The sequence below is a fragment of the Eschrichtius robustus genome, chromosome 20 (genome assembly GCF_028021215.1).
Source record: "Eschrichtius robustus isolate mEscRob2 chromosome 20, mEscRob2.pri, whole genome shotgun sequence".
In the NCBI taxonomy this organism is placed as follows: Eukaryota; Metazoa; Chordata; class Mammalia; order Artiodactyla; family Eschrichtiidae; genus Eschrichtius; species Eschrichtius robustus.
The window spans coordinates 40,977,902-41,049,990 of NC_090843.1; the positions used below are offsets into that span (position 1 = coordinate 40,977,902).

At 41.3% G+C, this 72,089-nt stretch overlaps 3 protein-coding genes and 2 pseudogenes across 3 annotated transcripts; all 5 read left to right on the forward strand.

Moving 5' to 3' along the window:
• The first annotated feature begins 4,249 nt into the window (after positions 1–4,249).
• LOC137754867 (olfactory receptor 4D1-like) lies at positions 4,250–5,185 on the forward strand. The gene has a single exon (XM_068530789.1). It carries the CDS (start codon positions 4,250–4,252, stop codon positions 5,183–5,185), a length of 936 nt encoding a protein of 311 aa, XP_068386890.1.
• Positions 5,186–22,741: 17,556 nt separating this feature from the next.
• LOC137754920 (olfactory receptor 4D2-like) lies at positions 22,742–23,677 on the forward strand. The gene has a single exon (XM_068530862.1). It carries the CDS (start codon positions 22,742–22,744, stop codon positions 23,675–23,677), a length of 936 nt encoding a protein of 311 aa, XP_068386963.1.
• A 12,442-nt stretch (positions 23,678–36,119) lies between these two features.
• On the forward strand, positions 36,120–37,055 carry LOC137754875 (olfactory receptor 4D1-like). Its single transcript, XM_068530805.1, has one exon. It carries the CDS (start codon positions 36,120–36,122, stop codon positions 37,053–37,055), a length of 936 nt encoding a protein of 311 aa, XP_068386906.1.
• Positions 37,056–39,076: 2,021 nt separating this feature from the next.
• Positions 39,077–49,261, forward strand: LOC137755562 (olfactory receptor 4D2-like; annotated as a pseudogene).
• A 7,217-nt stretch (positions 49,262–56,478) lies between these two features.
• Positions 56,479–72,089, forward strand: part of LOC137755563 (olfactory receptor 4D2-like) — an 18,579-nt pseudogene continuing 2,968 nt past the window's right edge.

A 72,089-nucleotide genomic window follows, 5' to 3' on the forward strand; every position in this document is an offset into this window, starting at 1 on the left:
AGTTGACTTACGTATAACGTTGCACAGGGTGCATCTCTGACTGATAAAAGCGTATAAAAGCGTGTACTTGTCAACATAATAGGGGTAAAGAAAAAAAGTAGATATAATCAAGCTATGCCGTTGGCATTTTAGGAATCAATGATCAGGTGGGAGAGTTGAAAATGAAGGGTTAGTTGTCAGGGGCTTTCTCAGATTGGCCAAACCATGCTATTGAAGCTGCTGTCTACCCAGTCTGACCTTGACACCATGTGGAGGAGCAAAGACACAAAGCCAGACTAAAGCATATTACCCTTTGTAGGGGTTGCTCTGACAATGCCCCAGGAAGTGCTGTTCCGCTCTTGCCTGTCTCAGGGCTTCCTGCCCTACTGTGCTAGGATAAACCCATTTTAACCCTATTTCATCACATTTCCCTCCAAAAGTCTTGTGGGGGTCTCAATGGCCCATGGGGATGCTTTTCCAGTGGTACTATTCTGAGAGTAGATGCAGCCTGAATAAACAATAAAGGGCATCTTCCCAGAACATCATTTTTACACAAATATTTGAGGATAAATGTGAGTTTTAGATGAGATAAACCTGGTAATATTTTGAGTACTGTAATATCTCACAAATAATTTTAGAGAGAATTGTTTTATACTTGTCTACAGAAGTTGATAGAAATCTTTTTACATATATTCTTTCAGTTCCCTTGTAAAAAGAACTTCAGTGCATTTGCTGCTGCCCTTCCCATATTTCAGGTGGGGATCTTTCTATGTTCTATTATCTTCGCAGGGTGGGGCCTCAGGGCAAAATTTCCTGAACAATTAGAGAAAACAATTCTGGAAAAGTGTAATCTGAGGGAATGGATTTTTTTTTTAACGGCTTTATTGGAGTATAATTGCTTTACAATGGTGTGTTAGTTTCTGCTTTATAACAAAGTGAATCAGCTATACATATACATATGTTCCTATATCTCTTTCCTCTTGCATCTCCCTCCCTCCCACCGTCCCTATCCCACCCCTCTAGGTGGTCACAAAGCACCGAGCTGATCTCCCTGTGCTATGCGGCTGCTTCCCACTAGCTATCATTTTACGTTTGGTAGTGTATATATGTCCATGCCACTCTCTCACTTTGTCACAGCTTACCCTTCCCCCTCCCCATATCCTCAAGTCCATTCTCTAGTAGGTCTGTGTCTTTACTCCTGTCTTGCCCCTAGGTTCTTCATGACCTTTTTTTTTTTCTTAGATTCCATATATATGTGTTAGCATACGGTATTTGTTTTTCTCTTTCTGACTTACTTCACTCTGTATGACAGACTCTAGCTCCATCCACCTCACTACAAATAACTCCATTTCGTTTCTTTTTATGGCTGAGTAATATTCCATTGTATATATGTGCCACATCTTCTTTATCCATTCATCTGTTGATGGACACTTAGGTTGCTTCCATGTCCCGGCTATTGTAAATAGAGATGCAATGAACATTTTGGTACATGACTCTTTTTGAATTATGGTTTTCTCAGGGTATATGCCCAGTAGTGGGATTGCTGGGTCATATGGTAGTTCTATTTTTAGTTTTTTAAGGAACCTCCATGCTGTTCTCCATAGTGGCTATATCAATTTACATTCCCACCAACAGTGCAAGAGGGTTCCCTTTTCTCCACACCCTCTCCAGCATTTATTGTTTCTAGATTTTTTGATGATGGCCATTCTGACCGGTGTGAGATGATATCTCATTGTAGTTTTGATTTGCATTTCTCTAATGATTAGTGATGTTGAGCATTCTTTCATGTGTTTGTTGGCAATCTGTATATCTTCTTTGGAGAAATGTCTATTTAGGTCTTCTGCCCATTTTTGGATTGGGTTGTTTGTTTTTTTGATATTGAGCTGCATGTGCTGCTTGTAAGTTTTGGAGATTAATCCTTTGTCAGTTACTTCATTTGCAAATATTTTCTCCCATTCTGAGGGTTGTCTTTTTTTCTTGTTTATGGTTTCCTTTGCTGTGCAAAAGCTTTTAAGTTTCATTAGGTCCCATTTGTTTATTTTTGTTTTTATTTCCATTTCTCTAGGAGGTGGGCCAAAAAGGATCTTGCTGTGATTTATGTCATAGAGTGTTCTGCCTATGTTTTCCTCTAACAGTTTGATAGTGTCTGGCCTTACATTTAGGTCTTTAATTCATTTTGAGTTTATTTTTGTGTATGGTGTTAGGGAGTGTTCTAATTTCATACTTTTACATGTACCTGTCCAGTTTTCCCAGCACCACTTATTGAAGAGGCTGTCTTTTCACCACTGTATATTCTTGTGAGGGAATGGATTTTAACACCAAAGAACTCAGTTTATGTTTCAAGTGGATGTCTTCTAGAACTTTCACTTACTGAACTAAAGAAACATGTTTCTTCCTTGTCATATATATTTTCGATATCAATAACCAAACTTTAATGAAATATCATTTATGCTTCACCAGCATTATTTCTAGGTCAATTCAGTGATGATTCAACAAAATGAACAGCTCATTTAAAAGGATGCATAGTATTACTATAGAGGAAATAAGTACGTAATATTGAAGAACATTCACTTTTTAATCACATGAATACAAACCTTACCATGTGTGAGTTTGGTAATGTCCACTATGTCCCTACTCCCTCTGATAGAAATCTCACAAATATAAAATGTGAAGAGTCCCTACTTCCCTGTCTCATTATAAAGACAAAATAAGATCACAACTGCAAAGCCCTTGACAAAATTGGGCATGTTATGAAAACTCAATAAATGGAAACTGTTAATTATTGTAGACTCTTCTATTTCTTCTATTGTTAGATTTTAGATTATTTCCTATTTCTTCTAGAAATAACAGTGAACTATACATCTATTTTCATAAGTGTTTGTTTACATTTTATAGTATATATACAGGCTCGAGTTCCTGAAGTCACAATACATATTTTTAAAACTCAGACATAAGTTAATAAGTTGCATTCTAGATAAATTATATTAATTTATACTTTTACCACCAGGGTGTGAGAAGGCCTATCTCAATAATCCTTTACAAGTGGATTTTTTTAAGCTGATTTGAATTTGAATTTAAATTTCTTTGATTACTAGAGAATATGCATTATTTATTTTTAATGTATCAGTCAATGATACTTCACCTTTTGTTTTTGTCCTTTGTCCTTTTGCTCGTAGAGTGTTATTTATAAATATATATTTTTAAATGTTCTTGACAACTGTGATTTCCAGTTTGTATTTATTAATCGAATATCATTTATTGGTTACGTGGAGGTTTTCTTGTCTTTTTGGATGTCTGAGGTCTTCTGTCAGCGTTCAATAGCTGTTCTGTGTGAATCGTTCCACCTGTAGATGTATTTTCAATGTTTTTGTGGGAGAAGGTGAACGCCACATCCTACTCCTCTGCCATCTTGATCCCCTTCCCTCCCCATTCTATATTTTCTTTAACACCTTGGTCTTACAAAGTTTTACAAGCCACAATACTTAAATTTTAAGCCTCCCAAAGATTGTCTAGAGATATGTGTTTAATAGAAAATTCACATAAGTTTTAAAATATAAAACATAAGAGTTCAAGGAGATTTTGCATTTGTCCTGGGCTGTTTTGAGTTACCCCTGCAGATGGCCCATGGCAACAAATGCCATTCAAGAAGTATTTATGTGGAAAGGTTTCAGAAGCTCTAATCATCCCAGCTTCACTACAGCCAAAATCATCTGCTTGTTTTTCTTCACATTTGCCTCTGAATTTGTACATGACAATTTCTTCTAATACACATCTCTCTTTATTCAGCAATGAACCATAGGCAGCCCCTCAAATGTTCACTGAAAAGAAGTCTCTATTTGTTTATCTAAAATCATTAATCTCTATATCCTCTCAAGATTGATGCACCTAGGTTGATGATGTTTGTGGTCATAGGTACTTGGTGACATGTGTATTCATCCATTGATTGGTTCGTCTATATCTGTAGAGCCTGTGGTTCACAGGCACAGCAAGTGTGAGTCAGACATGAAACCCATGGACAAGGACAGCATGGTACAAAGGGAAAAAGACCCATAAATGCCTGTAATACAATGTAGGGTGTGCTTAAGGAGATAAGTCTGTGAAAGCCTTGAAAATGTATGTATCTCCATGAAAGGCTCTTCTAAGCTCCATTTGGGAATGGTACTCAACAATGATTTTGATTAACTCAATCCTGACTCTCCAAGGAGAATGATTAAATTTTTATGGTTTTTGTTTTGCATAGTTTCTCTTCTAGGTATGTGGGGAAGATCCCATGGAACGAAAGAACATCACACAGGTGTCAGAGTTTGTCCTCTTGGGGTTCTCACAGACCAAGGAGTTCCAGAAATTCCTGTTTGTGGTATTCCTATTTGTCTATGTCACCACCATTGTGGGAACCCTCCTTATCACGGTCACAGTGACTTCTGACTCTCGGCCCCACACACCCATGTATTTTCTGCTCCAAAATCAGTCTGTCATAGACATCTGCTATTCTACAGTCACTTCCCCAGAGATGCTGGTGGACTTCTTACATGAAACCAAGATCATCTCTTACGAGGGCTGCATGGCCCAGATCTTCTTCTTCCACTTTCTGGGGGGTGGGACTGTCTTCTTCCTCGCAGTATTGGCCGATGACCGCTACATAGCCATCTCCCGGCCCCTCCATTATGTCATCATCATGAACACTCGAATGTGTGTGGGGCTGGTGGTGACTGCCTGGGTAGGGGGCTTTCTCCACTCCATAGTCCAGCTGGTTCTGATGCTCCCATTGCCTTTTTGTGGCCCCAACATCCTGGATAACTTCTACTGTGACATTCCACAAGTGCTAAGACTTGCCTGCACGGACACCTCCCTCCTGGAGTTCCTTATGATCTCCAACAGTGGGGTGCTGGTCCTCATCTGGTTCCTGCTCCTTCTGACCTCTTACACTGTCATCTTGGTGACGCTGAGGTCCCACTCAGGGCAGGCGAGGAGGAAGGCAGCTTCCACCTGCACCACCCACATCATCGTCGTGTCTATGGTCTTCATTCCCTGTATCTATATCTATGCCTGGCCCTTCTCCTCCTTCCCCATGTACAAGGCAGTGTCCGTCAGCTACACGGTCTTGACCCCCATGCTCAACCCCATCATCTACACCCTGAGGAACCAGGAGATGCAGGCGGCCATGAAGAGATTAGGCAAGCACCTAGTGATTTTCAGCAGGGGGTGAACTTAAAATAGGTTGACTTTAAATGACAAGTCTTCTCTCTGAACTTTTGTTTTCCCACATGAGACGTGGAGGAAAGCCTTTATGGGGTGTAGCCATTGAGATTAAACTAATATTTCTATGGACCTACTCCTGTGGCAGGTATTGTGTTAGGCACTTTTGCACTTTTATCTCATTCTCACAAAACTGACAGTGGATATGTTCTTATTAAACAGTTTTACAAATGAGAAAACTCAGAGAGAAGTGACCTGCTCAATGATGAACAGCAAGGAAGGGGCATAGCTTGGCCATGAGATTGTTCCTCTGACTCCAAGTTTCGAGGCAGGAGATATGGGTGGGATTTGAAACTCAGGGTCTCCCACAATCACAAGGGGAAACTTAGAGAGTTCCTCATCTATGGATGAATATCTGTGATGAATGCTCAACACTTTCATTTTTTTTTCTTGTAGCCTCCATTAGGACTTTATTAATAGATTTTGGCTTTACAATACTAGGTAAAGACCAAGGAGTTCCAGAAATTCCTGTTTGTGGTATTCCTACAGCCAAACATAATATACATTTCCATAAAATACTCAGTTAAAAAGACACAACTTCTTTATATAAAACCTGTTTAAGTGTTCCAACTTTAATAATCCTATTAACTCTTACATTTTAATGTTCTCTCAATTGAATTGCAGCCTAACACTTTCATCTCAACTCTGGAACAATCACATTCTTTTCTGCTCCCTGCCTCTCTGCCTCCTTCTTCACTGCGGTATTTGGGAAGTGTTCTCACTTTTAACATTTTTCTAAATATTTCCCATAAAAGTATTTTCCCTTTGGATTTATTCCTTTTCTACAAAAATTCCTTGGATAATCTGAAAAGTATTCTACTTTCCCAACCTAATCTTTACATCATTTGGATGATATGGCTGAGAAGAAGATGCTATAGTATGGTTGGGGAACCAATGTCAGAGGGCAGGGCCATGTCTATTAGTGGTCCAGATTTGAGGTGTGGGTTCAGTCCAAGGCTGTCACCTCATGGGTTTTTGCCTTTCTCTTTGACTTTCTGCCCTGGGATGAGGGCTCCTTGAGGGCAAGGGTGTGTTTTATTCATCTTTATATCCTCTCAGCACCTTGAACAGTATTTTATACAGAGAGGTATTTCTACTTTTTCTTGCACCCTATTCTTTCCCTGTCAAGTTCAGATCTACTTTTTATTTCTCTCTCTGTAACTTATATTTCTTTACTCCATCTCCTTTGAGGTATGCTTCCTTTGTAAAAGTCTTGGGCAATGTATAATGTTGGTCCAAAGTTAAGAAGATAATGCAGAAGCTTTTTTGTTCCTGCTTCCCTCCCAACAACCATCCCATCCAGGAAAGCCATCATGGCAGCTCTGATTTTATCCTTTCTCCACCTCTACCTCCCTGCCCCATTTCACACTTTCCTCCCCATTCACAGTGGGTCTTTGGAGATGAGGGGAGAGAAAGTGGATTTAGTGTCACGTTAGATCTGAGTGGTCTCTCAGAACAGTGTTTTCCCCTTTCACACTAGAGTCCTTTAAATATCTGACGAAAATTTTCTCATCCTCTAATTTGTCTCTTCTCCAGATGCAGCACCTGCATTCCTTCAATTGTTCCCACTGTGACAAGTTTCCTGATTCCACCGTCCTGGCCATCTCCTCTGTATTTACTGTCATATGACAACATCCCTCTTAAAATGTGATGCTCACGATATGACACACAGCTGCACAGGGGATGTGAGCTCTTTTGAAAACTGTGATGGTCCTCTTTGAAATATATATCCATAAAGATGCTTTTGGTTGCAAGTAGCAGCATAACCAAATCACAGTGGCTTAAAGAATGAGGAAATTACCTCACTTAAAAAGACTAGAGGATAAGCAATTCCAAAGTTGGTTAATTCAGCAGCTCCAACATTTTAAGGCTCTGGGTTGGCTGCTCTATAATTCCTTGTCTTTCCCCTCATGATGGCAATATGGCTGCCAACGCTCCAGTCATCATACCTTTATATCCAAATAATTCAGCAAGAAGGAAGAGGAGAGGTATTCATGTGCCTTTTTTTTTTAAACCTGGGGAGAAAATTTTCATAGAATCATTCCAGCAGAATTCTCCTATGACTCATTGGCCAGAAACTGGGTCATATATTCACCCCAGTCTACAAAGGGGAATGGAAAATGCATGCCTGGCTGTTTCAGCCAGGAAGAAGGGGGTTGGAAATGGCAATCAACAGTGTGTGCTACATAGGTATAAGCCCCTGGTAGCAGGATGGTAGAGACATGATTGACCTGAGTCAGAAATCTTGACAATGAGCAAAGTTTGTCATAGACAGGTACATAAAATCAAATGCCTAGAGAAGCTGACAGGTAACATGAATAACTTAGGTGGACCCAGTGAAGAATAAGGTGAACTAGAGAGTACATATCCAGGCCAGAGCGGAAACAGCACTCCACTGCTCTTCCCTAGCTCACGGGCTCTAGAGCGCTGACTCAGTAGTTGTTGTGGAGCACAGGCTCCAGACGCGCAGGCTCAGTAATTGTGGCTCACGGGCCCAGCTGCTCTGCGGCATGTGGGATCTTCCCAGACCAGGGCTCGAACTCGTGTCCCCTGCATTAGCAGGCAGATTCTCAACCACTGCGCCACCAGGGAATCCCTGTAAGGAATTCTTTATCGGATTGTGAGACTGGCTAGGTAAGTATGAAATCTGTAGGACAGGCCAACAGGAAGGGCAGGCTGGAACTCTTAGGCATGAAACTGCAGTCCAGAATTTTGCCTTCTTCAAGGAAACTTCAGTTCTGCTCTTAAGCCCTTTTAACTTATTGAGTAGGGGCACATTCAAATTAGCTAGGATAATCTCCTTTACTTAAGATTTTTACTTATAAAAAAATTAAAAATAGGGCTTCCCTGGTGGTACAGTGGTTGAGAATCCACCTGCCAATGCAGGGGACACATGTTCGATCCCTGGTCCGGGAAGATCCCACATGCCGTGGAGCACCTAAGCCCATGCGCCACAACTACTGAGTCAGCGCTCTAGAGCTCGTGAGCCACAACTACTGAGGCTGCATGCCACAACTACTGAAGCCCACGTGCCTAGAGCCCGTGCAACAAGACAAGCCACCGTGATGAGAAGCCCACACACCACAATGAAGAGTAGCCCCCCACCCACCGCAACTAGAGAAAACCCGCGCACAGCAATGAAGACCCAACACAGCCAAAAATAAATAAATAAAATAAATAAATTTTAAAAATAAATAAATAAAAAATAAAACTAACTGGTTATAGAATCAATTGCATCTACAAAATACCTTCTCAGCAACACCTAGATTAATGTTTGCATAACTGAGAACTGTAGACTAGTCAAGTTATCACATAAAACCGACCATCACAAGGGGAGAATTATTAATCATCAGTGATGCTGAGCTCCCTCAATGAGGATGTAAATGAAGTTCCTTTTATATGTATCCTGCATCCATTTAACAATTTGAAGTTAAGTCTGAAAAATATGTATTTTCTTAGATGTATGGTACATAGAGAAATCATTTTCTCAACTCAGTGTCCATGACTGGGTCTTTAGAATAATTCCTCCATTCTGGCCATTCTGGGCTTTCGAAATCATTATGTTGATTAGTGGATGCAGTGATCAAATGAGGTCTGGTGGACAGTTTACAGACTCAAATGTGCCCTGACAGGGGAATATATAAACTGGAACATATCAGGTTTCTTTTATTGAAAGGTAAATCAGAAACAAAATCACCCATATTATAGTCAGTGAGATGGACAAGTCCTGTCCCCTTACCCAGAATCAATCCAGGGTACTTTTTCAAGTGACTCAATTTTAAAGTATTCTAAAGCTCTCAATAAGTAGTTTTCCCCCCATAGCTAACATACTCAATAGTGAAAAGCTGAAAGCATTTCCTCTAAGATCAGGAACAAGACAAGGATATCCACACTCACCTCTTTCATTCAGCATAATTTTGCAAGTCCTAGCCACAGCAGTCAGACAAGAAAAAGAAATAAAAGGAATCCAAATTGGAAAGGAAGAAGTGAAAGTGTCACTCTTTGCAGATGACGTGATGCTGTACATAGAAAATCCTAAAGACACCACCAGAAAACTATCAGAGCTCATCGATGAATTTGGTAAAATTGCAGCATACAAAATTAATATACAGAACTCTCTTGCATTTCTTTAAACTAACAACAAACTATCAGAAAGAGAAATTAAGGAAACAATCCCATTTAACTGTCACATCAAAAGGAATAAAATACCTAGGAATAAACCTACCTAAGAAGGTAAAAACATGTACCTGGAAAACTGTAAGACACTGATGAAAGAAATTGAAGATGACAGAAACAGATGGAAAGATATTCCATGTTCTTAGACTGGAAGAATCAATATTGTTAAAATGACCATATTACCTAAGGCAATCTATAGACTCTGGCAATCCCTATCAAAATACCAATGGCATTTTTCACTGAACTAGAACAAATAATTTAAAAATTTGTATGGAAACACAAAAGACCCCAAATAGCCAAAACAATTTTGAGGAATAAGATTGGAACTGGAAGAATCATGCTCCCTGACTTCAGACTACACTATGAAGCTACAGTAATCAAAGCAGTATGGCACTGGCATGAAAACCGACACATAAATCGATGGAACAGGATAGAGAGCCCAGAAATAAACTCATGCACTTACGGGCAATTAACCTACAACAAAGGAGGCAAGAATATACAATGGAGAAAAGACAGTCTCTTCAATAAGTGGTGCTGGGAAAACTGGACAGATATATGAAATTAAAACATTCTCTAACACCACATTCAAAAGTAAACTCAAAATGGATTATAGACCTAAATGTACAACTAAATATTATAAAACTCCTAGAGGAAACATAGAACACTCTTTGACATAAATTGCCACAATATATATTTTTTTGGATCTGTTTCCTAAAGTAAAGGAAACAAAAGCAAAAATAAACAAATGGGCCCTAATTAAATTTAACAATTTTTGCATAGCAAAGGAAACCATCAACAAAATGAAGACAACCTAGTGAATGAGAGGAAATATTTGCAAATTATAGGACCAATAAGGGATTTATATCCAACATATATAAACAGTTCATACAACTGAACATCAAAAAAAAACAAAAAACCCAATTAAAAAAATGGGCAGAAGAATTGAATAGACATTTTTCCAGGAGAAACACAGATAGCCAACAGGCACATGAAAAGATGCTCTACACTGCTAATCATCAGGGAAATTCAAATGAAAACCACAATGAGATATCACCTCACACCTGTCAGAATGGCTATCATCAAAAAGAACACAAATAACAAATGTTGGCGAGGATGTGGAGAAAAGGGAACTTGTACACTGTTGGTGGGAATGTAGACTGGTGCAGCCACTGTGAAAAACAGTATAGAGGTTTCTGAAAAAATTAAAAATAGAACTACCATATGACCCAGCAATTCCACTTCTCAGTATATACCCCAAAAAACCAAAAATACTAATGTGAAAGATACATGCACCCCAATGTTCATAGCAGCATTGTGTACAATTGCAAAGATATGGAAACAACCAAAGTGTCCATCAACAGATGAATGGATAAAGAAGATGTGGGAGATATATATATATATATATATATATATATATATATATATATATATATATATATATACCAATGTATACATATATACAGTGGAATACTACTCAGCCATAAAGAAGAATGAAAATCTACCATTTGCAGCAACATGAATGGACTTGGAGAGCATCTTGCTAAATGAAATAACTGAGACAGAGAAAGACAAATATCATATGATATCACTTATATGTGGAATCTAAAAAATACAACAAACTTGTGAAAAAACAAAAAAAAAGCAGACTCACAGTTATAGAGTACAAACTAGCAGTTACCAATGGGAAGAGGCAAGGGAGAGGGGTAATATAAAGGTAGGGTATTTAAGAGGTACAAACTATTAGGTATAATAGTTATACCTAATATAAATATATATATTTTAGATATAAAATAAGCTACAATGGGGACAGAGTCAAGGTGGCAGAGTAGGAGTATGTGGAGTTTGTGTATCCTCACAAGTAGGGAACCTAACATATGCTGGTGGGGACCCTCAACACCAAGGGGACGGGAGGAACCCCTGAGCTACTGAGTAGGACATGGGGGGCGGGGAACAAGAGGGGAAGAGAAGTGAAGGCAAGATGGGACTGGTGCCCCTGAGGGGCAGCTGGGGGAGGGGAGGAGTTCCCACGTCTGGAGAGACCCACTCACCGTGAGGGGATCAATGGGGATGGGGAGAGACCCTTGGGAGTTTGGAAGATTGAAGGGGAATGCAGCTAGTGTTTTCCCTGCCCACTCAGGCCCTGGGGAGCCTGCTGGGGTTTTGGGTCTGGTCCTTCACCCTCTGAGGCCCCCTCCAGCCATGTGGGTCCTGGTGGTGTGGAAGAAAGGTGGGGAGGAAGAGTAGAGATGAATGCGGAGGGACCCCCAGGGATTGGAGGTTGGGGGTGGGGAAATGTGGCTACTGTTTTCCTCACCGACTCAGGCTCTGGTGAGCCTGCTGAGGTCCCGGGCCTGATCCTCCACATTCCTAGGCTGGAGGCACTCTGGGGCCCTCTCTGGCTGGCTAAGCCTAAGCCTCACTCCGTCAGCCCTTCAGGGCCTTTTCCAGCCCTATGGGTCCTGAGCCTAGACCCCATCACTGCCTAAACCATGCCCCTCCACAGCCAAGGCCTTTTTCTGGCTTTTTTTTTTTTTTTTTTTTTTTTGCTATTGTAGCTCTGTTTTACCTTCCAGTTGTTTCATTTATATTTTTATTTTTTCTAATATATTTGTTAGTTTTCTAATATTATTTTTTATTCTTTGTTATTGTCTGCTTTTTTTTTTTTTTTTTTGCCATGCCTTGTGGCTTGCAGGATCTTGGTTCACAAACAAGGGGTTGGGCCTGAGCTCCTGTGGTGGGAGCACCAAGTCCAAATCACTGGACTAACAGAGAGCCTCAGACCCCAGGGAATATTAATTGGAGTGAGGTCTCCCAGAGGCCCTCATCTTGGCACCAAGACCCGGCTCTACCCAATTGCCTGTAAACTCCAGTGCTGGAAGCCTCAGACCAAACAACCAGTAAGACAGGAACACAGTTCCACCCATCAAAAAAAATGAGATGACAAAAAATATGTTACAGACGAAGGAACAGGGTAAAAACCTACAAGACCAAATAAATGAAGATGAAATACCTACCTGAAAAATAATTCAGAGTAATGATAGTAAAGATGATTCAAAATCTCGGAACTAGAATAGAGGCACAGATTGAGAAAATACAAGAGATGTTAACAAAGATCTAGAAGAACTAAAGAACAAACAACAGAGATGAACAACACAATAACTAAAATGACAAATAAGCCAGAAGGAATCAATATCAGAATAACTGAGGCAGAAGAATGAATATGTGAGCTGGAAGATAGAAAGGTGGAAATAACTGCCAAGGAGCAGAATAAAAAAAAAAGAATGAAAAGAATTGAGGACAGTCTCAGGGACATCTGGGACAGCACTAAATGCAACAACATTAGAATTATAGGAAGAAGAAGAAGAGAAAAAGAAAGGGTCTGAGAAAATATTTGAAGAGATTATAGTTGAAAACTTCCCTAACATGGGAAAGGTAATAGCCACCCAAGTCCAGGAAGCGCAGAGTCCCATACAGGATAAACCCTAGGAGAAACACACCAAGACACATATTAATCAAACTAACAAAAATTAAATTCAAAGAAACCATATTAAAAGCAGCAAGGGAAAAGCAGCAAATAACATACAAAGGGATCTCCACAAGGTTATCAGCTGATTTATCAGTAGAAATTCTGCAGGCCAGAAGGGAGTGGCAGGATGTATTTAAAGTGATGAATGGCAAAAAACTTCAACCAAGATTACTCTACCCAGCAAGGATCTCATTCAGATTCAACAGAGAAATCAAAACCTTTACAGACAAGCAAAAGCTAAGAGAATTCAGCACCACCAAACCAGCTCTACAACAAATGCTAAAGGAACATCTCTAGGCAGGAAACACAAGGGAAGAAAAAGACCCACAAAAACAAACCCAGAGCAATTAAGAAAATGGTAATAGGAACATACATATCTGTAATTACCTTAAATGTAAATGGATTAAATGCTCCAACCAAAAGACACAGACTGGCTGAATGGATACAAAAACAAGACCTGTATATATGTTGTCTACAAGAGACCCACTTCAGACCTAGGGAAACATACAGACTGAAAGTGAGGGTATGGAAAAAGATATTCCATGCAAATGGAAATCAAAAGGAAGCTGGAGTAGCAATACTTATATCAGATAAGATAGACTTTAAAATAAAGACTGTTGGACTTCCCTGGTGGTGCAGAGGTTGAGAATCTGCCTGCCAATGCAGGAGACATGGGTTTGATCCCTGGTCTGGGAAGATCTAACATGCTGTGGAGCAACTAAGCCCGTGTGCCACAACTACTGAGCCTGTGCTGTAGAGCCCGTGAGCCACAACTACTGAGCCCATGTGCCATAACTACTGAAGCCCACACACCTAGAGCCCATGCTCCACAACAAGAGAAGCCACCACAATGAGAAGCCTGCACACTGCAACGAAGAGTAGCTCCCACTCACCACAACTAGAGAAAGATGGCGTGCAGCAACAAAGACCCAACACAGCCAAAAATAAATAAATAAATAAATAAATAAATAATAAATAAATAAGGCTGTTACAGAGATAAGGAAGGACACTACATAATGATCAAGGGATCCATCCAAGAAGAGATTGAACAATTGTAAATATTTATGCACCCAACACAGGAGAACCTCAATCAATAAGTCAAATGCTGACACCCATAAAAGGGGAAATTGACCATAACACAATAATAGTGGGGAACTTTAACTCCCCACTTACACCAATGAACAGATCATCCAGACAGAAATAAATAAGGAAACACAAGCTTTTTAATTAATTTATTTATTTTTGGCTACTTTGGGTCTTCGTTGCTGCACACGGGCTTTCTCTAGTTGCAGCGAGCGGGGGCTACTCTTTGTTGTGGTGTGTGGGCATCTCATTGCTGTGGCTTCTCTTGTTGCAGAGCATGGGCTCTAGGCCTGCAGGCTTCAGTAGTTGTGGCAAGTGGGCTCAGTGATTGTGGCTCACAGGCTTTAGAGCACAGGCTCATTAGCTGTGGCACATGGGTTTAGTTGCTCCGTAGCATGTGGGATAGGCCTGCAGGCTTCAGTAGTTGAGGCAAGTGGGCTCAGTGATTGTGGCTCACAGGCTTTAGAGCACAGGCTCATTAGCTGTGGCACATGGGTTTAGTTGCTCCGTAGCATGTGGGATCTTCCCAGACCAGGGCTCAAACCCATGTCCCCTGCATTGGCAGGTGGATGCTTAACCACTGCACCACCAGGGAAGTCCCAGGAAACACAAGTTTTACATGACACAATAGACCAGATGGATTTACTGGATACTTATAAGACATTTCACCTGAAAGCATGTGAATACACTTCCTTCTCAAGTGCACATGAAACATTCTCCAGGATAGATCACAACTTGGGTCACAAATCAACCCTCAGAAAATTTAAGAAAATTGAAATCATATCAAGCATCTTTTCTGACCACAATGCTATGAGATTAGAAATCAACTACAGGAAAAAAAACTGTAAAAACACAAACACGGGAGCCTAAACAGTGCACTGCTAAATAACCAGGCGATCACTGAAGATATCAGAGAGGAAATAAAAAAATACCTAGAAACAAATGACAACAAAAACACGACAACCCAAAACCTATGGGATGCAGCAAAATAAGTTCTAAAAGGGAAGTTCATAGCAATTCAATATCACCTCAAGAAACAAGAAAAATCTCAAATAAACAATCTAAACTTACACCTAAAGCAACCAGAGAAAGAAGAACAAAGAAAACCCAAAGTCAGTAGAAGGAAAGAAATCATAAAGGTCAGAGCAGAAATAAATGAAATAGAAACAAAGAAAACAATAGCAAAGATCAGTAAAACTAAAAGTTGGTTATTTGAGAAGATAAACACAATTGATAAACCTTTAGCCAGATTCCAGGAAAAGAAGGGAGAGAACTCAAATCAATAAAATTAGAAATGAAAAAGGAGAAATTACAATTGATGCTGCAGAAATATAAAGGATCATAAGAGACAACCAAAAGCAACTATATGCCAATAAAATGGACAACCTCAGAGAAATGGACAAATTCTTGGAAAGGTACAATTTTCCAAAACTGAACCAGGAAGAATTAGAAAATATAAACAGACCAATCACAAATAATGAAATTGAAACTGTAATTAAAAATCTTCCAACAAACAAGAGCCCAGGATCAGATGGCTTCACAGGTGAATTCTATCAAACATTTAGAGAAGAGCTAACAGCTATCCTTCTCAAACTCTTCCAAAAAATTGCAGAGGGAGGAACACTGCTAAATTTATTCTACAAGGCCACCATCACCCTGATACCAAAACCAGACAAAGATATCACACAAAAAAAGAAAATTACAGACCAATATCACTGATGAACATGGATGTAAAAATCCTCAACAAAATACTAGCAAACAGAATCCAACAACACATTAAAAGGATCATACACCATGATCAAGTGGGATTTATCCCAGGAATGCAAGGATTTTTCAACATATGCAAAACAATCAATGTGATACACCCTATTAACAAATTAAAGAATAAAAACCATATGATCATCTCAAAAGATGCAGAAAAAGCTTTTGACAAAAGTTAACACCCATTTGTGATAAAAGCTCTCCAGAAAATGGGCATAGAGGGAACCTACCTCAACATAATAAAGGCCATATACAACAAACCCACAGCAATGGTGAAATGGTGAAAAACTGAAAGCATTTCCTCTAATATCAGTAACAATACAGGGATGTCCACTCTCGCTACTCTCATTCAACATAGTTTTGGAAGTCCTAGCCACGTCTAAGATTTCTTTTCAGAGAAGAGAAAGAAATAAAAGGAATACAAATTGGAAAAGAAGAAGTAAAACTGTCACTGTTCACAGATGACATGATACTATACATACAAAATCCTAAAGACGCCACCAGAAAACTACTAGAGCTTATCAATGAATTTGGTAGTTTCAGGATACAAAATTAACGCACAGAAATCTCTTGCATTACTATACACTAACAACAAAGATTAGAAAGCAAAATTAAGGACACAATCCCATTTACCATTGCAACAAAAAGAATAAAATACCTAGGAATAAACCTACCTAAGGAGACAAAAGACCTGTATGCAGAAAACTATAAGACACTGATGAAAGAAATTAAAGATGATACAAATAGATGGAGAGATATACCATGTTCTTGGATTGGAAGAATCAATATTGTGAAAATGGTTATACTACCCAAAGCAACCTACAGATTCAATGCAATCCCTATCAAACTACCAATGGCATTTTTTACAGAACTAGAACAAAAAATCTTAAAATTTGTATGGAGACACAAAAGACCCCGAAAAGCCAAAGCAGTCTTGAGGGAAAAAAATGGAGCTGGAGGAATCAGACTCCCCAACTTCAAACTATACTACAATGCTACAGTAATCAAGACAGTATGGTACTGGCACAAAAACAGAAATATAGATCAATGGAACAGGATAGAAAGCCCAGAGATAAACCCACGCACCTATGGTCAACTAATCTATGACAAAGGAGGCAAAGATATACAATGGAGAAAAGACAGTCTCTTCAATAAGTGGTGCTGGGAAAGCTGGACAGCTACATGTAAAAGAATGAAATTAGAACACTCCCTAACACCATACACAAAAATAAACTCAAAATGGATTAGAGACCTAAATGTAAGACTGGACACAATAAAACTGTTAGAGGAAAACATAAGAAGAACACTCTTTGACATAAATCACAGCAAGATCTTCTTTGATCCACCTCCTAGAGTAATGGAAATAAAAACAAAAATAAACAAATGGGACCTAATGAAACTTAAAAGCTTTTGCACAGTAAAGGAAACTACAAACAAGAAGAAAAGACAACCCTAAGAATGGGAGAAAATATTTGCAAATGAATCAACGGACAAAGGGTTAATCTCCAAAATATATAAGCAGCTCAATATTAAAAAAACAAACATCCCAATCAAAAAATGGGCAGAAGACCTAAATAGACATTTCTCCAAAGAAGACATACAGATGGCCAAGAAGCACATGAAAAGCTGCTCAACATCACTAATTATTAGAGAAAGGCAAATCAAAACTACAATGAGGTATCACTTCACACCCATGAGGTTAGAATGGGCATCATCAGAAAATCTACAAACAACAAATGCTGGAGAGAGTGTGGAGAAAAGGGAACCCTCTTGCACTGTTGGTGGGAATGGAAATTGATACAGCCACTATGGAGAACAGTATGGAGGTTCCTTAAAAAACTAAAAATAGAATTAACATATGACCCAGCAATCCCACTACTGGGCATATACCCTGAGAAAATCATAATTCAAAAAGACACATGCACCCCAATGTTCATTGCAGCACTATTTACAATAGCCAGGTCATGGAAGCAACCTAAATGCCCATCGACAGACGAATGGATAAAGAAGATGTGGTACATATATACAATGGAATATTACTCAGCCATAAAAAGGAACGTAATTGGGTCATTTGTAGAGACGTGGATGGATCTAAAGACTGTCATACAGAGTGAAGTAAGTCAGAAAGAGAAAAACAAATATCGTATATTAACGCATATATGTGGAACCTAGAAAAATGGTACAGATGAACCAGTTTGCAGGGCAGAAATTGAGACACAGATGTAAAGAACAAATGTATGGACACCAAGGGGGGAAAGTATAACTAAATATAACGAAATACATTTATAAAAGAAAAATGGGCAGAAGACCTAAATAGACATCTCTCCATAGAAGACATACAGATGGCCAAGAGGCACATGAAAAGATGCTCAACATCACTAATTATTAGAGAAATGCAATTAAAAACTACTACAATGAGGTATCACCTCACACTGGTCAGAATGGCCGTCATTAAAAAATCTACAAACAATAAATGCTGGAGAGGGTGTGGAGAAAAGGGAACCCTCTTGCACTGTTGGTGGGAATGTGAATTGATATAGCCATGTGGAGAACAGTATTTTTAGTTTCTTAAACAACTAAAAATAGAACTACCATATGACCCAGCAATCCCACTACTGGATATATACCCTGAGAAAACCATAATTCAAAAGGACTGTACCCCAATGTCCATTGCAACACTGTTTACAATAGCCAGGACATGGAAACAACCTAAATGTCCAACGACAGAGGAATGGATAAAGAAGATGTGGTACATATATACAATGGAATATTACTCAGCCATAAAAAGAATGAAATTGGGTCATTTGCAGAGATGTGGATGGACTTCAAGTCTGTCATACAGAGTGAAGTAAGTCAGAAAGAGAAAAACAAATATCATATATTAATGCATACATGTGGAATCTAGAAAAATGGTACAGATGGACCTATTTCCAGGGCAGGAATAGAGTCACAGACGTAGAGAATGGACATGTGGACACAGTGGGGGAAGGGGAATGTGGGACAAATTGGGAGATTAGGATTGACATATATACACTACCATGTGTAAAATAGATAGCTAGTGAGAAACTGTTACAAAGCATAGGAAGCTCAGCTCGGGGCTCTGTGATGACCTAGATGGGTGGGATGAGGGATTGGGTGGGAGAGAGGTCCAAGAGGGAAGGGATATATGTATACATATAGCTGATTCATTTCATTGTACAGCAGAAACTAACATAACATTGTAAAGCAATTGTACTCCAATAAAAAAATGAAATAAAATAAACTACAAGGATATATTGTACAACACAGGGAATATAGCCAATATTTTATAATAACTATAAATGGAGTATAACCTTTAAAAATTGTCAGTCAGTATATTATACACCTGTAATTATATAATATAGTACAGCAACTATACGTCAATTTTTAAAAAATAACTTTAAAAAATCTATATCTCTTGTATGTGGAAGAGCTTCACATTATATTCTTATCTGCCACAGGCAGATACTTTATTTTGCCAAGTATAAACATTTGCAATGAAAGAATTCAGACCAATCTGGAAATCCTATGCAGATCAGAGAGCTCTGTGTAAGAAGTCAGACAGTTTTTACAGCACATCAAGGTTACAATGCCAATTAATTCCAGTTTTGAGCAATTCCTCATAATGGGATATATATGGGTTTCCTGTACCAATCCTTGTGTTAGAGGTGGTAAGAATTCACATGTAAAGAATGTTGACATTTTATAGATGATGTAGTAGACTTGGGACAGGTGGTTAATCAATATTGGGACTTTGGTTGGCAAAATAAAGGACACGGTTTACAGGGCAGTAAGTTTCCACTGTAGTCTACAAACATTTTCCCACCTATGAATTTCCCAAAGTGAAGATCAATTAGGCTTAAAAGTAGAAGAAAGGACAAAGAGAAGAAGGAGGAGGAGAAGAAGGAAAGAAATCAAACCAGTTATCTGGACGATTCCAGGAGAGAGAGAATAGTCCCTGTGCTGATGAGCAAGTCCGTGATGCTCAAAGTGTGGTACCCAGAACAGGGGCATCAGTATCATCTGAGAACTTGTTACAAATGCAAATGCTTGGCCTTACCATTGACCAACTGAATGAGAAAGGCTGGGGTTGGGGCACACTAATTTGTCTTTTAACAAGTTCTCCAGGTGATTGTCTCAAGGGTAAGAATCATTGGTCTAAGAAATGGGTTCTTCCAAAACTCCCAGAGAGTCTGTTTCTTTTGAAGAGACTCTTGTCCTATTAGATCTTGGCCTGAGAATTCTACATTCTACACATCTATGAAATTGTATTGTCCTTGGTCCTTTTGGTCCCCAAGGAATAACTCTTAATAATTATGTGTTTTTGAGACATTTTGAAACTTTTTAACAACTCCCATTGCTCCTTTGCCCCCAGTGGTAATCAACCCAGCCCTGCTTCCTGAGCTGAGTCCAGTAAGTTCTCCCCAGGGATATACCCTCTGCCCCAAGGGTCACACCCATTGTTGTATAGGTGATGTATGGGCAGTGGCTGGGAAGCTAAAGCTGCAGAAAAGGACTTCCAAGAAGATGGAAGACCTGAAGGCTCTCTCCCATTCTGGGCTGAAGAAAGGTGAGAGACCAGGGTTTCCTCACCTATAGATAGAGCAGCTGTAAGAAGCATCCAGAAACACTTGCTGGACGTGGAGAGAATAAACAAGTGACATAGGCTTGATAGTAGTAATTCTCACATGTGAGGAGAGCCTCAGAAAGTAATGCATGGAAAACGAAGTGTTGAAAACAGATTCCTCAAGTTGCATGTGCAAAACCAGGCTTTTTACAACCAAGTGAAAACTTGGCTCTGTGATTGAGAGGGAGGATGCTAAGGGTAAAGGATAAGGGAATACAACACAAAATTCTCCACATGGATCACATAATTACCTATTAATACATTATGTTTGCAAACACTTTTTGAGCAACTGCTAAATCAGACTTAATATAGGTGCTGGGGCTACTAAGTTGTTGAACTAAAAATCTAGTTAAAAGGGACAATAGAAAAAAATGATAAATACTATAACAGAGGTACTTATAAAACATTATTGGAACCCAGAGAAATAAGGGATTAATTCTGCATGGGAGAAATGGAGAAGGAGTCACAGAGAAGGTGGTATCTAAGGACTTCTAGGTTGAGAAGGTAGTAGAAGGTATTTCAGGAAACAGAATTCATTCCCAAAGCTACAGAAATAACCAAGCATATGGCATATGTGAGAGGCTATGAATTCCTTGAACAGCAATCAGTTCCTGGATAACAGGGATACTGATTAGAAAGGTAGATGGAGTCTACATTTTACAGTTTGGTATGACATACTGAGAGGGAGTTGCACGTATGTAAGTATGTATTTCAACCCTGAATTAATCTACAAAGCATGTTAGGCAGCTTCTAAGAGTTTGAGTTTTAAGCTGTGGGCCCTTGATAGTCATTAAAAGATTATAATGAGGGAGGAAGACGATCAGATATGAGTTTAGAAAGGTCTCTCTGTCAGTGGTATAGAAGATGGACTGGGGTGGAAACAGATGGAAGAAGAAGGATGCGATTAAAATAACCTCTGATGGACAATAGATTGCAGGAGGCAAGTGGGGGGGGGGAGTGAGGCAAGGAAGGGGGGTGTGGAAGCCACTTAACCCTCACCTGTCACCTCTGTCTCTCACCCTCCGTGTCCTTCTTCACCTTTGTTCCCATTCCCTTCCCCGCTCCTCCACCTCTCCATTCCCCTTCGTTCCTCTCCCTTTCTCTTAATCTGCCCTCTTTATTCCTTTGTCTATTTTATTTCTCTGATTTCAGCATCTTCCTTTCTCTTCTATCCTTGTATTCAGTAACATCTTCTAAAATTCTTGTTCCGTTCAGAAGAGCTATTCCAGTCCCCTTCATACAATAGCCATCACCCATTTCTTAATCTAGAGAATCTCTCTCCCCCTTCTTTTGTCTCAGCACTCACACCATATATCCCATTACCTCGTCCAGTAAGAGACCGCCTACATCAATGAGGGAGGCACTTCCTATAGCTGTTTACCCACCCAGCAGTCAACACCACATGTTTTTTTTTTTTTTTTTTTTTTTTTAAACATCTTTATTGAAGTATAATTGCCTTACAATGGTGTGTTAAATTCTGCTTTATAACAAAGTGAATCAGTTATACATATACAATATGTTCCCATTTCTCTTCCCTCTTGCATCTCCCTCCCTCCCACCCTCCCCATCCCACCCCTCTAGAACACCACATGTTTTTGAGTATTGACTGTCAGCAAAGATGAGCACTGCAGGGCAGAAATAAATTATAAGATACATATTTATACCTCCGGGAGCTTAGAGTTGAATTACGGAGGGAAAACCTAGAAATGTTAATGAACCATGAAAAGTTCATTAACATTATGATGTGTTCACTGTTGCATGAAAAATGATTGGTACAAAAAAGTATTAGAGACTGGAAAAGGGAGGGTATCTTTAGAGCAGGAGACTACACAGAGGAGAGTGATTACCATTTATTATTCCAGACACTGTTCTAGGAACCTTATGTGTTATTTAATTCCCTAGGCAATTTCTATAAAGGAAACATTCTTCTTAGAGATGTGGAAATTGAGACCCAGATTAAGTAACTTACTCAAGATCAAATTTCAAGGAAATAGAAACTCTGAAATTTGACTCTCTTTTGTTGGATTCTAAGTTGTCTCCCCATCACTATATTACACTGAATCATTGAAAGGCAGGCTGTATGTGTCTCTGGATGGCTTTAAGATATCGCTTGAACGTGTATTCCAGCACTGACTAGTGAAATCTCCAAAGACAAGGCCATTTAATCAGCACCTGGTGTTATGATTTTCACATGAGGATGTCCATCATCTGGACTTGGACAATTGCTTTGTGCCACTGAGCACTAGAAGGGCACATAGTAACTTCATGCATCTCTGTCTATGGTGTGTTTTCTTTAGGTGTATGGAGAAGACACCATGAAATCAGGGAACCTCACATGGGTATCAGAATATGTCTTCCTGGGGCTCTCACAGACTCAGGAGCTCCAGCTCTTCTTGTTTCTGATGTTCCTATTTGTCTATACCACCACTCTCATGGGAAACCTCCTCATCATGGTCACGGTGACCTCTGATTCCCGGCTCCAGACACCCATGTATTTTCTATTCCAAAACCTGGCTATCTTAGACCTCTGTTTCTCCTCAGTCACTGCCCCAAAGATGCTTGTGGACTTCCTCGCTGAGAAGAAGACCATTTCCTACCAGGGCTGCATGGCCCAGGTCTTCTTCTTCCACTTTCTGGGAGGTGCCATGGTCTTCTTCCTCTCAGTGACAGCCTATGACCACCTTGCTGCCATCTCCCGGCCCCTCCACTATGTCACCATCATGAACACTCAGCTCTGTGTGGGGCTGGTGGTGACAGCCTGGATGGTAGGTTTTGTTCATTCCATTTCCCAAGTGGCTCTGATGCTTCCGCTGCGTTTCTGTGGCCCCAACATCTTAGGTAACTTCTACTGTGATGTTCCACAAGTACTGAGACTTGCCTGCACAGACACTTCTGTCTTAGAGTTCCTCATGATCTGCAACAGTGGGATGCTCGACGTCATCTTATTCCTCCTCCTCCTGATCTCCTACTCAGTCTTCCTGGTGATGCTGAGGTCCCACTCAGGGAAGGTAAGGAGGAAGGCAGCTTCTACCTGCACCACCCACATCATCGCCTTGCCTATGGTCTTCATTCCAAGCATTTACCTTTATGCCTGGCCCTTCACCTCCTTCTCCATGGACAAGGCTGTGTCCATCAGCCACAGGATCATGACCCCCATGTTCAACACCATGATCTACACCCTGAGGAACCAGGAGATGCAGGCAGCAGTGAAGAGATTAGGGAGGCGCTGGGTGGTTTGTAAAAGGGAGTGACAATGGGTCACTTTTCTTTGGCTTCGTTTTCCATTTATAAGGTGGAGAGAGAGTATCTGCCCCCCTCATACCCGTGGATGTGTTGTGAGGGTCATTGTAGAAGTGAATGAGTTTGAAACTAAACAACTTACTCAGATTTTTAGAAAAAAGGAAAATATCCTTTTTTTGTGGTGGATGATTTGAACACTCCTAGGACAAGATGTGTTGTCATGGAAACATTCTGGAAAGCCATACCCTCCTTTCTGCCTTCTTGGTGGACAGTTTCCTCTTAAGATGTCAACATTTCCCCAGAAGAGTAGTTCTGTTTTCTGTATTTTGACCTATTTTCCCAGTACCCCATTTTGGTGTGAATCTGGATTGTTGGAAACTGCACAGAATTCAGAGTATTAATCCTTAAATTAGAGACCCTAACCCAACACTTACCAAACAGATGACCTTGAATGAGACACCTGGCCTCTCTTGAACTTGTAACTTCTTCCTCAACAAACTTGCTGAAATTAATATCTGACCCCAAGCCTCCCAGGTGTATTATAAAAGTCAAACCCCCAAAATTGTGAGAAAACATTGAGTGAACCATATAACTATATTTTATTTTATTTTCAAATTGGAAATTATCATGAATATTCAGATTTTTTTGCTGTACATTTTAATATAGTATAATAATTATTACAAGCAAAAGATTATGTGTAAAATGCATGTAAGTTATAAAACACTATATTGTATGAACACTCATGTACACACTACTCAGTTCAAGAACCATATGGCACCAACAGCTTATACCTGCCTGTAGGTACTCTCCATCACATCACTTCTCTCCAGATGAAACTATGTTCTTGAATTTTGTGTTTATCATTTCATTGCTTATAAAAATAATTTCATCACATTTTTACATAATCAGTGTATTGTTTTGTTTTGCTTTTTTTGAACTTTATAAACATATCAGACTGTACTTAATATTCTGGGGGTGTTTTTCACTCAACATTATGTTTCTAAACACCCGTATTGCTCTGTTTGACTGTGGTTCATTCATTTGCACTGCTATATTATATTCCATTGTGAGAATAAGTTATTGAGGTTGTTCCCAGTTTTTGCTCTAGCAAACAGTGCTCTTTTGGATATTTTCCTGCTTGTCTCCAGTTGTTATGCATGGGTCATTACCTTGAAGTGGAATTACTGAGTCATGAGATCTTCAAAGACTTACCTTTACAAAACAGTGCCAAATTGTTTTCCAAAGTTGTAACACATTACATGTTCCTCAGCAGCGTTGAAGTGTTCCTACTGATTCACATCCTCCTAACAGTTGATATTGTCAGACATCTTCATTTTTGCCGGTTTATGGGTAAAAAATATTTCACTGTAGTCAATTTGCATTCCTCTAACATTTCTTTCCATATTTTTTATTGCATTCAGGTTTCCCATGAATGCCTTTTGTTCACTTTTCTACTGACTTTTTCTAGTTAATGTAGGAGTTCTTACATAATTTGCTGATCTATTGTCAGCTATATTTATTACAATACCTTCTCCTAGTTTGTGGTTTGTCTTCTTTATTTTTGGTGTTAGTGTTCATGTAGTCAGGTATATCAATCTTTTATTTTGATATTAGCTCTTACTGAGATCTAATTTTTTAAAATTGCTTTTTATCCAGAGGACAAAAAGATATTCTGCTACATATAATAGTTCTTTTTTTAAATATAAAGTTTATTTATTTACTTATTTTTATTTGGGCTGCATTGGGTTTTCTTTGCTGTGTGTGGGCTTTCTCTGGTTGCAGCAAGCGGGGGCTACTCTTCGTTGCAGTTCACGGGCTTCTCAGTGCAGTGGCTTCTCTTATTGCAGAGCACGGGCTCTAGGTGCACGGGCTTCAGTAGTTGTGGCATGCGGGCTCTAGAGCACAGGCTCAGTAGTTGTGGTGCACGGGCTTAGTTGCTCCGCGGCACTTGGGATCTTCCTGGGCCAGGGCTCGAACCCATGTCCCCTGCATTGGCAGGCGGATTCCTAACCACTGCACCACCAGGGAAGCCCCATATAATAGTTCTTCTATTTTAACTTTTAAAAAAATTTAACTTTAAACACCTTTTTAACTTTTTGAAAAATCTCAAACTTGCACTAAAGTTGCAAGCATAGCATAAACGACTTTTTTTCCCCTGATGGTTTGAGGAAACTGGGTAAGTTGCCAACCTGATACCCACCTTAATATTTGTGTGTATTTTCTACAAAGACATTCCCTACAATACTGCCATACAGTCACTAAAGTTGATACACATCAATACATTGTTAGAATCAAATCTTTAGCCTCTACTCAAGTTTTGCCATATGTCCCAATAAAGTCTCATAGAAAGAGAATCTGCTTCAAAAACATGTGTTGCGGGACTTCCCTGGTGGTCCAGTGGTTAAGACTTCGCCTTCCAATGCAGGGGGTGCCAGTTCGATCCCTGGATGGGGAGCTAAGATCCCACATGCTTCGTGGCCGAAAAAAAAACCCAAACATAAAACAGAAGCAATATTGTAACAAATTCAATCATGATCCACATCAAAAAAATCTTAAACAAACAAACAAACAAAAAGACCATGTGTTGCATTTAGTCGTCATGTGTCTTTAGGCTCTTTTGATCTGGAAGAGTTGCTCCTTGATTTTGACTATCTTGGAACTTTAAAAAATTATCGGCCAATTATTTTGTAGAATGTCCTTCAGTTTGGATTTGTCAGATGTTTCATGATGATTAGACTCAGGTGATGCATCTTTGTCGGTTTGCCAGGAATATCGCAGAAGTCATGCAGTGTTCCTATTACAGCCTATGAGGGATGAGTGATTTTGCTTTGTCTCTTTACTAATGTCCCATCACTTTTTTGTTGTTGTTGTCCCATCACTTTGATTACCTGACTAAGAAGTGTTCATTAGGCTTCTCACCTAAGTTATTCATTTTCCCTTGGAAATTAGTAAATATTTTGTGGAAAGGTACTTTGAGACTATGTCAATATCTGGTTTCTTATCAAACTTCCAATTTATTTATTTATTATCTGTGTGAACTTGTATTTTCCTTTTTTTATTCATTAAGTTATAATCCATTATTATCATTACTTACTTTGATGCTCAATTTACCCCAGATTTGGCCAGTCAGTCTCTTCAGGCTGGCTTCTATGTTCTTTTTTTTTTTTTTTTAATATTTATTTATTTATTTGGCTGCATCATTGTGGCACGTGGGCTCTAGAGCGTGCAGGCTTAGCTGTGGCATGCATATGGGATCTTAGTTCCCCGACCAGGGATTGAACATGTGTCCCCTATGAAGGTGGATTCTTAACCACTGGACCACCAGGGAAGTCCCATATGTTCTTTCTATTCTTTGAGCACTTCCTTTCTTACTGGCCCAATGAAACACCCCATGCTTATCTTGTACTTTCTGTGCTCCAGCTCTGGAATCAACTATTTCAGTAAACAGTCCTGCTTGCTTCGAGTGGAGAATGGTATTTAGAAGGCAAATTTGGGTGCTGGGTGTGCTTATTGTTTCATATATATACATATATTTCTCCATTCCTAATCCAGCATCACAGAACTTAGAACTTATTCTGTTTTTCCCTTTCCACACTTATAACTATTTTCTCTGCTGAGGAACCTGGCTCTCATAATCCTTTATATAAATATATGAGATTCACTTCACATAAAATTAACTTTTTCAAGTGTACAATTTAGTGGCATTTAGTATTTTCACAGTGTTGTGCAGCCATCACCTCTATCTTGTTCCAAAACATTCCATCCCCCCGAAAGGATTTCCCATACCCACTAAGCAGTCATTCCCCATTCTCTCCCTTCTCCTTAGCTCCTGGAAACCACTAATCCACTTTATGGACTTACCTATTCTGGACATTTCATATAAGTAGAATGATAAAATATTTGTGTCTGGCTTCTTTCACTTAGCACAATGTTTAATAAGGTTAGTTTACACTGTAGTATGTATTAATACTTCATTCTTTTTTGGCCATGACGCACGGCTTGAGGGATCTTAGTTCCCCCATCAAGGACTGAATCTGCGCCCTCAGCAGTGAAAGTGTGGAGTCCTAACCACTGGACAGCAAGGGAATTCCCTGTTCTCCGTTCTTTTTTATGGCTGAATACTATCCCACTGTCTGGATACAGCACACTTTGTTTACCCATTCATCTGTTGAATGACATTTTAGTTGTTTACATCTTTTGCCTGTTGTGTGTAGTGCTGCTGTTAGCCTTTGTTTATAAGTATTTGAGTACCTGTTTTCAGGACTTTCAAGTATATACCTAGGAGTAGAATTGCTAGGTCATATGGTTAATTCTATGTGTAACTTGTTGAAGAACTGCCAAAGTGTTTTGCACAGCAGCAGTATCCTTTTTTGTTCCCACTAGCAATTATGAGGCTTCTAAATTCCTCACATCTTCTCTAACACTTGTAATTTTCTAGTTATTATTATTATTACCATCCTATCATGTATGAAGTGGTATCTCATTATGATTTTGATTTTCATTTCCCTAATTACTAATGATGTTGAGCATCTTTTCATGTTGAGCATTTTTTCTTGTTGGACATTTGTATATCTTCTTTGCAGAAATGTATATTCAAATCCATTGCCTATTTTTAAAAAATTGGGTTGTTTGTCTTCTTTGTTGTCAAGTTGTAGAAGTTCATTACATATTTTGGATAATAGATCCTTGTCAAATTTTGATTTTCAAATATTTTCTCCCATTCTTTGGAAGAAATCTTTTCACTTTTTTCATAAGGGTCTTTGATGCACAAATTTTTAAATTAGGATGAAGTCCAATTTATCACTATTTCTTTTGTTGCTTGTGTTCTTGTTATCATACCTAAGTATGCCTTAAAAATCCAAGTTCATAAAGATTTACCTCTATGTTTGCTTCTAAGATTTTTATAGTTTTGTCTCCTACATTTAGGACTTTGATCCATTTTGAGTTAATTTTTTGTAGATGGTATGAGGTAGTGGTCCAACTTTATTCTTTTGCATGTGGGTATACAGTTGTCCCAGCACAATTAATGAAGAGACAATTCTTTCCCCATTGAATAGTCTTGGCACTCTTGGTGAAAATCAATTGACCATAAAAATATGGTTTATTTCTGGACTCTCAATTCTATTTTGTGTAGGGATGGGCTCTTGGAGTTCCCTACTCTGCCATTTTCTCTGACATCACTCTATCCTTAATTTATTAACTTGCTTCATTCATCCCCCTGTATACAACCATCTCCCATAGCAGTTCTGTCCATGTTTCCACTCTCTCCCCTGATGCTTTCCTCACTCCAGTTGGACTTTGGTATCACACAGCAGACCAGCCCCCTGCTCAGACACTTTCCTTCCCCTACTCATGCTCCAACACCCCCATCAGAACATCCCCCATGTGGAAACCATCCTCACCCTGCTTGGGCTCTGACGCCTGACATCAGGGTGCACCTCTGCATAGACACCCTTCTCATCCATTTGGAGCTTTGCTCCCCACAATGAGTCATCCCACTATGGGAATATTCTTCTCACTGTGCTTTAACGTTCACAATTGGTGGCTCCCAAAAGGGATATCCAGGCTCTGACAACCCATGCTGGGCCCCATCCTGTGGAAACTCTATTCAAACTATGTTTTTATTCTACACTAGGAGGATTTTCTCAACTCTACCTTCCAATCTCTCTATTAAAGTTTTCATTTCTGTCAACATATTTTAATATCCAAGAACCCTTTTTTGTTCTATGATTTTTAATACTACCTTGTTCTTATTTATGGATTCTATATCTTCTTGTTTCTCTGAAAGGATGTTAATCATATAAACTTTTCTTCTATTTCCTATGTCATTTCTGTTTGCTTCTCATTTATTTTTCTATTTATTTTTTTCCCTTTTGTATTAGTGGTCTTCCTGTTGATCCTTGGCTATCTACATTTAAGAGTAAGGGAATGAAATATGAATTCGTACCTCTATGTATTAAAGCTTTTAAACTTTACCTTAGGGGTTCAGGTGGAAATCAGCTCTTTACTGGAGGACACCCAAGTGCCAATACATGGAGGTCTATTTTTCAGGAGTTGTTGCTTCTACAAAGAAAAATCTTGATTTCCTGTCTTTGGCTTAGATGCTCAAATTTTGTGCTGGGGTGAGGAGAGTGATGATCCTCAGTACCTCTTAGACAGAGAAATTACTGCTGACCTCCTTTTCTTATTTGAGTTTGTGACCTCTGCTGTTAGAAGAGTTTTCCTACGTAAGACAGACTTTGCATCCCTGTCAGTATTCTCTTGCCTCTGGTCCATCATGTTCCTTCTGTATTGCAGGTGCTTGATAAGAAGATAGCCTTGTTCTTGGGTGTCTACCCAAAGCCATTCCCAACCACCTCCGCCTTGCTTGTCCCCTATCATATTCACTTTCCCAGAACACTTAGAAGCCAGGAGTGCTCATGTGTTCATGTGATTCAGTTCATGTGATCACAACAAACAGTGTGTTAGCCTAGGAGATTCTGGGAAAGATTTCTCTTCCAGAAGTAGAGGCAAGAGATGCAGGAGGAGAAAAAAACTGCCCTCCACACGTTTCCTCACCACCAGCCTTTGAATGAGATGCATGAGGACATACACCCTAAGGAAGCATGGAGGCCATCTCGGCTCATGAGGGAGAGGCCAAGGGCACCACAGACTCACTGAATCAGGGTCTTGATATCACTGAGCCATGGGTCCTTGTTGGCTCGTCGGCTTTCACACTCTGATTTTTCTTAATTATCTATTTATCCTCCTCCTTCTGTTCTTAGCTCCCATCTCCTTTTCCCTTTCTCCTCTAGCTCTTCACCCTCCTCACATATTTAATGATTTTGAAGCTGGGATGGGCTGGGTCACGAACACAGAACATTTATAGGCCCCTAGCTGTCCTCATGAAGTCTCTTCTGAAACAGGATGGGGTATGAATAAACAGAGGAGCTGCACCGCTATGTTCATCCTCTCAACTCTCCCATCTCTCCTCCTCCCTGCTGCCAGACAGGCCCGCATCTGTAGGTCATTCTTCTGCATAACGTCCTCCACCGGCTTCTCACCTCCCTCAAGGTAAAATCTAAGTTTATTAACCTGACCTCTTAACACTATTCACAGTGATCCCTGCCTCTTCTCTCCCCTAATGTCCCGTCACTTCCCCTGTGCTCCAACCTTGTCAAGGCCCTGAGGGTTCTTGGAGTGTATGCCGTGCCATTTCATCTCTGGACCTCTGTTCTCCCTGCCAGAAACACACTTTCCCTCCTTTGTCTGCCTAACACACTTGAACATCACCTCTGTTTAAATGTCATGTCCTCTCCGAAGTCTTCCTTCTCTCCCAGTCATGGTTATTTGCTCAGCCTTTTAACCTTTGAGCATTCCCCTGGTAGAGCTATCTCCTCTCTGAAGTGATTTTATATGCTTCTGGGTCTGTTTTCCCCATCAGCCTCTTATTTCCTTGAGAGGAGAATGTATGTTTTATTTTTGTATCCTCAGCATTGAGCATTGAGGTGTACCCAACCTGCCTTTCACTGCTCTCCTACTCTTAAAAAAGGATAATTTTCAGTTATGTTAACAAATTTTGATCTAAAACAGACTGCCAAATATTTCCCCAGCAAAGACAGGTTTATTCGGGATCAGCAGAGAACTGCAATTCAGTGTCTGCACCTAGGGTGAGCCATGTGGAAATCCCCCGTGGAAAGGGAAAGGAATGCATTTAGAGAGAAAAAGGAGGGTGGCAGGGTGCAGTAAGAAAAGAGCCCATGGCTTTTCATTGGCTGAGTCCTTGCCAGGAAAGAAGAGGAGTCAATTCTACTTAATTGAGATTTCTGTTTATTAACTTTATACACATTTATTGAACTTTCACAATGGGCCAAGTACAATAACTCCAAAACAATATGAAACTTTGTAATCAGTTTTTAAAACAAATAAATTATCCACAGTCCTGCTCTAAGGGATCAACTTTGGGGTTAAGATGTGGTTTAGTAGACATTTCATTCTCATTTATGAGAGTATACTCCTTGAGAGGAGAAATATATAAACTAGAAGATACAAGGGCTTTCTTATTGAAAACCAAATCAGAATAATAATGAATTAATCCAGGTAATTTAGTTACTGTTCATGTTACTGTTAGTGACATCTGACAGTCAAGGAGATTGATAAGACTTATTTCCTTCCCTAGCATCAACCCAGGCTCTTTTGACAAGAGGCTGGAGTTTAAAATCAGCTAAAGTTCTAAATATTGGGAAGAATTAGTGTTTTTAGAATCTCTTATTATGTAGATAAAACCAGAGCTTAACATCGTTTTTTATAAACCTGAGAGATTACATTTTGCTAGCTATAAATATTTGTAATGAAAGAATTCAGACCAACCTGGAAAGCTCATGTAGAAATGAAAACTGTAAGAATCACAGTTTTTATTGTACTCCAAAATTCTAAAGACAGTTAATTGCGATTCTGAACAGTTCATCATAATAAGATGGCATATACACTTCCTGTACTCATCCTTTTATGAAAGGAAGGACCTTATTGAGTAATAATTCATATATAAAGAGTACTAGAATGTTATAGATGGGTCAATAGAATTGGATATGGATGGGAAATCCACCTCCAAATCGATTTGGTTGACAAAATAAAAGACAGAGTTTACAGGGTTTTTTCCAATGTAGTATACAAACATTTTCCTACCTCTGATGTTGTCCACGTTAAGATTAAATAATTCTTTTTAAGTAAGCTATCAAACAGTTGTCTTGATGATGCTGTGAGAAAGAACTGTTCGTTGTGAAACTCAGCAACAGCAGTGAAACTCAAAGTCAGTGGTTCTCAAACTGTGGCCCCAGAGAAGCAGTGTCAGCATCACCTGAAAACTTAGAAATGCAACTTCTCTGGCTCGACCAAAGACCTACTGAATCAAGAATTCTACGTGGGTGTTTCTGAGTTTTAACATCCACTCCAGATAATTCTAATGGATGCTCAAGTGTCTGATCCAGTGAACTATGAAAGGGGTCCTTCCAAAAATCCCAGAAATTTTGTTTCTTTTGGAGAGACTCTGTCCTTTCCGATCCTCATCTCCTAATCCTACAGGTCATGAATCTCTACAGTTTTCAATATCCTTGGTGGGTTTTTCTTTTCTTTTGTTGTTTCATGAGGGTTTTTTGTTGCTGTTTTTGATTTTTGTTTGTTCCTTTGGTTTTTGGCCTCAAGGTGACCTTTCCAATAGTAAGTGTTTTTGTGAGACTTAGAAACTTTTTTAACAACTCCCATTGTTCCCATGTCCCCAGCAGGACTCATTCCAGCTCTGCTTCCTGAGCCCAGTTCATTAATTTTTCCCTGAGGATAATCCCTCTTCCCCAGGGTTGTGACCATGAGTCGTGTGTGTGAGGTATGGGCAAAGAACAGGAAGCTGTGAAGTTGTATGGAGAGGACCTCCCAGAAAGCTGTAAGACCTGAACTCTCTTCCCCCATTTGGGGCTGAAGGAAGGTGAGAGCCTGAGGGTTTCCATACCTCCCGTTAGGTCAATTGTAGTTACGTTCTTGGAAACACCTGCTGGAGGGTGGGGAGAATAAACAAGTGACATAGACTGGATGGTACTAAGTCTAATGTTGGAGGAGAGCCTCGGGAAGTAATTGGGAGTCAGTGTGCTGTTAAAACAGGTGCTTCACTGTTGGTGGGAATGTAAACTGATGCAGCCACTATGGAGAACAGTATGGAGGTTCCTTAAAAAGCTAAAACTAGAACTACCATACGACCCAGCAATCCCACTCCTGGGCATATACCCTGAGAAAACCATAATTCAAAAAGAGACATGTACCACAATGTTCATTGCAGCACTGTTTACAATACCCAGGACATGGAAGCAACCTAAGTGTCTATCGACAGATGAATGGATAAAGAAGATGTGGCACATATATACAATGGAATATTACTCAGCCATAAAAAGAAACGAAATTGTGTTATTTGTAGTGAGGTGGATGGACCTAGAGTCTGTCCTACAGAGTGAAGTAAGTCAGAAAGAGAAAAACAAATACCGTATTCTAACACCTATATACAGAATCTAAAAAAGAAAAACAAAAGAGGTTCTGAAGAACGTAGGGACAGGACAGGAATAAAGATGCAGACGTAGAGAATGGACTTGAGGACATGGGGAGGGGGAAGGGTAAGCTGGGATGAAGTGAGAGAGTGGCATGGACATATATACACTACCAAATGTAAACTAGATAGCTAGTGGGAAGCAGCCGCAGAGCACAGGGAGATCAGCTTGGTGCTTTGTGACCACCTAGAGAGGTGGGATAGGGAGGGTGGGAGGGAGGGAGACGCAAGAGGGAAGAGATATGGGAACATATGTATACGTATAGCTGATTCACTTTGTTATAAAGCAGAAACTAACACAACATTGTAAAACAGTTATACTCCAATTAAGATGTTAAAACAACAAAACAAAACACAGGTGCTTCAGGTTACATGTAAAACCCCGTACTTTTAGCAACCAAGTATAGAACTGGCCTTTTGAGATAGGGAACAGAGGATAAGTAAAATCACTTTAAAATTTTCCACATAATCAATTACCTACTTAATACCTTATTTTGACAACATTTACTGAGCATGTGCTATATCACTGTTGCTGTTCCAAGTTCTGGGGTTACCAAGACACTGAAATTATGATGTAGTTGGATGAGGGGAGAAGCTGAAAAAATGAATGATGTTAAATCTATAACAGAGGTATTTTTAAATATTATAAGAATCCTGAGAACTGGGGAATTTATTTTGCATGGGAGAAATGGTGACAGGAGTGACAAAGAGGGTGAGATTTGAGTGGGCCTTTTCTAGGGTTGAGAAGGTATGAAAAGAATTCCAGGAAACCAACATGGAAATAAATATATGGCATGTTTAAGACCATAATCTATTAAAGAGCTAGTGGTTCATCAGAGGGGAAGATACTGACTAGAAAGACAGGTGGAGCTTACATTTTACAGCCCTGTATGACATGCTGTGTTGCATGTACATGTGTATGTGTTTCTACCCTGACTTGATCCACCAAGTATTGGATGTGGCTCCTAAGGGGATCTGGTGAGCATCACTACAGGAATAGACGTGAGACGGGAACGTGATCATTTCAGCATTTAGAAAGGTCTCAAGTACAGGTGTGTAGAAGGTGTACTGGAGTGAAAGAAGGTGAAAGTGAAAAATAAAAACGGAGTGATCTTTAAGAGATGATGGATTTCGGGAGGTCATGTGAGGGCAGGTGGAGACTGAGAGGAAGTGGGGGTGGGGAGTGGGGAAGCTACTTAACCTTCACCTGTCACCTCTATCTCTCACCCTCCGAGTCTTCACCTTTGTTCCCATTCCCTCTCCTGCCCAACCACTTTTCCGTTCCCTTTCCTTCATTCATTCTATCCCCCCATTTTCCTTCCTTGTAATTTCCTTTCTCCCTTTAATTCTTCATCTATTTCCATTTCTCTTCCTTCAACATTTTTTTCTCTTCTACCCTTGGATTCAATACCATCTTCTGAAATTGCTGTCCTTTCAGAAGAGCTCTAAGTCTCCTTCAAAGAATGTATTCATCTATTTCTGCCACTTGACTCCACATATGATCTGGGTGAGGGGAGCCTTACCAAGTAAGGGGCCACCTACCCTAGGGGATGGGGAAAAAATGGAATTTCCCAGGTATGCAGCTCTGGCCAGAGGCTCCCCCGCATGGGCCTGCATGGACATGCACACCCAGAAGCGTTTCACCCACCCTGGAGTTAACACCAGGTACTTATTAATTACTGACCATGTGCAAGGATGGGCAATGCAGGGCACAAACAAATTGTGAAGTCAAGACTATGTGTGTAGCACTTTATTGTTGAATTGTGGAAAGAAAACACAGACACATGAAAAGTTCATTAATATTATGATGTGTTAACTGTTGCATGAAAGAAAAATGATTGATATAAAAATGTATTAGAGACTGGAAAAGGGAGGAGGTCTTTAGAGCAGGAGACTACACAGAAGAGAGTGATTACCGTTTATTATTCCAGACACTGTTCTAGGAACCTTATGTGTTATTTCATTCAATCCCCTTGACAAATTTATAGGCAAAACATTTTCTTAGAGATGTGGAACCTGAGACTCAGATAAGTAACTTACTTAAGGTCAAATCTCAAGGAAATATAAAGTTCTGAAATTTGACTCTGGTTCTGTTGGATTCTAAGTGTCTTCTCACCACTATATTACACTGATTCCTTGAAAAGCAGATTGCATGTGTCTCTGGATGGCTTAAAGATACCTTCTGATTGTGTATTCCAGCATCAACTAGTGAAATCTCCAAAGACAAGGCCATTTATATCAGCACATGTATTATGATCTGCACATGAGGATGCCCATTATCTGGACTTGGACAATTGCTTTGAGCCATTGAGCACTAAAATGGCACATAGTAACTTCATGCATCTCTGTCTGTGGTGTGTTTTCTTGAGGTGTACAGAGAAGACGCCATGGATTCAAGGAACCTCACGTGGGTATCAGAATTTGTCTTCCTGGGGCTCTCACAGACTCAGGCGTTCTATCTTTTCTTGTTTCTGGTGTTCCTGTTTGTCTACACCACCACTGTCATGGCAAACCTCCTCATCATGGTCACGGTGACCTCTGATCCCCGGCTTCAGACACCCATGTATTTTCTGCTCCAAAACCTGGCTGTCATAGATCTCTGCTATTCCACAGTCACTGCCCCAAAGATGCTGGTGGACTTCTTTCATGAGACCAAGACCATCTCCTACCAGGGCTGTATGGCCCAGATCTTCTTTTTTCACCTCTTGGGAGGTGGGACTGTCTTCCTTCTCTCAATGATGGCTTATGACCGCTACATAGCCATCTCCCGGCCCCTCCATTATGCCATCATCATGAACACTCGAATGTGTGTGGGGCTGGTGGTGGCTGCCTGGGTAGGGGGCTTTGTCCACTCTGTTGTCCAGCTGGTTCTGATGCTCCCATTGCCTTTTTGTGGCCCCAACATCCTGGATAGCTTCTACTGTGACGTTCCACAAGTGCTAAGACTTGCCTGCACGGACACCTCCCTCCTGGAGTTCCTTATGATCTCCAACAGTGGGGTGCTGGTCCTCATCTGGTTCCTGCTCCTTCTGACCTCTTACACTCTCATCCTGGTGACGCTGAGGTCCCACTCAGGGCAGGCGAGGAGGAAGGCAGCTTCCACCTGCACGACCCACATCATTGTCATGTCTATGAGCTTCATTCCTGATATCTATATCTACACCCGGCCATTCTCCTCCTTCCCCATGTACAAGGCAGTGTCCGTCAGCTACACGGTCTTGACCCCCATGCTCAACCCCATCATCTACACCCTGAGGAACCAGGAGATGCAGGCGGCCATGAAGAGATTAGGTAAGCGCCCAGTGATTTTCAGCAGGGAGTGAACTTAAAATAGGTTGACTTCAAATGACAAGTCTTCTCTCAGAACTTTGGTTTTCCCATGTGAGAAGTGGAGGAAAGTCTTTATGGAGTGTAGCAGTTGAGATTAAACTAATATTTCTATGGACCTACTCCTGTGGCAGGTATTGTGTTAGGCACTTTTGCACTTTTATCTCATTCTCACAAAACTGACAGTGGATATGTTCTTATTAGAGTAAACAGTTTTACAAATGAGAAAACTCAGAGAGAAGTGACCTGCTCAATGATGAACAGCAAGGAAGGGGCATAGCTTGGCCATGAGATTGTTCCTCTGACTCCAAGTTTCAAGGCAGGAGATATGGGTGGGATTTGAAACTCAGGGTCTCCCACAATCACAAGGGGAAACTTAGAGAGTTCCTCATCTATGGATGAATATCTGTGATGAATGCTCAACACTTTCATCTCAACTCTGAAACAATCACATTTGTTCTGCTCCCTGCCTCTCTACCTCATCCCCACTGTGGTATTTTGGGAGTGGTCTCACTTGTAACATTGTTTAAATATTTCCCATAAGGGTATTTGCCTTTTGGACTTGTTCCTCTTCTACCAAATACTCCTTGGATAATCTGAATTCTACCAAATACTCCTTGGATAATCTGGATAGAGGATGTGGCTGAGAAGGAGATGCTGTAGTATGGTTGGGGAACCAAGGCCAGAGGGCAGGGCCATGTCTATTAGTGGTCCAGATATGAGGTATGGGTTCAGTCCAAGGCTGCCACCTCATGGGTTTCTGCCTTTCTCTTTGTCTTCCTGCCCTGGAATGAGGGCTGCTTGAGGGCGGGGGCTGTGCTTTATTCATTTAAAAATCCTCTCAGTACATAGTACAGTATCTTGTTCAGAGAAGCATTTCTACATTTTCTTGCAGCCTTTTCTTTCCCTGGCAAGTTCAGATGTACTTTTAATTTTTCTCTGTAGAACTTATATTTGTTTACATCTCCTTTGAAGTATGCTTCACTTTATAAAAGTCTTGGTTAATGTATAATGTTGCTCCAAAGTTAAGAAGATAACACAAAAGCTCTTTTGTTTCCTCTTCCCTCCCAGCAACCATCCCATCCAAGAAATAAAAGTTATAGGCTCTTCAAGCCATCATGGCAGCTCTGAGTTTATCCTTTCTCCACCTCTACCTCCCTGCCCCATTTCACACATTTCTCCCCATTCACGGTGGGTCTTTGGAGATGAGGGGAGAGAAAATGAACTGTGTCATGTTTGATCTGAGTGTCCCTCACAAAAGTGTTTTCCCCTTTCACACCAAAGTCCTTTAAATATCTGATATTTTTCTCATCCTCTAATTGATCTCTTTCCAGATGCAGCATCTGTATTCCTTCAATTGTTCCCATTGTGACAAATTTCCTGATTCCACCATCCTTGCCATCTCCTCTGTATTTGCCCTCAAATGACAACATCCTCTTAAAATGTGATGCTCACCATATGACACACAGCTGCACAGGGGATGTGAGCTCTTTAGAAAACAATGATGGTCCTCTTTGAAATATATATCCATAAGGATGCTTTTGGTTGCAAGTAGCAGCATAACCAAATCACAGTGGCTTAAAGAATGAGGAAATTATCTCACTTAAAAAGACTAGAGGATAGGCAATTCCAGAGTTGGTTAACTCAGCAGCTCCAACATTTTAGGGCTCTGGGTTGGCTGCTCTATAATTCCTTGTCTTTCCCCTCATGATGGCAATATGGCTGCCAATGCTCCAGTCATCATATCTTTATATCCAAATAATTCAGCAAGAAGGAAGAGGAGAGGTATTCATGTGCTTTTTTTTTAACCAGGGGAGAAAAATTTTTCTAGAACCATTGCAGCAGAATTTCCTTATGACTCATTGGCCAGAAACTGGGTCATATATTCACCCCACTCTGCAAAGGAGGATGGAAAGTGCATGGCTGGCTGTATCAGCCAGAAAGAAGGAGGTTGGAAATGGCAATTGACAGTGTCTGCCACATAGATATAAGCCCGTGGTAGCAGGATTGTAGAGACATGATTGGCCTGAGTCAGAAATCTTGGTTGACAATGAGCAAAGTTTGTCATAGACAGGGTCATAAAATCAAAAGCCTAGAGAAGCTGACAGTGAGCATGAATAAGTTAAGTGAGCCCAGTTAAGACTAAGGTGAACTAGAGGGTGCATATCCAGGCCAGAGGGCAAGTCCCACTCCTAGTGCTCTTCTCCATCCTCATGCAGAGCTCCGATATCTAAATCCTTACAGAACAATCAGAAGGATTTTATTTAGAGATACTAAACAGCCCCAGACGAACAGTCCAGGCCATCTTCCCAAACTGATATTCTAGGATCTTCTGACAGAACAACGGACCTGATCTTCCTAAACAGAAGCCTCAATGAATACAGCTATATCCATGCTGTCTTGACTAGTATAGTGGGATAATAATAGGCTTTGAAGCCGTGGGACTCAGATCCCGGCTCTTCCTCCTCTTGGTTGTGCTCCTTTTAGATATCTTTGAACCTCAACATCTTTAGCTACACTTGGCACATAGTAGGTGTTCAATTAATGTTAGTTCCTTCACACATTTCCATTTATCTTTTTTTTTTTTGTAACTTGCCATCAATATTTTAAAATTAAGCCAAGATAGTTAGGCATCTGATTCCTTAGAATCTGAACATTCATGTTAAGTAATGGTCTCCAGTCATTTTATTTATATGATCAGTGAAAACAGCTCTTTTAGAAGTTGTTGAGGGAAGGCTGTATATCATTCCAGTGACAGCAGATTAATTTTGGTCCAGAGATTACTTCACTTCTCCTCAGCATCATTAATCACTTGATCTTGCCATTCTGCGTGCACTTATAATCAAGCTCCAGGATGATTTAAGTGTAAGGAGAGAAAGACCTCAATACTCCTTGCCTAAGAAATTTACTTCATATATGATACATTAAAAATGGTGTATCAGTCAGTGTTCCACCAGAGAAACAGGACCAATATGATATGGAAATGTTTGGAAGGAAGAAATCTTCCTCTACAATTCTAAGTTCTTCTGGTTGGTCTTAGAATGAAATTGACCTGACACATTAACAGGAGAGAATCAAACAAAGTTTGAGAACATATATGTGTGAGAGAGACTCAGGCAAACTGAATAACTCACCAAAATGGCTGAAACCTTCTCCTTAAATACCATCTTCAGCTAAAGACAAGAGAAGGTATTGGAGGTAGGGCTGTGGACCTCCAAAAGAGAAAGAAAATTGACATGGAGATGGAAAAGCAAATGTTTTTGGTAAATTAATACTTGCTGGGCCATGTAGAGACAATGGGACACAGATCTCTAGGCCATGTTCCCCCCGCTCACACACACACACCTAGCCCACATTCTTTGCAGGTGTCTCTGGTGATAGTTCCATTCTGGGAACAGGTCCTCTATCTAAATTCTTTCTGTAGCTAAAGGATAAGGTCAAAGTTTCTTCCTGAGTCTTTTTGGGCCTTGGTTGTTATCAGCTCAAAATAATCCACATGCCAAAGAAACAAAGAGACATTTTGGGGTGGCAAATTTTGCACGTATATATATCTGGAGAGAGAGAGAGAGATTTATTGCAAGATATTGTTATTGGCTTACATGATTGTGAGACTGGCTAGGCAAGTAAAACATCTGTAGGGCAGGCCAACAGGAAGGGCAGGCTGGAACTCTTAGGCATGAAGCTGCAGTCCAGAATTTCACTTTCTTCAAGACCTTTTAACTTACTGAATCAGGCACATCCAATCTCCATCAGGAGATTAGCTAGGATAATCTCCTTTACTTAAAATCAACTGATTATTAAAAAATAAAATCAACTGATTATAGAATCAATCACATCTACAAAATATCTACACAGCAACACCTAGATTCATGTTTGAATAACTGAGAATTATAGACTAGTCAAGTTGACACGTAAAACTGACCATCACAAGGGGAGAATCATTAATCATCAGTGATGCTGAGCTCCCTCAATGAGGATGTAAAAGAAGTTCCTTCTAAATGTATCCTGCATCCATTTAGCAGTTTGAAGTTAAGTCTGACAAATATATATTTTCTTAGATATGTGGCTTATAGAGAAATCATTTTCTCAGCTCTGTACATGACTGGGTCTTTAACATAATTACTCCATTCCAGCCATTCTGGGCTTTGGAAGTTATTACATTGACTAGTGGATGCAGTGAACAGATGAGGTTTGGTGAACAATTTACAGAATCACATGTGCCCTGACAGGGGAATATGTAAACTGGAACATGTCAGGTTTCTCTTATTGAAAGCTAAATCAGAATCATAAACTAAAATCAGCCACATGATAGTCAAAAAGATGGACAAGTCCTGTCCCCTTCCCCAGAATCAATCAAGGCTACTTTTCTAAGTGACGCAATTTTATTATTTTATTTTTTTCCTTAGTGACTCAATTTTTAAATGGACTAAAGCTCTAAATAAGTATCTTTTTAAATCTACATCTCTTGTATGTGGAAGAGCTTCACACTGTACTCTTTTTTTTTTTTTAATTTTTATTTATTTATTTATTTATTTATGGCTCTGTTGGGTCTTCGTTTCTGTGCGAGGGCTTTCTCTAGTTGCGGCGAGCGGGGGCCACTCTTCATCGCAGTGCACCGGCCTCTCACTGTCGCGGCCTCTCTTGTTGCGGAGCACAGGCCCCAGACGCACCGGCTCAGTAATTGTGGCTCACGGGCCCAGCCACTCCGCGGCATATGGGATCCTCCCAGACCAGGGCTCGAACCCGTGTCCCCTGCATTGGCAGGCAGACTCTCAATCACTGCGCCACCAGGGAAGCCCCACATTGTACTCTTATCTGCCACAGGCAGATACTCTATTTTGCCAAGAGTAAACATTTCTGAAATAATTCAGACCAACCTGGAAGTCTTATGTAGATCAGAGAGCTGTGTCTAAGAAATCAGACAGTTGTTACAGCACATCAAGGTTATAATGCCAATTAATTCCAGTGTTGATCCGTTCATCATAATGAGAAATATAAGGGTTTCCTGTACCAATCCTTGTATTAGAGATAGTAAGGGTTCACAGGTAAAGAATGCTGCATTTTATAGATGATGTAATAGACTTGGGTACTGGTGGTGAATCAATATTGGGGATTCGGCTGAGAAAATAAAGGACAAGGTTTACAGGGCAGGAAGTTTCCCTTGTAGTATACATTTGCCCATCTATGACTTTCTCTAGGTAAAAATCAACTAGGCTTAAAAGTAGAAGAAAAGGAGAAAGGGAGGAAGGAGGAGAAGAAGGAGAAGAAGAAGGAAACAAATCAAACCAGTTATCTGGAAGATTCCAGGAGAGAGAGAATAGTCCCTGTGTTGAGGAGCAAGTCTGTGGTTCTCAAAGTGTGGTCCCCAGAACAGGGGCATCAGTATCATCTGAGAACTTGTTACAAATGCAAATTCTTGGCCATACCATTGACCAGCTGAAAGTCTGGGGCTGGGGCACACTAATTTGTCCTTTAACAAGTTCTCCAGGTGATTGTCTCAAGGGTAAGAATCACTGATCTAAGAAATGCTTTCTTCCAGAACTCCCAGAGAGTCTATTTCTTTTGAAGAGACTCTCATCCTTTTGGATCTTGGCCTGAGAATCCTACATTCTACAAATCTATAAAATTGTATTGTCCTTGGTCCTTTTGGCCCTCAAGGAATAACTCTTAATGATTATGTGTTTTTGAGACATTTTGAAACTTTTTAACAACTCCTATTGCTTCCTTGCCCCCAGTGGTAATCAGCCCAGCCCTGCTTCCTGAGCCGAGTCCAGTAGGTTCTCCCCAGGGATATACCCTCTTCCCCCAAGGGTCACACCCATTGTTGTATAGGTGATGTATGGGCAGTGGCTGGGAAGCTAAAGCTGCAGAAAAAGGATCTCCTAGAAGGTGGAAGACCAGAAGATTCTCTCCCATTCTTGTTGAAGGAAGGTGAGAGATCAGGGTTTCCTCACCTGTAGATAAAGTAAAAAGGATCCAGAAACACTTGCTGGAGAGTGCAGAGAATAAACAAGTGACACAGGCTTGATGGTAGTAAGTCTGAGGTGAGAGGACAGCCTCAGAAATTAATGCAGGGGAAGCAAAGTATTGAAAACAGATTCCTCAAGTTGCATGAGGAAAACCAGGCTTTTCACAACCAAGTGAAAACTTGGTCCTGTGGTTTAGAGGGAGGATACTGAGAGCAAAAGATAAGGAAATACATCACAAAATTCTCCACATGGTCACATTGAAAAAGATCACATAATTACCTACTAAATAACACATTAGGTTAGCAAACTTTTTTTGAGCAACTGCTAAATCAGAGCTGCTATTATAGGTGCTAGGGCAACTACGTTTTGAATTTAAAATCTCGTTCAAAGGGACAACCAAAAAAATGATAAATGCTGTATCAGAGGTACTTATAAAATGTTATTGGAACCCAGAGAAATGAGGGATTAATTCTGCATGGGAGAAATGGAGAAGGAGTCACAGAGAAGGTGATATCTGAGGACTTCTAGGTTGAGAAGGTAGTAGAAGGTATTTCAGGAAACAGAATTCATTTCCAAAGCTCCAGAAATAACCAGGCATATGACATATGTGAGAGGCTATGAATTCCTTGAACAGGAGTCAGTTCCTGGTTAGAAAGGTAGATGGAGGCTACATTATAGAGCTTGATATGACATACTGAGAAGGAGTTGCGTGCGTGTATGGAAGCGTGTGTTTCAACCCTGAATTAACCCACAAAGCAGCTTCTAAGAGTTTGAGTTTTAAGCTGTGGGCCTTTGATAGTCATTAAAAGATTATAATGGGGAGGAAGACGATCAGATATGAGTTTAGAAAGGTCTCTCTGACAGTGGTATAGACGATGGCCTGGCGTGGAAGCAGATGGAAGCAGAAGGATGCGATTAAAATGACCTCTGATGGACAATAGATTGCAGGAGGCAAGTAGCGGGGGGGAGTGAGGCAAGGAAGGGGGGTGTGGAGGCCACTTAGCCCTCACCTGTCACCTCTGTCTCTCACCCTCCGTGTCCTTCACCTTTGTTCCCATTCCCTTCCCCGCCCCCCCACCTCTCCATTCCCCTTCCTTCCTCTCCCTTTCTCTTAATCTGCCCCCTTTATTCCTTTGTCTATTCTATTTCTCTTGTTTCCACATCTTCCTTTCTCTTCTATCCTTGTATTCAGTAACATCTTCTAAAATTCTTGTTTCTTTCAGAAGAGCTCTTCCAGTCCCCTTCATACAATAGCCCTCACTCATTTCTTAATCCAGAGAATCTCTCTCCCCCTTCTCTTGTCTCAGCACTCACACCATATATCCCATTACCTGATCCAGTAAGAGACCGCCTACATCAATGAGGGAGGCACTCCCTATAGCTGTTCACCCACCCAGCAGTCAACACCACATGTTTTTTGAATATTGACTGTTAGCAAAGATGGGCACTGCAGGGTAGAAATAAATTATAAGATACATATTTATACCTCTGGAGTTTAGAGTTGAATTATGGAGGGAAAAACATAGACACATGAAGAGTTAATTGACATTATGTTGTGTTCACTCTTGCATGAAAAATGATTGGTACAAAAATGTATTAGAGATTCGAGGAAGGGAGGGTGTCTTTAGAGCAGGAGACTACACAGAGGAGAGTGATTACCATTTATTATTCCAGACACTGTTCTGGGAAACTTATGTGTTATTTTACTTAATCCTCTAGACAATTCTATAAAGAAAACATTTTTTAAAACATCTTTATTGGAGTATAATTGCTTTACAATGGTGTGTTAGTTTCTGCTTTATAACAAAGTGAATCAGTTATACATATACATATGTTCCCATATCTCTTCCCTCTTGCGTCTCCCTCCCTCCCACCCTCCCTATCCCACCCCTCTAGGTGGTCACAAAGCACCGAGCTGATCTCCCTGTGCTATGCTGCTGCTTCCCACTAGCTATCATTTTACGTTTGGTAGTGTATATATGTCCATGCCACTCTCTCACTTTGTCCCAGCTTACCCTTCCCCCTCCCCATATCCTCAAGTCCATTGTCTAGTAGTTCTGCATCTTTATTCCTGTCTTGCCCCTAGGTTTTTCATGACCATTTTTTTTCTGTAAGAAAACATTTTTATTCCCACCTTACAAATGTGGAAACTGAGATTCAGAGAGATGAAGTAATTTCCTCAGGGTCAAATCTCAAGGAAATAGAAATTTGACTGCAGGTCTGTTGGACCCCAAGAGTCTTCCCATCACTATATTACACTGAATCTTTGAAAGCCAGGGTGCGTGTGTTTCTGGATGGCTTTAAGATATCTCATGAATGTATATTCCAGCAGCAACTAGTGAACTCTCCAGAGACAAGGCCATTTAATCAGAACTGATATTATGATATTATCAATGTCCATCATCTAGACCTGGACATATCAACTTGAGTCTCTGAGAACTAATGCATCTCTGTCTGTGGTTTGTGTTCTTTACGTGTATGGAGAAGACACCACGGAATCAGGGAACCTCACATGGGTGTTGGAATTTGTCTTCCTGGGACTCCTACAGACTCAGGAGCTCCATCTTTTCTTGTTTCTGGTGTTCCTGTTTGTCTACACCACCAGTGTCATAGGAAACCTCCTCATCATGATCATGGTGAGCTCTGATTCCCGGCTCCACACACCCATGTATTTTCTACTCTGAAACCTGGCTGTCATAGACCTCTGCTATTCCCCAGTCACTTCCCCAGAGATACTGGTGAATTTCCTCACTGAGAAGAAGACCATCTACTACCAGGGCTGCATGGCTCAGGTCTTCTTCTTTCACTTTCTGGGAGGTGCCATGGTCTTCTTCATTTCAGTGATGGCCTATGACCACCTTGTTGCCATCTCCCGGCCCCTCCACTATGTCACCATCATGAACATTCAGCTCTGTGTGGGGTTGGCGGTGGCTAGCTGTGTGGGAGGCTTCATACATTCCATTTACCAACGGGCTCTGATGCTCTCACTGTCTTTCTGTGGCCCAAATGTCCTAGGTAATTTCTACTGTGATGTTCCACAAGTACTGAGACTCGCCTGCACTGACACTTCTGTCTTAGAGTTCCTCATGCAATAGTGGGTTGCTGGATGTCATCAGGTTCCTTTTTCTCCTGATCTCCTCAGTCATCCTGGTGATGCTGAGGTCCCACTCGGGGCAGGTGAGGAGGAAGGCAGCTTCCATCTGCACCACCCACATTGTCGTGGTGTCTACGGTCTCTGTTCCAAGCATTTACGTCTATGCCCGGCCCTTCACCTCCTTCTCCGTGGACAAGGCTGTGTCCATCAGCCACAGGGTCATGACCCCCATGCTCAACCCCATGATCTACACCCTGAGGAACCAGGAGATGCAGGCAGCAGTGAAGATATTAAGGAGGCATCCGGTGGGTGAGTCACTTCTCTTAGGCTTTGTTTTCCATTCGTAAAGTGGAGAGTGAGCTGCTGTATCTGCCCTGTTCATTACTTGTGGATGTGTTGTGAGGATTATCATGGAGGTGAATGCGTAGTGAACCTAAGTAGCCTACTCGGATTTTTAGGAAAATGGATAATATCCTTATTTTTGTTTTTGATGGTGATTTGAACACTCCTATGACAATGAGATGTGTTGTCATGGAAACATTCTGGAAACCCACACCCTCCTTTCTGCCTTCTTGGTGGATAGTTTCCTCTTAGGATGATAGCTTTTCCCCAGAAGAGCAGTTCTGTTTTCTGTATTTTGACCTCTTTTCCCAGTTCCCCATTTTGGTGTGAGTCTGGATTGTTAGAAACTGCACAATATTTAGAATCTTAAGCCTTAAATTAGAGACTCTAACACATCACTTAACAAACGAATGACATTGAATGAGACACCTGGCCTCTCTTGGCCTCATGACATCTTCCTCAACACATTTGTTAAAATTGATATCTGACCCAAGCCTCCCAGCTTTATTGCTAGAACCAAATCCAAAACTTGTGAGAAAATATTGAGAGAACAGTATAACTATATTTTATCTAATTTTCAAGTTTGAAATCATCATGAATGTTCAGTTTTTTTGCTTTACAATTTAATAAGGTATAATAATTATAACAAGCAAAAGATTACATGTAAAATGCCTCTAAGTTATAAAAGACTATATTACATTGTATGAACATTCATGTATATACTACTCAGTTCAAGAACCAGAAGTTACCAATAACTTGTAGCTACCTATAGGGGCTCTCCATCACATCACTTCTCCCCAGATGAAACCAATTTCTTGAATTTGGTGTTTATCATTCCATTGCTTATAAAAACAGTTTCATCACATTTTAACATAATCAGTATATTGTTTTGGGTTTTTTTTGAGCTTTATACAAATAAAATACTGCACATAATATTCTGAAATTTGCTTTTTTTCACTCAACATTATGTTTTTAAATGCCCATATTTGTTTTGTTTGGCTGAAGTTCATTCATTTGCACTGCTGTGTGGTATTCCATTGTGAGACAAAGCTTATTTGGATTGTTCCCAGATTCTGCTCTTTTGAATATTCTTCTACTTGTCTCCAGTTGTTATGTTGAGGAGCTATAAGTTATATACCTTGAGATGGAATTGCTGACTCATGAGATCTTCAAAGATGTACCTTTACATAGTAGCGCCAAATTGTTTTCCAAAGTTGTTGTACCAAATTACATGGTCATCAGCAGCGCTGAAGTGTTCCCATTGATTCACATCCTCCTAACAGTTGATATTGTCTGACTTGTTAATTATTGCCACTTAAGTGAGTAAAAAATGGTATTTCACTGTAGTCTTGATTTGCATTTCTCTAACATTGCTTTCCATATTTTTATTGCCTTCAGGTTTCCCATGAATGTCTTTTGTTTGCTTTTCTATTGGCTTTTCCTTTTTAATATAGGAGTTCTTATATAATTTGGTTACTGGTCTATTGTCAGTATTTATTATAATACGATCTATATTTATTATAATTCCTGCTCCCATTTTATAGTTTGTCTCCTTTATTTTTGGTGTTAGTTTTCATGTAGTCAGGTTTATCAATCTTTCATTTTAGTATTAGTTTTATTGAGATTTAATTTTTAAAAATTGCTTCTTACTCAGAGGACAGAAATACGTATTTTCTTCTCTCAAAGGATGTTAATTGTATAAACTTTTCTTCTGTTTCCTATGTCTTTTGGGGTTTTTTCTCATTCATTTTTCTATTTATTTTGTTTTTCCCATTTGTATTAGTAGCCATCCTTAAACTCCTTTTGATCCTTGGCTATCTACATTTAAGAGCAAGGTAATAAAATACTAATTGGTACCTTGATGTATTGAAGCTTTTAGACTTTACCTTAGGGGTTCTGGAGGAAATCAGCTGTTTACTGGAGGGCCCTCAAATGCCAATACCTTGAGGTCTATTTTTCTAGAGTTGTTGTTTTGGCAAAGAAAAATCTTGATTTCCGGTCTTTGGCTTAGATGCTCAAATTTTGTGCTGGGGTGGGGAGAGTGATGATCCTCAGTACCTCTTTAGATAGAGAAATTCCTACTGAGCACCTTCTCTTATTTACATTACTCACATCTGAGTTCATGACCTCCGCTGTTAGAAGAGTTTTCCTGCATTAGACAGACATTGCATTCCTGTCAGTATTCTCTTGCCTCTGGTCCATCATGTTCATCCCCGTTTCCAGGTGCTTTATAAGAAGATAGCCTTGTTCTCGTGTGTCTACCCAAAGCCATTGCCAACCACCTCCCCCTTGCTTGTCCCCTATCATAAGTGTTCACTTTCCCAGAACACCTAGAAGCCAGGAGTGCTCATGTGTTCATGTGATCCGGTTCATGTGATCACAACAAACAGTGTGTTAGCCTAGGAGATTCTGGGAAGGATTTCTCCTCCAGGAATAGAGGCAAGAGATGCAGAAGGAGAAAGAAACTGCCCTTCACCCGTTTCCTCACCACCAGCCTTTGAATGAGATGTGTGAGGGCATACACCATAAGAAGCATGGAGGCCATCTCGGCTCATGAGGGAGAGGCCAAGGGCACCACAGACTCACTGAATTAGGGTCTTGATATCACTGAGCCATGGGTCCTTGTTGGCTCGTCGGCTTTCACACTCTGATTTTTCTTAATTACCTATTTATCCTCCTCCTTCTCTTCTTAGCTCCCATCTCCTTTTCGCTTTCTCCTCTAGCTCTTCACCCTCCTCACATCTTTAATGATTTTGAAGCTGAGATGGGCTGGGTCACGAACACAGAACACTTATAAGCCCTTAACTGCCCTCATGAAGTCTCTTCTGAAACAGGATGGGGTATGAATAAACAGAGGAGCTGCACCGCTATGTTCATCCTCTCAACTCTCCCATCTCTCCTCCTCCCTGCTGCCAGACAGGCCCTCATCTGTAGGTCATTCTTCTGCATAACGTCCTCCACTGGCTTCTCACCTCCCTCAAGGTAAAACTTAAGTGTATGAGCCTGGTCTCTTAACACTATTCACAGTGATCCCTGCCTCCTCTCTACCCTAATGTCCCTTCACTTCCCCTGTGCTCCAACCTTGTCAAGGCCCTGAGGGTTCTTGGAGTGTATGCTGTGTCAGTTCATCCCTGGACCACTGTTCTTCCTGTCAGAAACACACTTTCCCTCCTTGTCTGCCTAACACATTTGAATTTTACCTCTGTTTAAATGTCATGTCCTCTCCGAAGTCTTCCTTCTCTCCCAGTCATGGTTAGCTGCTCAGCCTTTTAACCATTGGCCATTCCGCTAGTAGAGGTATCTCCTCTCTGAAGTGCCTTTATGTGTTCTTGGGTCTGTTTTTCGCATCAACCTGTGAGTTCCTTGAGAGGAGAATGGATTTCTTATTTTTGTATCCGCAACATTGTGCATTGAGGTGTACCCAACCTGCCTTTTACTGCTCTCCTATTCTTAAAAAAGGATAACTTTCAGTTATGCTAACAAATAGACTGCCAAATATTTCCCAGCAAAGATGGGTTTATTCAGGATCAGCAGAGAATTGCAATTCAGTGTCTGCACCCATAGTGAGCCACATGCAAGTCCCCAGTGGGAAGGGAACTTCTTTCTTTAGAGAGAAAAAGGAAGGTGGCAGGCTGTAGTAAAAAAAGAGCCCATGGCTTTTCTTTGGCTGAGTCCTTGCCAGGAAAGAAGTAGAATCTTTCTTTTTCCTGTTGGGCTCTGCTATTGTCACAAGGTTTGAGAGCTCCCCCTTCGGGTCTCTCAACTCTATTTAATTGAAGTTTCTGTTTATTAATTTTTACACATTTATTGAATGTTCACAACGGCCCAAGTACAATAACTCCAAAACAATAAGCCACATTGTAATCAATTTCTAAAACAGATAACTCGTCCACAATCATGCTTTGAGGAATCAACTTTGGGGTTGAAATGTGTTTACAAACATTTATGTGACTTGAGAGGAGAATATATATAAAGTAGAAGATATAATGGCTTTCTTATTGAAAACCAAATCAGAATTATAATTAATTAGTCCAGGTAATTTAATTAGTTATTGTTAATCATGTTACCGTTAGTGACATCTGACAGTCAAGGAGATTGATAAGACCTAGTCCCTTCCCCAGCATCAACCCAGGCTATTTTAACGAGTGGTTGGTTTTTAAGTGGAATAAAGCTCTAAATATTGGGAAGAATTCATGTTTTTGAAATCTATATCTCTTGTATTTGGACGAAACCAGAGCTTCAGATAGTGTTTTTCTATGTTCTTGCTAAGTATAAATATTTGTAACAAAAGAACTCAGATCATCCTGGAAATCTCATGTAGAAAGGAAAGCTACTGCACACCAAGATTAGACATTCCAATTCTGACTGGTTCATCATAATAAGAAAACATATGCACTTCCTGTACTAGTCCTTGTATGAAAGGAAGGATCTTACTGAGTAATAATTCATATATAAAGGGTACTAGAATGTTATAGATGGTGCAATAGAATTGGATATGGATGGGGAATCAACCTTGGGTTCCGGTTGACAAAATAAAAGACAGATTCATAGGTTTTGTTTCCAATGTAGTGTACAAATATTTTCCCACCTATAATGTTGTCCAAGTCAAGGTCAATTAATTCTTTTTAAAAAAGTAAACTATTAAACCAGTTGCCTTGATGATGCTGTGAGAAAGATCTGTTCATTCTGCTGACAAGAGCAGTGAAACTCAAAGTCAGTGGTTCTCAAACTGTGGCCCCAGATAAGCAGCATCAGCATCACCTGAAAACTTGTTAGAAATGTGAATTCTCAGGCTCCACCCAAACCTACTAAATCAAAAATTCTGCGTGGGAGTTTCTGAGTTTTAACATTCCCTCCAGGTGATTCTAATGCATGTTTAAGTGTGTGACCCACTTGTCTATGAAATGGGTCCTTCCAAAAATCCCAGAAATTTTGAGAGATTCTGGCCTTTCTAATCTTTTTTTTTTTTTTTTTTTAATAGGGAGCATTTTCTTTTTTCAAATTTTATTTATTTATTTTATTTATGGCTGTGTTGGGCCTTCGTTTCTGTGCGAGGGCTTTCTCTAGTTGTGGCAAGTGGGGGCCACTCTTCATCGTGGTGCGCGGGCCTCTCACTATCGCCGGCCTCTCTTGTTGCGGAGCACAGGCTCCAGACGTGCAGGCTCAGTAATTGTGGCTCACGGGCCCAGTTGCTCCGTGGCATGTGGGATCTTCCCAGACCAGGACTCGAACCCGTGTGCCCTGCATTGGCAGGCAGATTCTCAACCACTGCGCCACCAGGGAAGCCCTGGCCTTTCTAATCTTGATCTCCTAATCTTACACGTCATGAATCTCTACAATTTTCATTGTCATTGGTGGATTTTTGTTTTGTTGTTTTTTGTGGTTTTTAAAAAAATTTTTGTTTGTTTGCTTGCTTTTTGCCCTCAGGGCAGACGTTTCAAATAGTAAGTGTTATTTTTTGTTGTTGTGTTGTTTTGTTTTTTGGTTTTGGAGTTTTCATATAGAATTATTTTATTTGCACTTAAGCAGATGCATTACAGAAGGTAGTTTGGTTATAGTGTCCATGTGTTAAATTATTTGTTCATGCGTTAACTCAGTTAATATTCATTAAGCTTCCAATATGTTCCAGGTACTCTTTTTTGGGGGGGAAGGGAGTTTGTAATTTTTTTAATTTTATTTTTTATACAAGTTTTAAAGGTTACACTCCCTTTACAGTTATATTTACAAAATATTGGCTATATTCCTCATGTTGTACAATACATCCCTGTATCCTATCTTACACCCAATAGTTTGTACCTCCCACTCCCTATCTCTATATCACCCCTCACCCCCCTTCCCACTGATAACCACTAGTTTGTTCTCTATGTCTGTGAATCTGCTTCTTTTTTTGCTTTATTCACTAATTTGTTATACTTTTTTAGATTGCACATACAAGTGATATCATATAGCATTTGTCTTTCTCTGTCTGACTTATTTCACTCAGCGTAATGTCCTCGAAGTCCATCCATGTTACTGCAAATGGTAATATTTCATTCTTTTTTATGGCTGATTAGTATTCTGTCATATCTATATACTGCATCTTTATCCATTCATCTGTTGATGGGCACTTAGGTTGCTTTCATACTTTGGCAGTTGTAAATAATGCTGCTAGGAACATTGGGGTGCATGTATTTTTTTCAAATTAGTGCTTTTGTTTTTTCCGGATATACACCTAAGGGTGGAATTGCTTGGTCATATGGTAGATCTATTCTTAGTTTTTTGAGAAATCTGCATGCTGTTTTCCACGTGGCTGCACCAATTTACAGTCCCAATAGTGTACAAGGGCTCCCTTTTCTCCACATTCTGGCCAACATTTGTTATTTGTGTTCTTTTTGATGATAACCATTCTGACAGGTGTGAGGTAATGTCTCATTGTGGTTTTGATTTGCATTTCCATGATGATTAGCGTTGCTGAGAATCTTTTCAAGTACGTGTTGGCCATCTGCATTTCCTCTTTGGAAAAATGTCTATTAAGTTCTGCCAATTTTTAATTGGTTTTTTTGTTTTATTGATGTTGAGTTGTACGAGCTGTTTATATATGTTGGCTATTAACCCATTATTGGTCCTATCATTTGCAAATATTTTCTCCCATTCAGTAGGTTGTCTTTTCCTTTTATCGAGGGTTTCCTTTGCTCTACAAAAGCTGTTAAGTTTAATTAGGTCCCATTTGTTTATTTTTGCTTTTATTTTCTTTACTTTAGGAGACATATCTCAAAAAATATTGTGGCAATTTATGTGAAAGAGTGTTCTGCCTATGTTATAGTATACAGTTGTACATTTATGTTTTTAATCCATTTTGTGTTTATTTTTCTATATAGTGTTAGAGAATATTCTAATTTCTTTCTTTTATATGTAGCTGTCCAGTTTTCCCAGCACCAATTATTGAAGAGCCTGTCTTTCCTCCATTGTATTGCCTCCTTTGTTGGAGATTAATTGACTATAAGTGCATGGGTTTATTTCTGGCTGTCTATCCTGTTCCATTGATCTGTGTGTCTGTTTTTGTGCCCATACCATTCTGTATTGATTACTATAGCTTTATAGTATAGTCTGGAGTCAGAGTGCATAATTCCTCCAACCCTGATCTTCATCCTCAAGATTGTTTTGGCTATTTGAGGTCTTTTGTGGTTCCATACAAATTTTTAAATTATTTGTTCTAGTACTGTGAAAAATGCCTTTGGTATTTTGATAGGGATTGCATTGAATCTGTAGGTTGCCTTGGGGAGTATGGTCAAATAGCAAGTGTTTCTGAAAGACTTAGAAACTTTTTAACAACTCCCACTGTTCCCTTGTCCCCAGCAAGACTCATTCCAGCTCTGCTTCCTGTGCCCAGTCCAATAATTTCTCCCTAAGGATATCCCTTCGTCCCCAGGGTCATGCCGATGAGTTGCGTGTGTGAGGTATGGGCAGAGATCAGGAAGCTGTGAAGCTGCATAGAGAGGACCTCTCAGAAAGATGTAAGACCTGAACTCTCTTCCCCCATTCGGGGCTGAAGGAAGGTGAGCGCCTGAGGGTTTCCACACTTCCGGATAGGTCAATGGTAGCTAGGTTCTTGAAAACACCTGCTGGAGGCTGGAGAGAATAAACAAGTGACATAGACTTGATGGTACTAAGTTTAAAGTTGGAGGAGAGCCTCGGGAAGTAATTGAAGGGATGTGCTTTTAAGCAGCTGCTTTAAGTTTCATGTAAAACCCAGTAATTTTAACAACCACTTATAGATCTGGCCTTATGAGATAGGGAACAGAGGATAAGTAAATTCACTTTAAAAATCTCCACATAATCAATTACCTCCTTAATACATTAACTTGACAATATTTACTGAGCATGTGCTGTATCAGAGCGGCTGTTCCAAATTCTGGGGTTGCCAAGATATTGAAATTACGATGTAGTAAGTTGAGGAGAGAAGCTGAAAAAAATGAATGATGATAAACCTATAGCAGAGTATGTTTTCAATGTTTAAGAACACTGAAAAATGGGGAATTTGTTCTGTATGGGAGAAATGGTGACAGGAATGACAGACAGGGTGATGTTTGAGTGGGCCTTTTCTAGGGTTGAGAAGGTATGAACAGAATTCCAGGGAACCAACATGGAAATAAATAAATATGGAGCGTGTCTAAGACTTTAATCCATTAAAGAGCTAGTGGTTCATCAGAGGCGGAGATACAGATTAAAAAGGCAATGGAGCTTACGTTTTACAGCCCTGTATGACATGCTGTGTTGCATGCACGTGTATGTGTATCCACCCTGACTTGATCCACAAAGTATTGGCTGTGGCTCCTAAGGGGCTCTGGTGAGCATCACTACAACGATAGAAGTGAGAGGGGATGTGATCATTTCAGCATTTAGAAAGGTCTCATGGACAGCTGTGTAGAAAGCGGACTGGAGTGAAAAAAAATTGAAGTGAAAAATAAGAAGGGAGTGATCTCTCAGACATAGAGAATAAATGTATGGATGCCAAGGGGGTGGTGGGATGAATTGGGAGATTGGGATTGAAATATATACACTGCTGTGTATAAGATAGATAACTGGTGGGAACCTACTGTGTAGCACAGGAAACTCTACTTGGTGCTCTGTGGTGACCTAGATGGGAGGGAAATCCAGGAAAGAGGGGATATGTGTATACATATGGCTGATTCACTTTGCTGTACAGTGGAAACTAACACAACACTGTAAAGCAACTGTACTCCAATAAAAATTAATTTAAAGAAGTAAGGGAGTGGTCTCTGATAGATAATGGATTGCATGAGGTCAGGGTGGGAGATGAGCCGAGGCGGGGTGAGTAGGGAGGGCATTTAACCCTCACCTGTCACCTCTATCTCTCAACCTCTATGTCTTTCTTCACCTTTGTTCCCATTCCCTCCCCGGCCCACCAGCTTTCCATCTCTTCTTCCTTCACTCAATCTATTCCCCCATTTTTCTTCCTTATAATTTCCTTCCTCCCTTTAATTCTTCATCTATTTCCATTTCTTCCCTGTCAATATTTTTTTCTCTTCTACTCTTGGATTCAATAACATCTTCTGAAATTGCTGTCCTTTCAGAAGAGCTCTAAGTCTCCTTCAAACAATATATTCATCATCTATTTCTTCACTAATGATAGTTACCCCTCTGCCTCTTGTCTCCACCTCTGATCTGGGGAGCCTCACCTAGTAAGGGACCACCTACTGTGAAGGATGGAAAGAAATGGAATGCCCCAGGTGTCCAGCTGTGTCCAGAGGCTCCCCTGCGTGGACCTGCACACACAATAGCTTTTCACCCACTCAGCAGTTAACACCAGCTATTTATTAAGTACTGACTATGAGCAAGGATGGGTACTGCAGGGCACAAATAAATTATGAATCAAGACTTATGTCTGTAGCACGTTATGAATTGTGGAGGAAAAATATAGACACATGAAAAGTTCATTAACATTATGATGTGCTAACTGTTGCATGAAAAATGATTGGTACAAAAACGTATTAGAGACTGGAAAGGGGAGGAGTTCTTCAGAGCAGAAGACTACACAGAGGAGAGTGATTACCATTTATTATTCCAGGCACTGTTCTAGGAACCTTATGTATTATTTTATTTAATCCCCTAGACAATTTCTATAAAGAAAACATTTTTCTTATAGATGTGGAAACTGAGATTCAGAGAGATTAAGTAACTAGATCAAGGCCAAATCTCAAGGAAATAGAGGCTTCGAAATTTGACTGCAGGTCCGTTGGACTCCAAGAGTCTTCCCACCACTATATTACACTGAATCTTTGAAAGGCAGGTTGCCTGTGTCTCTGGATGGCTTTAAGCTATCTCAAGAATGTGTATTCCAGCACCAACTAGTGAACTCTCCAGAGACAAGGCCATTTAATCAGAACTGGTATTATGATCTGCACATAAATTTCCGTCACCTAACCTGGACACTGAAAGCACTAAACGGGCAAGTAGTGACTTCATGCATCTCTGTCTGTGGTTTGTGTTTTTTAGGTGTATGGAGAAGACACCATGGAATCAGGGAACCTCATGTGAGTATCAGAATTTGTCTTCCTGGGGCTCTCACAGACTCAGGGGCTCCAGCTCTTCTTGTTTCTGGTGTTCCTGTTTGTCTCCACCTCCACTGTCATGGGAAACCTCTTCATCATGGTCACAGTGACCTTTGATTCCCACTCCAAACACCCATGTATTTTCTGCTCTGAACTCTGGCTGTGTTAGAGCTCTGTTTCTCCACAGTCACTGCCCCAAAGATGCTGGTGGACCTCCTCGCTGAGAAGAAGGCCATCTCCTATCAGGGCTGCATGGCCCAGATCTTCTCCTTCCACTTTGTGGGAGGGTCCATGGTCTTCTTCCTCTCACTTATGGCCTATGATTGCCTTGTTGCCATCTCCCGGCCCCTCCACTATGTCACCATCATGAACACTCAGGTCTGTGTGGGGCTGGTGGTGACTAGCTGGGTGGGAGGCTTCATCCATTCCATTTCCCAACTGGCTCTGATGCTCCCCCTGCCTTTCTGTGGCCCCGTCCTAGATAATTTCTACTGTGATGTTCCACAAATGCTGAGAATTGCCAGCACGGACACTTCCCTCCTGGAGTTCCTTATCATTTCCAATAGTGGGGTGCTGGTCCTCATCTGGTTCCTCCTTCTCCTGACCGCGTACTCAGTCATCCTGGTGATCCTCAGGTCTCATTCAGGGCAAGTGAGGAGGAAGGCAGCTTCTACCTGCACCACTCACATCGTCGTGGTGTCTATGGTCTTTGTTCCAAGCATTTACCTCTACACCCAGTCCTTTACCTCCTTCTCCATTGACAAGGCTGTGTCCATTAGCCAAACTGTCATGACCCCCATGTTCAACCCCATGATCTACACCCTGAGAAACAAGGAGATGCAGGCAGCAGTGAAAAGATTAAGGAGGTACCAGCTGGTTTATAAAAGGGAGTCACTTATCACTTCTCTTTGGCTTTGTTTTCCATTTATAAGGTGGAGCGACAGCCACTGTTTACCTCTTCATAGCTTTGGAAATGTTGTGAAGTTCATCTTAGAACTTAATAATTTTGAAATTAAGCAACTCAGTTTTTTAGGAAAAAGGAAAATATCCTTATTTTTTGTGTGTGTGAAGGTTGATTTGAACACTCCTATGACAGTAAGATATGTTCTCTTGGAAATATGTTGGAAAGCCACACCCTCCTTTCTGCCTCTGGTGGACAGTTTCCCCTTAGGATGACAGCATTTCCCCAGAAGAGCAGTTCTGTTTTCTGCCTTTTGATCTCTTTTCCCAATAACCCTTTTGTTCTTTGTCCAGAGTGATAGAGAAAGTGCAGAACTTGGAGACTTGGCCCTAAACTGGGAGCCTTTGTCCCATTACTTACCAAACTAGTAACCTTGAATGAGCCACCTGGCCTCTCTTGCATTCATGGATTCTTCCTCACCAAACTAGCATAAAACAATATCTGTCTCAATAATCTCACTTTTGTTATAAGATTCAAATTTTAAATATTTTATAAACCATAGAACAAAATTTGAATATTTTGTAAACCGTAGAACCTACATAAGGATTATTGTTGTTGTCATTACTCCTAACATTTATTCTTCCATCAGTTGAGTAGTGTTTTGGAAGTACGGCAGATATTCCTAAGTGCAGTGAGGGAGGCATGGAGAGGGTGGGGGCTGAACTCCAGAGGGGCCACGCAACATGCCCGAGGGTGAAACTGAGCCTAGAAAGTGACATAAATTCAGGGGCATGCAGACACTATCAAACTCTTAGAGGAAAACATAGGCAGAACACCCTATGACATAAATCACAGCAAGATCCTTTTTGACCCACCTTCTAGAGAAATGGAAATAAAACCAGAAATAAACAAATGGGACCTAATGAAACTTAAAAGCTTTTGCACAGCAAAGGAAACCATAAACAAGATGAAAAGACAACCTTCAGAATGGGAGAAAATATTTGCAAATGAAACAACTGACAAAGGGTTAATCTTCAAAATTTACAAGCAGCTCATGCAGCTCAATATCAAAAAAACAAACAACCCAATCCGACAGAGGTGGCAGTCTGCGCGGGCAGAACCCAGGGCACGCAGATCCAATAGTGCCTGGTTCAGGTTCTTCTCCCTAATAATGGCGACTTCCACAGCGTCCTGGGTTTTACTCCACTCATCTTGAGAAGGCTTCTGCGCATCCTGGTAGAGGGTGCACCCGCAGCACTGGTTTTGCATTTTCAAGAGACGCTGGGCATCCTCACACTTCTCCTCAGTCAATTGGCGAAAAAAGTGGCCCACACCGTCCAGAGTCCCATTGTTGCTGTTGAAATAGATGCTCAGACAGAGCCATGTGGAGGACAGGCTCTTGGTGCTCCAGCCAGGCGTCAGGGCTGTGCCACTGAGGTGGAACAGCCAAGTTCAGGACACTGGTCCACAAGAGACCTCCCAGCTCCACATAACGTCAAACGGTGAAAATCTCCCAGAGATCTCCATCTCAACGCCAAGACCCAGCTCCACTCAACGACCAGCAAGCTACAGTGCAGGACACCCTATTCCAAACAACTAGCAAGACAGGAACACAACACCATCCATTAGCACAGAGGCTGCCTAAAATCATACTAAAGCCACAGACACCCCAAAACACACCTCCAGACATGGACCTGCCCACCAGAAAGACAAGATCCAGCCTCATCCACCAGAACACAAGCACCAGTCCCCTCCACCAGGAAGCCTACACAACACACTGAACCAACCTTAGCCACTGGGGACAGACACCAAAAACAATGGAAGCTACGAACCTGCAGCCTGCGAAAAGGAGACCCCAGACACAGTAAGCTAAGCAAAATGAGAAGACAGAGAAACACACAGTGGATGAAGGAGCAAGGCAAAAACCCACTTAACAAATGAAGAGGAAATAGGCAGTCTACCTGAAAAAGAATTCAGAATAATGATAGTAAAGATGATGCAAAATCTTGGAAATAGAATGGAGAAAATACAAGAAACGTTTAACAAGGACCTAGAAGAACTAAAGAGCAAACAAACAGTGATGAACAACACAGTAAATGAAATTAAAAATTTTCCAGAAGGGATCAATAGCAGAATAACTGAGGCGGAAGAACGGATAAGTGACCTGGAAGATAAAATAGTGGAAATAACTACTGCAGAGCAGAATAAAGAAAAAACAATGAAAAGAATTGAGGACAGTCTCAGAGACCTCTGGGACAACATTAAATGCACCAACATTCGTATTATAGGGGTCCCAGAAGAAGAAGAGAAAAAGAAAGGGACTGAGAAAATATTTGAAGAGATTATAGTTGAAAACTTCCCTAATATGGGAAAGGAAATAATTAATCAAGTCCAGGAAGAACAGAGAGCCCCATACAGGATAAATCCAAGGAGAAACACACCAAGACACATATTAATCAAACTATCAAAAATTAAATACAAAGATCAAGTATTAAAAGCAGCAAGGGAAAAACAACAAATAACACATAAGGGAATCCCCATAAGGTTAACAGCTGATCTTTCAGCAGAAACTCTGCAAGCCAGAAGGGAGTGGCAGGACGTAATTAAAGTGATGAAGGAGAAAAATCTACAACCAAGATTACTCTACCCAGCAAGGATCTCATTCAGACTTGATGGAGAAAGTAAAACATTTACAGACAAGCAAAAGCTAAGAGAATTCAGCACCACCAAACCAGCTTTACAACAAATGCTAAAGGAACTTCTCTAGGCAGGAAACACAAGAGAAGGAAAAGACCTACAATAATAAACCCAAAACAATTAAGAAAATGGTAACAGGAACATACATATAGATAATTACCTTAAATGTAAATGGATTAAATGCTCCAACCAAAACACACAGACTGGCTGAATGGATACAAAAACAAGACCCATATATATGCTGTCTACAAGAGACCCACTTCAGACCTAGGGACACACACAGACTGAAAGTGAGGGGATGGAAAAAGATATTCCATGCAAATGGAAATCAAAAGAAAGCTGGAGTAGCAATTCTCATATCAGACAAAATAGACTTTAAAACAAAGACTTACAAGAGACAAAGAAGGACACTACATAATGATCAAGGGATCAATCCAAGAAGAAGATATAAAAATTGTAAATATTTTTGCACCTAACAAAGAAGCACCTCAATACATAAGGCAAATACTAACAGCCATAAAAGGGGAAATCAACAGTAACACAATCACAGTAGGGGACTTTACCACCCCACTTTCACCAATGGACAGATCATCCAAAATGAAAATAAATAAGGAAACACAAGCTTTAAATGATACATTCAACAAGATGGACTTAATTGATATTTATAGGACATTCCATCGAAAAACAGCATATTACACTTTCTTCTCAAGTGCTCTTGGAACATTCTCCAGGATAGATCATATCTTGGGTCACAAATCAAGCCTTGGTTATTTAAGAAAATTGAAATCGTATCAAGTATCTTTTGCGACCACAACGCTATGAGACTAGATATCAATTACAGGAAAAAATCTGTAAGAAATACAAACACATGGAGGCTAAACAACACACTACTTAATAACCAAGAGATCACTGAAGAAATCAAAGAGGAAATCAAAAAATATCTAGAAACAAATGACAATGAAAACACAATGACCCAAAACCTATGGGATGCAGCAAAAGCAGTTCTAAGAGGGAAGTTCACAGCAATACAATCCTACCTTAAGAAACAAGAAACATCTCAAATAAACAACCTAACCTTACACCTAAAGCAATTAGAGAAAGAAGAACAAAAAACCCCAAAGTTAGCAGAAGGAAAGAAATCATAAAGATCAGATCAGAAATAAATGAAAAAGAAATGAAGGAAACGATAGCAAAGATCAATAAAACTAAAAGCTGGTTCTTTGAGAAGATAAACAAAATTGATAAACCATTAGCCAGACTCATCAAGAAATAAAGGGAGAAGACTCAAACCAATAGAATTAGAAATGAAAAAGGAGAAGTAACAACTGACACTTCAGAAATACAAACGATTATGAGAGATTACTACAAGCAACTATATGCAAATAAAATGGACAACCTGGAAGAAATGGACAAATTCTTAGAAATGCACAACATTCCAAGACTGAACCAGGAAGAAATAGAAAAATGAACAGACCAATCACAAGCACTGAAATTGAAACTGTGATTAAAAATCTTCCAACAAAAGCCCAGGACCAGATGGCTTCACAGGTGAATTCTATCAAACATTTAGAGAAGAGCTAACACCTATCCTTCTCAAACTCTTCCAAAATATAGCAGAGGGAGGAACACTCCCAAACTCATTCTACAAGGCCACCATCACTCTGATATCAAAACCAGACAAAGTTGTCACAAAGAAGGAAAACTACAGGCCAATAACCCTGATGAACATAGATGCAAAAATCCTCAACAACATACTAGCAAACGGAATCCAACAGCACATTAAAGGGATCATACACTATGATCCAGTAGGGTTTATCCCAGGAATGCAAGGATTCTTCAGTATACGCAAATCAATCAACGTGATACACCATATTAACAAATTGAAGGAGAAAAACCATATGATCAACTCAATAGATGCAGAGAAAGCTTTTGAGAAAATTCAACACCCATTTATGATAAAAACCCTCCAGAAAGTAGGCATAGAGGGAACTTTCCTCAACATAATAAAGGCCGTATATGACAAACCCACAGCCAACATCATCCTCAATGGTGAAAAACTGAAACCATTTCCACTTAGATCAGGAACAAGACAAGGTTGCCCACTCTCACCACTATTATTCAACATAGTTTTGGAAGTGTTAGCCACAGCAATCAGAGAAGAAAAAGAAATAAAAGGCCACCTTATTATTTCTGGCTTCTCTTTCTGTATCTCAGATTAAATTTACTTATCCCTTCTCATTCTGGTCTCTATCCCTTATTACCCTTTTTGGATAATTTTTCTGAAATATTTTCTGAAATATATCAGTCATTTTTCTGAAATATATAAATACACAAATATATACACATAGACATTATGTTTATATACTTAACAACTTATTATTTTTGTTACATATATTTTCTGTTTTATATATGTATATTATCACATGCATATGCATATATTGTAGTTCATTAATTCTCTTCATCTAATGTCTAATCCATCTGTTTAATTTTTAATCATATTTTTAATTGAATAGGTCATATTTGGTTATTTTGCAAATCTAATATTTTCTGAAATTATGTTGGTCTTCCTGTATCTTTCAATACCACTTTAAGTCTGTAAACATTTTACACATTAAAAACGTTTTATATAGTGAAAAAAAAAAAAAAGAAATAAAAGGAATCCAAATTGGAAAAGAAGAAGTAAAGCTGTCACTGTTCACAGATGACATAATACTATACATAGAGAATCCTAAAGATGCTACCAGAAAACTACTAGAGCTAATCAATGAATTTGGTAAAGTAGCAGGATACAAAATTAATGCACAGAAATCTCTTGCATTCTTATACACTAATGATGAAAAATCTGAAAGTGAAATTAAGAAAACACTCCCATTTACCACTGCAACAAAAAGAATAAACCTACCAAAGTAGACAAAAGACCTATATGCAGAAAATTATAAGACACTGATGAAAGAAATTAAAGATGATACAAATAGATGGAGAGATATACCATGTTCTTGGATTGGAAGAACCAACATTGTGTAAATGACTCTACTACCCAAAGCAATCTACAGATTCAATGCAATCCCTATCAAACTACCAATGGCATTTTTCACAAAACTAGAACAAAAAATTTCACAATTTGTATGGAAACACAAAAGACCCCGAATAGCCAAAGCAATCTTGAAAAAGAAAAACGGAGTTGGAGGAATCAGGCTCCCTGACTTCAGTCTATACTACAAAGCTACAATAATCAAGACAGTACGGTACTGGCACAAAAACAGAAATATAGATCAATGGAACAGGATAGAAAGCCCAGAGATGGTAAACCCACGCAATATGGTCACTTTATCTTTGATAAAGGAGGCAAGAATATACAGTGGAGAAGACAGCCTCTTCAATAAGTGGTGCTGGGAAAACTGGCCAGGTACATGTAAAAGAATGAAATTAGAACACTCCCTAACACCATACACAAAAATAAACTCAAAATGGATAAAAGACCTAAATGTAAGGCCAGACACCATCAAACTCTTAGAGGAAAACATAGGCAGAACACTCTATGACATAAATCACGGCAAGATCCTTTTTGACCCGCCTCCTAGAGAAATGGAAATAAAAACAAAAATAAACAAATGGGACCTAATGAAACTTAAAAGCTTTTGCACAGCAAAGGAAACCATAAACAAGACAAAAAGACAACCCTCAGAATGGGAGAAAATATTTGCAAATGAAGCAACTGACAAAAGATTAATCTCCAAAACATACAACCAACTCATGCAGGTCAATATCAAAAAACAAACAAAAACCCAATCCAAAAATAGGCAGAAGACCTAAATAGACATTTCTCCAAAGAAGATATACAGATTGCCAACAAACACATGAAAGAATGCTCAACATCATTAATCTTTAGAGAAATGCAAATCAAAACTACAATGAGATATCATCTCACACCAGTCAGAATGGCCATCATCAAAAAATCTACAAACAATAAATGCTGGAGAGGGTGTGGAGAAAAGAGAACCCTCTTGCACTGTTGGTGGGAATGTAAATTGATACAGCCACTGTAGAGAACAGTATGGAGGTTCCTTAAAAAACTAAAAATAGAACTACCATACGGCCCAGCAATCCCACTACTGGGCATATACCCTGAGAAAACCATAATTCAAAAAGAGTCATGTACCACAGTGTTCATTGCAGCTCTATTTACAATAACCAGAACATGGAAGCAACCTAAGTGTCCATTGACAGATGAATGGATAAAGAAGATGTGGCACATATATACAATGGAATATTACCCAGTCATAAAAAGAAATGAAATTGAGTTATTTGTAGTGAGGTGGTTGGACCTAGAGTCTGTCATACAGAGAGAAGTAAGTCAGAAAGAGAAAAACAAATACCGTATGCTAACACATATATATGGAATCTAAAAAAAAAAAAAAAAGGTCATGAAGAACCTAGGGGCAAGACGGGAATAAAGACACAGACCTACTAGAGAATGGACTTGAGGACACAGGGAGGGGGAAGGGTAAGCTGAGACAAAGTGAGAGAGTGGCATGGACATATATACACTACCAAATGTAAAATAGATAGCTAGTGGGAAGCAGCTGTATAGCACAGGGAGATTAGCTCGGTGCTTTGTGACCACCTAGAGGGGTGGGATCGGGAGGGTGGGAGGGAGGGAGACGTAGGAGGGAAGAGATATGGGGATATATATATATGTAGAGCTGATTCACTTTGTTATAAAGCAGAAACTAACACACCATTGTTAAGCAATTATACTCCAATAAAGATGTTAAAAAAAAAAATTCAGGGCCATGTCTGCAAGACTCTGACTACTTACTGCTATCCCCCCACCCACCCCCATTTTCAGACTCAACACTTCTTGCAAACAGGAATGGGAATATCCACTCATTTCCTCATTCATTTATTCATATATTCCAGCATTCATTTGGGGCTTAATGCATTGCTTATCCATAGAAAGTGCTCTATAATGGTTTGTTGACTATCTATCTCTCTATATACCCCCATTCCTCTTCCTCTTTCCCTCTTTCCCTCCCTACATTGATTTCTGCCAGTTTAGTCTTCCTTACATCCATCTGGGCCTTTTCCCCCCAATTCACTGGTGTGCCTTGCTTGCTCTTTGCCTGGACCTCCATGCCACACACCCATCATTTCTCTCCTCCACTATCAAACTGGGGCTTTGAGGTTAAGCAGAGTTGAAGAGAAGAAATAGGCTATGGTTAGAGTTGCAAGGGGCTGCAAACCCTACAAGTTAAAATAAAAAGAGGGTGTTTATTTTAAGGATATAAAGCTCTCCTTGAAATAAAGTGAAGTCGGGTATTACGGGAATAAGCAACTGCGAGGTCTGACACAGCAGCTGGTCCCTCCTTCTCCCCCACTCCATTCATCAGTCCCTGCCTATGCAGTCACCTTGTACATGGCTCACGTGGGAACCTCTGCCCCAAAACCTGACCTTTTCATGCTCCTTCCACAGTCAGCTAGCTCAGTGTCTCTGGATTCAAATTCTAAAGTTCTATGAGAATAATCTGATTGGCTGAGGTTGGACCACATATCCCATGTGGCTGAGGGATGTGCAGGTCGTGTGACATAAGTGTGGCCATCCAAGCTCACTCCTTCAGCAGGGATTGTGGGTGAGGGTTGTCCCCAGAGAAGGAGCGTGTGGGTGGACAGACTCCCCCCAAACATGTCTGGCATGAAAGGAACAAGTAACACACCTCTTAATTGGCACTATCCAAGAAACTTGTCATTAGTTATGTCTAGACATTCATGTTTTTATTCATTCATTAAGTATTTATTGTGTCTACAATTTACTCCTGTCCTACTTTGGTTTTTTTTACCCCTAAGTTCTTGGAAAAGTTCCTGAATTTGTTTTGTCTGAAACAAAGAAAGAAAGGACAGGAGCCTGAGGAAGCAGGGCATTCTGAGAGGACACAGGTGGCTGTGGCAGTGGCTGACCCAGGAGGAGCCATCAGCAATTTCTGAGGGAGCTGGAATAGAGAGGGAGCTGGAATAGACAGAGAGCTAAAAGCAGGAGAAGAGGCAGCTGGGGCACCCAAGGACAATGATGCCTGCCTGGATCTCCACCTATGGCCGTGTCTCCTACACTGCATTGACACAGGGACATACCAAGGACAGGGCAGAGGGTGCCTGCGCAGGCCATAAGGGTTTTCTTTTTCTCTGTTGAGTTTAAAACAACAGGAAAACTGACTAAAGGTGCTTTTATAATTGCCATGCTCACTAAATAATGTCAGTGCTAAAATACTCCTCCCTGCCAGGTGGGTTGCTCCCTACTCTTCATAAACCTGGTGCGTGTGTGTGTGTGTGTGTGTGTGTGTGTGTGTGTGTGTGTGAGAGAGAGAGAGAGAGAGAGACAGACGGACAGACAGACAGACAGGATCCCGAGAAAGTGGGAGAATTAGAATTAGAGAGGGAAGAGCAGAGGCCTTATGAGGGAGGAGTGTGAGCAGTTGAAAGAGGGGATCACGGGCTCCCTTAGATTCTGCACAGGTGTCAATAAAGCAGCAAGGCTGTGGGGTGGCCGCTGAGGTGAAGGCTTGGGGGAGGGAGGAGGGTAAGCTGGAGCCTGTCTTCCATGACAGAGAATGTGCCTCAAGAGTCCCTGTATAGCTCTCCCAAGAACCTGGACAGGGGGCCATGGGCCTTGGGCTAACCCCGCAGTGTGAACAGACAGAGAAGCCACGATGGCCGGGAGACCTGCTGCTCTGCACTGAGAACTCTCATGGGGAAAGGACATGTTGTTTCCCCCTCTCATCCTCCCCACCTCAATACCAGACGGGAGGGACTGGAAAGAGGAAGGAAGAAGCGTGAGGAGATACACAAGTAACAAATGGACAAATAAATAAATAATTTCATAGAACAAAAGCTGTGAAGGAAATGCATGGGGTAGTGTGACAGATAGATGGGCAGCATTGTAAAGTGTGGCTGGGGAAGCGATCTCTGAGGAGGGGATATTTCAGCAAAGACCTGGACCATGAGAAGGAGACAGTCACACAAAGATCCAGGTGATGGGCAAGCATTCCAGAAAGAAGAAACAGCAAGTGCAAAGGTCCTGGAGGTTAGAATGAACTTTTTGCCCAGAGGAAAAAGAAAAGAGGACAGTGTAACTGGAGTGCTATGAACAAAAATGATCTTGGTAGGAGGTGAGGTCTGAGGTGTTACGTTAGTTATCTACTACTGCGTAACAAATCAACCGCAAACCTAACAGCTTAAAACACAGCGATCATGTATTCTCTGTCACAGGTTCTGTGGGCCAGGAATTCTGACAGGGCATGCGGGAGACAGCTCGTCCCTGCTTCCAGATGTCTGGAGCCTCAGCTGGAAGACTCAAAGGCCAGGGATGGAATCGTTTGCACTTTCATTCACTCACATGTCTGGCTGTTGATGTTGGTGTCAACTGGATGCCTACGTGAGACTATTGACTAGTTTCTCCATGTAGCCTGGGGTTCCTCACGACATGGTAGTTTCCAAGGACAAGTGTTCTAAGAGAGAGAGGGAGGTGGGAGCTGAATTCTTTCTACATCTAGCTTCAGATGCCCCATAGCCTCACTTCTACCACATTCTATTAGACAGAAGTGAGCATTCAAGGGAGGGGAATTAGACTCCATCTTTTAGATGGGGAGAGTCAAAGAATTTGTGGGCATACCTTTAAATTACCACCGATGTTGATAGGAACCAGATCATGAAAGCGTTTGAATTTTATTCTAACTGCAGTGAAAGTCTTTGGAGGGTTTGGGTGTAGAAGGGAGTAGTGGCATGATATAATTTATAATTTAAAAAGGTCATGTTGGCTGCTAGGCAGAGAATGGTTACAGAGGTCAAACCTGGTGGAGTGGGTTAAGAACTCGACTTGGATTCAAGTTCAAGTTCCTGCACTAATCAGCTGTTACCTTGGGCAAGTCTCCTAACAGTGGAGGGTAGGAGTACGCTTTTACATTTATATGGATTTACGTGGAGGTTTTTCCTCCCTCAGACCTACAGGGGCATGTTTGTTTCATGCCTCCCCTCTGTTAGATGCCTGTTTTTGTTCACCACCATAGCCCTAGTACCCAGAGCAGGCCCTGGATCATAAAGGCTCTTCATAAAGTTTTGTTGAAAGCATAAACAAACAAATAATATTGTAAACCCCACATTAGTCCTTGAAGACAGTATCCACAAACCCAGTAAGCCTTTAGCAACTGGGAGAAGTATCGGGGGAGCACCTGACTCCATCTCTTCTGGGATAATCCTGTACGCATTCTGGATGTGAGGCCTGATTCCATTCAGAGCCATTATCACTGCCTAGATAGGCACAAAGAGAGCCAAGACCTGCCCTTGCCCCAGAGCCCAGCGCAAGTGGCAGACCCAGGATAGCCCACTCTGGCATCCAGTCACGGTGCATTCCTGGGACGATGTGCCTTCCAGGGACGAGGGGGAGGAGCAGGGCAGAGCCTTGTTCCTTCCCGTGACCGTCTCAGAAGACGGTACTGGGGGCGTAGGACGGGAGGAGGGGCGAGAGAGAGGAGCCCTCACTTAGCACAAAGGGCTCTGGCTAGTGGACTTTCTGTCCTTGACACTGGTTGCTGGCTCCGGCCACCTCCAGTGCTGCCAAGGGGCTGGGACCACAGACCCACAGACTCATTACCTCACCAGTGAGAAGCTGAGGAGGCTGTGGCTGGCGGGACGGGGATAAAACCTGCACAATCTTTGAAGTCATTGTTTGCATTTTTGAACCTTCTAAATTGTAAGTGCCCCAGGCAAGAGACTATTGCATTCAACAGGGTGTCTAAATTCCTACAGCTTTCAGGCCTTCATTCCTTCTGGATGCATTGAGATGCCAGGAGGCAAAAATGGATGCGTGTGGGCTCTTCCTGGTGGAGAAACTGTGCAGCCGTCCCTCTCAGGCTCTGGGACCCCGCCCACCCCCCTTGCTCCAGACTGGCTCCCATCACCGTGCTGCAGCGGCCACCCTAGAGGTTGGGAGCTGAGGGGGGACAATCGGAGCAGCCAGGGCGGCCTGTCAGGCTCTCCTCCAGTCGCACCCGTGGGGCAACCTTCTCAGGCCTGAGGCACCTTCCAGCCTGTGTGAGGAGGCTTCTCTCACCAGGTCACACCCATGCCCTTGGGAGCCTGGGGGAGAAGGAAGCAGCTTGTAGAGTCAGACCCAGGTTGAGATCCCTTCCTGGCTCCAAGATGGTGACACCTTCTTTCCTCTGTACCCCAACAATAAAACTGAGGTCCCAGGCGGCAGCAGCTGCCTTGTAGGGGTGTTGTGAGAACTCAGATGAGTGTAGTAAAGCACAGAGCACAGGCTGGCGAACAGCAAGGGCGATGGATCACCCCGAGCCAGCCGCAGTGCCCCACCCCCGCCCCTGCTGGAACCCGCACCTCCCGGCCTGTTACCCTACAAGCAGCAGCGCCCGGCGGCTCATATGTCCCACTGAGTCCTCTCACTCATGACGTCGCTCAGGCAAAACACGGTCTGCCTGGTGTGCAAGCCCACGGTCCTCCTCCCCTAGCCCCGTCCCTGCCCCTGGGAGTCCCCAGTCTGATGGAGGAGGCGAGGTACAGCTCTCAGGTAAGGCCAAGGCAGGCGGGAGGGGAAGGGATGGCCCTCAGCTGCCCCCACCCCCAGCCTGGACCTGCACATCTCAAGTGCTCACCAGGGACCACACCTGCCTCCTGAACAGCCCTGCCCTTCGCTGATTTTACCAGCTGATCAGAGAGGTCAAGCAGCCGGGGTGGCACTGGGCTCCCAGGCCAGCTGGCCAAGGCCCCTCGGTGTTTTTCCTGGCTTCGCAAAAAACAGAACACTCTGAGCTGCCTCCCTCTGGGAGCCCTCAGCTCTGGTGCACATCCATACACACAGGACCACACGTGCACACACCCTTGGCCTGCCCCGGCCTCTGGCACGGGGTGCAGCCACTGTCGTTTGAGCCAAGCCCCTTAGTCTCCCGGCAGACCTCAGTGTTCTTGTTATGAGAACAGAGCCAAGGGCCCCATTTCCAGGAACCCCTGGGAACAGGAGCAGGCCCTGAGCCCCGCTCCACTGCACCTGTCTCCACGGGGGCCGTTGGAGCTGAGCAGATAAAGAGATCCAATCAGGCCTGTGGCCAGCAGCTCCACCGTGGCTGGCAGACGGTTCTTGTGAAAGCGGTTGCAGAATCTTGAGGTTTCAAGATGGCCAGAGGAGGGCAGGAAGGAAGTTTCTTGGGTATTGGCACCCGAAAGATGCCAGGGTTGGAAGGCTCCCTCGTGGTCCAGGGTCTGGGCGTCAGCCTGGTAGGGCCAGGCCTGCAACAGTATCCACTGACCCAGGGCTTGCCTGGCCCAGGGACAGCAACACACCCGACCAGAGGCACAGGTCCTAATAGACGTACAGGCGCAAATCCACCCCCTGACCCGAGAGCTGTGACAGGCGAGGCCATAGATGCATCCATTCCACACATATGTATTAAAGCCCCGCCAGGCGGTGGGTTAGATGCTGAGGCTACAGTGAGCAACAGAGCAGGCACGTATCTTCTCTGTGTGGCTCTCACAGACCTGCAGGGAGCTGGGGCTTAATAAAATTCAAGCACAGAAATACATGTATAATCACAACGATGCTAAGCTCTAGGAACGCAGCTGCAAGAGTAAGGAACAGGAAGACCTGGCCACCCGAGTCATGGCCAGTGGGGCCGGGACAGGAAAGGCTCCGTGTGGATGGGGCCTGGAGGGTCAGCAGGAGTCACCAGGCACAAAGGAGAGGGGCCTTTGTGGTTGAGACCCATCGCAGGTGGCGGGAGGCCTGTCTCAGGAGTTGAAGCCAGCAGGGTTAGAGGGCAGAGGAACAGAGAGGGGAGACGGGGCTCTGGAGAGAGGGGCTGGCTCGCCCAGTCTGGCTCCTTAGGAGACGCTGCTTGGAGGGCCAAGATGAGTCCCAGAGGGGACGGCATGCTGGGACCAGTGTGCCAAGTCCCCCAGGGCCTCATACTCCCATGGTCATCAGGGAGGGAGCTGGCGGAACACAGTTGAGGAGCTGGCTGGTCAGGTCCCCAGTCCCCAGGTGTTCCCAACCCTTCTTATGGCCCCCTTATTCCTAGTGGCCTCATCTCCTGTCACCCCAAGTGGTCTTTTTGATGGGTTTCACTACAAATCTTTTCCTCCTGTGTGGCTCCATCTTGGACCCTTATTTTGCCCATTTCTCTTTCAGAGGAAGAGCTCGCCCGCACAACTCCCTAACCGCTGAGGTCCAACCAGGCCCCCAGCCTGTAAGGAGCCTGGTTCATCCCCAGCAGCGGGTTCTTGACTCCACATATAGAGGCAGGAGCTCACGGAGGCCTCGCAGGGAGCTGAGCTTCTCAGACACCCAACCCAGGGGGGCATCCCACCCTGGCTTCCATGCTCAGTGGGCTGCCCATTCTCACATCCTTCGGGCAGCACCCACTTCAACCGCCTGCAGCTCCAGCTCCTGCCCTCTTGGCCTTGCACCGGGAATAGTCATGGGGCCCACCTAGTGCCCACCCAAAGGCTCCAAGTCACCACCATGGTGGCCCTCAACCCCCTGCCCCACTCCACCTACCTGGCCTATCGGGGTCAGGACCCTGGGAGCTCCAAACTGTCATCTGGAAAAGGAAGAGGAAATCGCATCTGGTGGGGGAAGGGACGTGTCCTCCTTTGCAGGGTGAAAAAAGGCGTGTGGATTCATGGAGCTAAATCAGGACATGACACGGTTCACTCATGTTCCACAAACATTTCTGAGCACTGGCCAGGCCCCGTGTGTTGGGTCCACAGCTGCAAACAAGATCGGGCCTGGGGTCCCCGTGGTCAGTCCGGGAGGGGGACATGGTGACAGCATGCCTTCAGTACAGCCCATTTTGTGCTGACAGAAGCATCAGCATAGGTTGCTCTGCAGACAGAACACAGACCATGCTGAGGGGTGAACGGGAAAGGGATGAGGGAAGGCTTCCTGGACGAAGTGGTGTCTCAGCTGGGTTGTG

Coding starts and splice junctions, on each gene's coding strand:
- LOC137754867 (XM_068530789.1), top strand. CDS start 4,250: ATGGAACGAAAGAACATCACACAGGTGTCAGAGTTTGTCCTCTTGGGG.
- LOC137754920 (XM_068530862.1), top strand. CDS start 22,742: ATGAAATCAGGGAACCTCACATGGGTATCAGAATATGTCTTCCTGGGG.
- LOC137754875 (XM_068530805.1), top strand. CDS start 36,120: ATGGATTCAAGGAACCTCACGTGGGTATCAGAATTTGTCTTCCTGGGG.